Source organism: Dendrobium catenatum, unplaced genomic scaffold (assembly GCF_001605985.2).
Source record: "Dendrobium catenatum unplaced genomic scaffold, ASM160598v2 fragScaff_scaffold_1090, whole genome shotgun sequence".
NCBI classification, from domain to species: Eukaryota; Viridiplantae; Streptophyta; class Magnoliopsida; order Asparagales; family Orchidaceae; genus Dendrobium; species Dendrobium catenatum.
Window position 1 is genome coordinate 96,200 of NW_021319552.1, and position 62,591 is coordinate 158,790.

At 34.3% G+C, this 62,591-nt stretch overlaps 3 protein-coding genes across 4 annotated transcripts; 2 read left to right on the forward strand and 1 right to left on the reverse strand.

Annotated features, from left to right (window-relative positions):
• Positions 1-465: 465 nt before the first annotated feature.
• LOC110108250 (uncharacterized mitochondrial protein AtMg00810-like) lies at positions 466-858 on the forward strand. Its single transcript, XM_020838812.1, has one exon. The coding sequence runs from the start codon at positions 466-468 to the stop codon at positions 856-858; it is 393 nt and encodes a 130-aa protein (XP_020694471.1).
• Positions 859-1,819: 961 nt separating this feature from the next.
• Positions 1,820-15,804, forward strand: LOC110108251 (centromere/kinetochore protein zw10 homolog). Of its 2 annotated transcripts, none has more exons than XM_020838813.2 (7): positions 1,820-1,846; positions 4,283-4,411; positions 4,504-4,581; positions 14,794-14,952; positions 15,033-15,189; positions 15,273-15,355; positions 15,436-15,804. In XM_020838813.2, the coding sequence occupies exons 1-7, from the start codon at positions 1,835-1,837 to the stop codon at positions 15,517-15,519; spliced, it is 702 nt and encodes a 233-aa protein (XP_020694472.1). In that variant the 5' UTR covers positions 1,820-1,834; the 3' UTR covers positions 15,520-15,804. The 2 variants fall into 2 exon arrangements, with proteins under 2 accessions (XP_020694472.1, XP_028554309.1); XM_028698476.1 differs by lacking the exon at positions 1,820-1,846 and adding an exon at positions 2,626-2,696 and having other exon boundaries at positions 15,436-15,795.
• A 9,023-nt stretch (positions 15,805-24,827) lies between these two features.
• LOC110108253 lies at positions 24,828-41,724 on the reverse strand. The gene is made up of 5 exons (XM_020838816.2): positions 41,498-41,724; positions 39,461-39,533; positions 35,938-36,002; positions 26,051-26,160; positions 24,828-25,259 (listed from the first exon to the last, which is right to left on the reverse strand). The coding sequence occupies exons 1-5, from the start codon at positions 41,672-41,674 to the stop codon at positions 25,061-25,063; spliced, it is 624 nt and encodes a 207-aa protein (XP_020694475.1). The 5' UTR covers positions 41,675-41,724; the 3' UTR covers positions 24,828-25,060.
• Positions 41,725-62,591: the final 20,867 nt, after the last annotated feature.

Here is a 62,591-nt window from a genome sequence, read left to right on the forward strand (position 1 = left end):
TGATTTTTTATGTTTTATATTATTCACTCATTAATATATAAAAAATTTATTATTTTATGTTTACGCAATTTTTTGATTTTGAGGCTTACGCCTCAAAACGCCTCAATACCCGAATACGCAATTTTAAACATTGCTGGAAATAATGAAGAGGAGAAAGCCAGCTTAAGGAAAAGTCTTACCAAGGAATTTGACATCAAAGAACTTGGTAGACTAAAATATTTCCTCGGAATTGAAGTAGCTCACTCCAGCAAAGGAATCTTTATTTCACAACAGAAATACTTCAAAGATCTTCTAAGAGAAATAGGTAAACTAGCCTGTAAACCATCACCAACACTAGTAAAACCTAATTTTAAACTGGGAGAAGCTAAAAAAGATCCAGATGTAGATAAAGGGGCCTACCAGAGACTTGTAGGGAAATTAATCTACCTCTCCCACACCAGACCAGACATAGCATTTGCTGTAAGCATGGTCAGTCAGTTTATGCAGAATCCAAAGCAGATTCACATGCAAGCGGTAGACAGGATCTTGCACTACCTTAAAGGAAGACATGGAAAAGGAATTCTCTTTAAGAGAGATCGTGGAATAACTCTAGAATTATACACGGATGCTGACTACGCAGGATCACCGGTTGATAGAAGATCTACTCCTGGGTATTGCACATTTCTTAGAGGTAACCTAGTTACATGGAGAAACAAGAAACAGAATGTGGTGGCAAGATCAAGTTCAGAAGCAGAATATCGAGCTATGACCTTGGGAAAATGTGAGCTACTATGGATCAAAATAATCCTAGATGATTTAAAGGTTAAGTGGGATGAGCCCATGAACTACATCGTGACAACAAATCAACAATTAGCATAGCCCACAATCCAGTCCAGCACGATAAAACCAAGCATATAGAAGTGGACAGACATTTTATTAAAGAAAAACTAGACAGTGGTCTAGTAAGTGTTGACCATGTACCATCAAAGGATCAACTTGCAGATATCATTACTAAAGGATTGGACAGTTCTGCCTTTTTCCGAATGATTGACAAGCTGGGAATGACAGATCCATACTTCCCAGCTTGAGGGGGAGTGTTAAATCTCAACCTTACGATCCCAAAGATATCAACGGCTGAGAACAGTAATCCGTGGGAAGACTACCTGGATAGCATTAATTCCTTCCATATATTTAGGAATAATTGTATTCTCATTATTATAAGAGTTATTTGTTTCCTTATCAATACACCTTGTACAGATCTATAAATAGGGAGTAGATTGCATAATAAAATTCAAGCTTTTCACTCTCAAATTCTCCGTTTTAATAATATGAAACAAAAAATTACACAATATATAAATTGACAAGTGATAAATTCCATGAAATAGAATTAAAATCCAAATATTATAAGAGCAAAATAATATTAAATATAAAAAATTCATAAAAGTATCATATAGCCATCAAGTGTAACTCCGAATTTCTTCTTTCTCAATTCTCTACTCATTTACATTTAATTCCTAATGAAAGATGAAATAGTTGTCAACAACTTAGAAATCATCTACGCTGTCATCACTGAGGTGGTCTTTATCTGAGTTGTCACCATAACAAATTGGTCTATCCTTTGCCTCACTCGGTAGATTCGAATGCCTCATAATATGTTTCTTTTTAATTAATTTTAATCATGTTTATCTTTTAGAAATATTTTCATCAACATAAACATGAAGTTAATGATCCATAATTTTTAGGGTGGTGGTGTGCAGCTTTTAAGTGATTGTCGGTGAAGGCTATGACGGTGATGGTCGCGGCGAAGGCCGCGGGCTGGAGGTAAAGGCAATTGAGAGGAAGTTGCTGCGCTCGAATGTGCATGAAGGTGTGATTTATGTTAATTTTAACAAAAATTACATACAAATAGGGTGAGGCATAAGCCTCATGCTAGCGAGGCGAGGTGTGTCTCAAGGTGGGCCTTAACCAAGCTGGGGCGCAAGCCTCATAGAAAAACTAGAGGCGTAAGCCTCTAGGTGTTTTTCACTAGAATTGCGCTGAAGCGGGCCTCAAGGCAAGCCTCATATTGCACAATTTTAAACAATGATTGCTGATGCCATTATATGTCTCGGCTTGTGTTAAGCTCTTAACTATTTGCATGATGGCAGATATCTCTGATTTAATGTTTTGTGGAATTAATCCATCAATGATGTAGAATTTATGCAGGGTTCCTGTAGTCTGTCTATCCTATTAAGTTTGCTATAGTCTGCCTTTCCTATTCCTCTATATAATGGCTACTATTGTCAGTTCTATTCCAGCGGCTACTGATGGGCTTTGTTCTAGGCGCTACTATTGTGGATTGTTTCATGGTGCATTTGGATTGCATAATTTCTATTTTTTGGGAGTAAACTGAAAGTTTGATTTCATTATGTGCCTATCCATGGTACCAATGTTAGAGGCAGCCAACAATCATGATGTAGATGTTTGTAAGTGTTAGAAATTAGAGGCTTGAGAAGAAAAGTTTGACTTTATTGCATAATTTCTTCCCTATTTATAGATTATACAATATATCTCAGCGAGGAAACATCAAATTACAGATTTAATGCATAAAATTTATAATATTTACTCTTTCCTAAATTAGTTCCTTCATTATAGAAAGAAGCAATTATCTCTGGCGTGATCCATGAGAGCTTCCCACGGATTGCTTTCTGTGACCGTCGGCGATTTCAACACAAAGGGTAATTTGTTCAGCAATAGCGCATTGCATTACATTTCATTGCACTTTAACTATTTTAGTGTTTGGCTTGAACTAAAATAAATAGAAAGACACAACTTTGAGGGATTTTAAATACCCTAAAATCATTATTTTCACTACATTTGAAAATCGCCAGAATATGGAATTTTCCAAATCCCATGTCGTGCACAATAATCTTGCTTGAATTGCTTGCTCGTGTCTCTCTTGTTATCATTCATGGCCCTCTTATTATTTGCTCATGTCCCTCGCCCATTGCATGCCCTCGCCACTGCTCGCTTGTCGCCCACCCTCATCGTTGCTCATCTATCTCTTCTGCTACAAGCTCCTATTACCTGTGCCCATTGGCATCAACCACTTGTGCCTTCTGCTAGCCTTGCCTTGACCATCTTTGGCCACCTTGCCACTCTTGCTGGTCGTCCTCAGGCTACACCTGAATGCTTTTGAAATATTCCATAACAAATACAAAAAGATCTTTCAATGCATTTGAATTGCAACTGTATTTTTAAATGCATGTATTTAAGTTATTCTGCATTGCTAGATGCATGTGCTTCAAAAACATCCAACCAAATAGCCCCTAAAAATTGAGAAAGAACAAAGAAGTGGAAAATAGAAGGTAAGAAGGGCAGTTTAGATAAGAAAAAGAAGATAGCGGGACAAAACCAAGAAGAGAGCAAATTGTTGAAACCTTAATCCTCTCTCCACTCCCATTTCTACGTCCAATGCTTTCTAGAAAAGCCAAGATGTGATAGATGAGAGCAAATTCTATATAAGCGGAAACCCTTTGCTGGTTCTCCATGCTCAGGTGCACAGTGCTCCGTGACAGATGGGTTGCTGAACTTCCTGTACCAACTGCAGTTATAGCCATTTGGAGTACATGCCATTGACACTGCTTCGCAATTATGCTCATACATATCTGTTTGATTTTACTATTACAGCAGGCTTATGAAATAACAATAACTCCAAAAAATTCTGAATTAGTTAAGTGGTTGAAAATACTGGCGGCATGGTTCCTCTAATGCTATGATTTGATGTGTTCATCTAGGAATCTATAGAAATTTATTGTTTCAAAGCAACACTATGCAAGAATGTGGAGAATTCCAGTACACGATAAATGTCATTTAGAATCATAGATTTCTCATTTTCTGCGGTACTGTTTCTTCCTCGGAAGTCTCATTTTGAAATTAAATTATAGTTTAACACAAATCATTTTCTGCCTCTTGTTTCATTTTTTTCTTAGTCTTTTGCATGCTTAGCACCCATACATCAATTGATTTACATACATTTTTTTGCCAGACTTCCCCCGCTTAGAGAAAATGCCTAAATGAAAGAAGCTGGCCCATTTAATAGTTATTGAAGACCCATTAATCAGGCTTAATAAATTCTAGATTTTCCTCAAATGAAACATTTTGCATTGGGTTTTGTGCTATTCTAAGAACCTTATATGCATTTCCCGTCTCATGATGAATATTTTAACGAGATTTGAACTAACAAGTATGTTTAACTTTTATATTTTTGAGTATTGCTTTCGGTTATGATGATTTTAATATTGAAATATCCGTGTTTATTCAGTACCGTGCAGATTTTCCATCATGTCTAAAGAAGTTCATCGTGTTTGTTGATATTGCACCAAGCTTTTATCAGATGGCAGAGAACATATTACAAGAACAAATTCAGTTAGTTGTCAGTAAGCTAAAAGAGGTAACTATTTCTTGCATTCAAGTTGTTATATTCTCTATCTGTTAATTCTTTTGCTTCAATTTATGTTGTAATATGTTTGATGTTGTTTTCAGGCTCTTGATGGGGCTGACGGGTTTCAGAATACTCACCAACAACAGCAGTTTGAATTGGCAACATTCAGTATAAATCAGGTATCCTTTTTATGTAAATTGTCATGATTTAAAGAAGTGTTATAAATACTACATTATCTATACTAAAATTATGCATATTTGACTCCAAGCCAACTTCTTTAGTTGACTGTTCCTTTTCTATATTATGTTTACTTTCGTGTTTGTGCTTTCTTACTTTTCTTGGTTATTGCATTGTTCCGTTTCCTTTTTTCACATGCGATGAAAAGGATAGCATTTACCTGGTCAAGCTAGGAGGGGGACAAAAGAAGCATGAAAAATGACCCTTCAGGCACTTGGCTCTTATTTTCAAATTCTTATTTAGACTTCCAATAGCAATAGCAATAGCTTGAAAGATGATGACACTCAGAATCAGTCGCACTATCTGGAACTTGCCTGGGTACTTGAGACTGAATCTGAGTCTAGTAGATCTTACCTGGTCAAGCTAGGAGGAGGACAAAGGAAGCATGAAAAAAGACCCTCCAGGCACTTGGCTCTTTTTTTGGAATTGTTATCTAGACATACTATAGCAATATCAATAGCTTGAAAGATGATGATACTTAGAATCAGTTGCCCTACCTTGAACTTGCCTGGGTAATCGAGACTGAATCTGATTGTGGAAGACCTGATTATGATCTTGAGTGCTAAAAGTTGTCGACCACCCAATGCCAATCTGTTTATGTTCTAAATGTCCCATTAGAATTCTAAATGTCCCATTAGAATTGAATTGGAGACTATACTGTATCCTACCTTTTGAATGGCCTACTAACCTGAATATGGGTGCATTCTTATGTAAAGAAGACCAAATTATACCCATCAAATCAATAGTTATATGATCTACAGGTTCTCCACACCCATTTGTGAAGTTAGTTCTTCCCCAAGTCCAAGAATTTTGCCTGCCCACTCTGAAGATTTTTATTCTTATCGTATCTTGGTGGGACTCTTTTTGATTATCAGGCATACTATCATCCCTCCTTTGAGTGGAGACTGAATAGCAGTCGAGGAAGGATATAAGAGAAATCTGGCTTGTAAATTTCTTCTTTGACGTTGATGTTAAACTATCAAATGATTTTGTGAAACATTTTTGAGAATCTAGTTGTTAATTTGCTAAATGTGTTCAAAAGAGTGATATCCCATATATGTTTGTGGCAAAGATTTACATTGCTTACCAAAAATCTGTTCATAGAGGCTCAAACTTGATTTATTGGGGGTAGATTACCTACTTGTTTTGGGAGGACAATTTATATTACCCTAAGCAGCAATAAAGACGCCACATTTTTTAACCCAATTTCTTGAGTAAGGTCTTTAAACTGCCAAGAGTGATATCTAGGGTTTTGAAGGCCTAATATTTTGTTTTACATGAAGCAAATTTTATGATCAGCCAATAAAATGAGGGCATTATGAATAATTGCTAAGAATTGCCTGACGACAAAATAAATAAGCAAAATACAAAAACATAGATAAAATGGTAGATGAGGAGATTGCCATGACCACCTTTAAAGTCAAGAAAACCAAAATTGTTTGCTGGATTGTTGTGACTTGCTTGTAATATGGTAAACTTTGGTGAGTGCAGTCATACATTCTCTTCTTTTTCGGCTTATCCGGTAAACAGGATTTGAGATCTTTTATCCACTTGTGCTTCAGTACTCGAATTCAACCAAGATAAGTATATGATTGCTTAGAATCTTGGTCACCAACATCCTCAACAATAGGATGATTATGAGTTAATACTATTGGTGATTTGGATCAATGCACTTGCATGCAAATGAAGTTCCTACCAAATCCTGTGTACTTAAGGCATCAAATGCAAGCAAAAGTTCAATTTCCATGGTAAGATCTAACTTTGGCTCCGAATTGTTGTAAAAGTGTTACGAACCAGCCTAAAACGGCCCAGGTGGGGCCGGTTCGGACATATAGGAGGCGGACTAAGCCGCCTCTTCTTAAACCCATTGCTTAAGTGGGTTGGGTCCCACCTCCTTGGGAGGCAACTAGAGAGAGAAGGGGGCGGTTCATGCAAGAGAGCAATTTGAAATAAAATTATATTAGGAAGCTTTTAATTAGGAAGGATGTATTTAAAGAAGATGAGAGGTTAGGGTTAGGGCATGCTTGTATTGTTTGTTCTTTGGGAGAGTTCCTTGGTGTCTTGGGCTCTAGATCTATAATCTAGAGATTGGGAGAGATGATCCTCCTCTCGAATTGAGGATCAATTGTATCTTGCTTTGAGTTTTGCTTTGTTTTGTTTCTACTATCGCAATCTATCATTTCTAGATTGATTTGTCCAAGTTTCTTGTTTCTTTTCGCTGTTTTGAACCAATTATTACTAGGGTTGCTTGTGAACTCAAGTAAATCCGATAGGATTACTTGCGAACTCAAGTATTTCCTATCAAATTGGTATCAGAGCAAGTTTTGGGACCGGTGGAAGGCTGTTTTCGACAAATTTCAGCGGTGATTTTTTGCCCGGAAAGGGGAAAAATTGTTGTTTTTGGAGTCCCAAATCCAAATTTTGTGAATCTACAAACTCTGGATTGTGATGGCGACCAAAAAGGTGGATGCTGTGGTGGAAAGACTTGAAGGGGAGATGAATCAAATCAAAACAATGGTGGAGGAAAGGATTTCCTCCATGGAAGGACAAGTAGCCGATCTTCGGGACATGATGAAGAAAATGTTGGAAATTCAAAACGAAACGACGGCTTTCAAGGCAAAATGGGTGGAAGGAAAAAGTACGAATTCTGAAATTTGTAGGGAGGAAGATGAGGTGGAAATCATGGAAGGAGAAAGAAGAAGACCCCATCTGGAGCCTGTCTAGAGGAAAGAAAGCGGAGGTGGATACGAGGAATGCCAGGAGGGATACCATGGCCGCCGAGGTGTTGATTTTTAAGAAAGAAGGGGGAATTTTGAAGGGGGTTTGGGCTATGGCAGGGCAAGGGAAGATCGAGAGACATTGGGAGGGCCTAGCGCTTGGGCGAGGGGAAATTATTGAAGAATAAGGGGGAATGGTGGCGACCAGAAGGTTAGGAAGTTGAAGATGCTATATTTGATGGACAAGATGCGTATGAGTGGATTTATAAGGTTGAGCGATACTTCGTCGTCAATGGGCTAACGAAGGAGGAGAAGCTGACAGCAGCAGGCTTGTGCTTAAAAGGAAATGATCTATCTTGATATCAATGGAGAGACCAGAGGAGACCTATCAAAATTTGGAGGGAGTTCAAGGACTACATAATATAACATTTCCAAACCGACAGTTCTTTACTCTGATGCAGGAGGGATCAGTAGTCGACTATCGGGAGTGATTTGAGCACCTAGCCAACAAGGTGGAACGTTTATTAGATACGGTATTGGAGGAGAATTTCATGAAGGGGTTGAAGGCGGAGATCCGAGCATCAGTGAAGGTTCTGATGCCCCGTGACTTGGGGGAGGCCATGAAGTTGGTCCAGCTGGTGAAAAATTAGAGAAATCTGGAAAGGGGAGCCAGGAGTAGCAGCACAAGAGGCACTTATAGGATGACAACCACTCATCTAGCACCTAAAGGTCCGGCAACAAGAGGGAGTCGGGAGGCCACCAATGTCACACCCCAGTTTGACTCACCCTCTACGACGAACTGGAGTATAATAGAGAAAGATTTCAACGTATCAAACTCCACACTTAACTACATGAAGCATGTAATATACCTTATTGAACCTCAACATAATTAAAACAAATACAGAGCTCTACTAAAACTTTTAAAATTCATTCACATACCCAAAAGTCTTTACATCTAGCATTCAGATCTCGCTTTAGATCTCTTGCACCCCAAAACGTACTTGCATCAAAAGAATGGTCACCTCTTTTTATTGTCCCAAGGGCTCCTTCCCCTTTCCTGCAGTACAACTACTGCTAATGAGCTTGACTCAATGAAATACACAAGCAAGTTATAAGAAATATTAAGAAATATCATAACTATGCTAACATAATTAAAACACATTGAAATGTCATATTGAGCCTCAAAGTGCCTAGCAGTATTATTTATCTTATCAAAACTATTCCACATCTTTAAATAAGTTATAGTATGGCTATAAGCTTTTGCACCATTCAACTTTCCAATTTAAGGTTGGGTCTAATTTCCCAACTTTTAGAATGGAAGTTGTTCTCTCATTCAGGGTTGAGTCAAATTTTTCAACTTCTAGAATTAAGAGTGTAGGCTTATCTCATCAGGTCTTTCGCCTTTACTTGTGCGGGCCTATCCCCCATATATAACTTATTTCACTTTTCATATAGTCATCCTTTTTAGAGCTAATGACATATGCTTTTGATGATATAGTTGCTCTTTAGCTGCTCTTCAGTTACCCTTTAGCTTCCCTTTAGGTGTCCTTTAACTGCCATTTAGTTGCCCTTTAGGTGCGCTTTAGGTGCACTTTAGGTGCCCTTTAGGTGCCATTTAGGTGCGCTTTAGGTGCCTTTTGCTTGCGCTTTAATTGCGCTTTATGAATATTTACCCTTCTTTGCTTATTAAATCATTTACATTGCTAAAGATTATCCTTTACGTAAACAAATTCATACATAAACAACCATATTCATTCAAATAACAAAAATAAACTAGAATACATGTGATCATAAACATAATGAAGGAGTGCGATAATAAAACATTTATTAATTCTTATAACCTTGTTTGGGTATCTCACCTCGGTATCCCGATTCTTTCTTCTTTTCCTTTTGTAAACAACCTTCACTAAACTTCCTCATTCAACACAACACCATTACTTCTATTTCTGTAATACATTTAGCAAACCAATTTCAACAACCCCTTTATTTCAGCAAATCGCAGCAGTAACTATTACTTACTTTCAGCAAACAACAATACTCTTACATGCATTTAGCTTTTCCTCCATTATCCTTACTGATTTCCACATTCAGCATTCAAAAATAGTGATAGAAATCCACAATTTATGCATTATTGAACTGCAGCTTCTCTAACACTAATCGTACATTCAGCACTTGGTTTCTCCAACTTCCAGTAGCCGAATCCTCTACTATTACTCAGCTTGCTTGCCCGCTGCTTCAATTCCAGGTGATGGGCAAATGAAAGTAATGAAGGGGACTTATAGGTCTACTAGTGCTTTACCGTAATATATAATATTATTATAAGATAGTGCATTCTCCGCTACAATTCCACTAACATTCTAGCCGTCTGATCTCCATCCAGCCCATGCATGTCAAGATTAGTGGAGACTACAGTAACAATTAATAAATTGTTGTCAATTAATTGTTATTCATTAACTATAATATTAACTATAATACTAAACAGTTATTTAAAAGATACATATTCATAGACATTTAAGATATATTGATACCAAAATTACTTGAAATTCAATATCAAATTTGATGAAAATATTTTTGATACTTTCTATATAGGGGAAATTTGTATGTTTACCTTTTTGGACCAAAATTTTGGGTATTATAACCAAGGAGAAGACAAGAGGAGGAAGTGGGGGAAATTTCAAGTGGCAGACAGAAAAAGAGATGCAGGAGAAGAGGGCTAAAGGGTTGTGCTTCAAGTGCTATAAAAAGTATACGCCAGGGCATCGGTGCAAGGACCGAACTTTTTAGGTTTTCACCGTCTGTGACTAGAAAACTGAGGAGGGAGGTGAGGAGGAGATAGAGGAGGAGATGGAGGAGAAGTTTCATTTGGATATGGCTGAGATTTTCTTGAACTCAGTGATAGGATTCATTACGAATCATGCCATGAAAGTGAAGGGGAGATATAGGATAGGGAGGTGGTGGTGTTGATTGATAGTGGGACTACGCATAATTTCATTTCCACTCAGGTTGTCAATTAAATGAGAGTGAGATTGGTGGATACTGATTTTTACGGTGTGATGATGGGTACAGGGAAGGTGGAGAAAGGCCAGGGATTTGCAGAGTCTACTTACTATCTAGGGGATTCAGGTGAGGGAATTTTTTCTTCCACTGGAGCTTGGGAGTAAAGATGTCATCCTGGGGATGAAATGACTGCAGACTTTGGGAGACACCAAAGTGAATTGGGGAGCACTCACGATGGAGTTGATGGTAGATGGAAGGAAGGTGGTGATTAAGGGAGATGCAGGGCTATCCAAATCCATGATTTCTCTTAAAACTATGGTGAGAGATATATAGTTATAGGCGGAGGATATCTGGTGGAGCTACACAGTTTGGAGGGAGCTAGATCGGGAGAGGGAGGGGGTATACCCTCTCTATACAGTTGTTGATTCAGCAGTTCCAAGAGTTGTTTCGGCCACCTCAGGAATTGCCACCGCAGAGGGAGCAGGAGCACACCATCGTGTTGAGGGAGGGAGTGTCACCCATCAGTGTACGGCCTTATCGCTACCCTCAATTCCAGAAAGATGAAATCGAAAAGTTGATCAGTGAGATGTTGGAGGCAAAAATAATCAGACCCAGCATCAGTCCCTTCTCTAGTCCAGTTCTATTGGTGAAGAAGAAGGATGGCAGATGGCGTTTTTGTGTAGACTACAAAGCACTCAACAAGGAAACTGTACCTAACAGGTTTCCTATACCAGTCATTGACGAGCTGTTAGATGAATTGAGTGGAACAGTGATCTTCAACAAGATAGACTTAAAATCAGGATACCATCAGATCCGGATGAAGAAGGAGGATGTACTCAAGACGGTCTTTAGAACTCATGAGGGATACTATGAGTTCATGGTGATGCCTTTTGGCCTCATCAATGCTCCTGCTACTTTTTAGGCACTTATGAATAAGATTTTCAAACCTTATCTCAGATGATTTGTGTTAGTATTCTTTGATGACATCCTAGTCTATAGCAGGACAAAGGAGCACTGGGAGCATTTAAAAAGGGTGTTAGAGTTGCTGCAGGAGCACCATCTGAGAGCCAACTTGAAGAAGTGTTGCTTCGCACAAGCCAATGTAGCGTACTTGGGCCATGTTGTATCAAAAGAAGGGGTGACTGCAGATCAATCTAAAATTTAGACAATGCTAAAGTGGACAGTGCCTAAAAATCTGAAGAAGCTGAGGGGATTCTTTGGACTGACAGGTTACTACAGAAGGTTTATAAAGGGGTACAACACCATAGCATGGCCACTCACTGAGCAGTTGAAGGATGGGTTTCTATGGGGGGAGGCGGCCACATCAGCATTTGAGAGCTTGGAGAAGGCTATGACGACGGTGCCGGTCCTAGCGTTGCCAAATTTCACTCAGATCTTCATAGTGGAGATTGATGCGTCTGTTTACGTATTGGGTGCAGTGCTTATGCAGAGCCATACGCCCATTGCTTATTTCAGCTAGGTTTTGACTGCTAAAGCCAGGCCAAAGTCTGTCTATGAGAGAAAATTAATGGCCATCGTGTTGGCCATCCAGAAGTGGCGGCCCTACATACTTGGGAAGCATTTCATTGTCATGACAGATCAACAGAGCTTGAAATACCTGTTGGAACAGCGGATGGTAACAGAGGAGCATCAAAGATGGTTGTCCAAGTTGTTGGGGTATAATTTTAAGATTCAATATAGGCCAGGAGTAGAGAACAAGGTGGTAGATGCCTTGTCCAGATGTATGGTAAAGCTACAGACAGTGGCACTATATATTTTTTTAATGCTTGATTGGGAGCCTATCAGAGAGGAAAGTGTTAGGGATGAGGATTTGGGAAAAATCATGGTAGATTTACTTAAGGAAGAGGGTAGCCACCTAGGGTACTCATTGGAGGGGGGTATATTGCTATATCAGGGGAGGTTTGTGATGCCCCAGTCTTCGATCTACATCCCAAACTTACTCCAGGAGTTTCGTGGGAGCGCGGTGGGGGGCCATTCAGGAGTGCAGAAGACATATAGAAGGCTAGCTTCAGAGCTTTATTGGAAGGGGATGCATAAAGACATAAAAGAGATGGTGTCTAGATGTGAAATCTGTCAAAGGAACAAATACCTAGCCATGTCACCAGGACTACTACAGCCATTGGCTATACCAGGACGAGTATGAGAGGAGATATCCATGGACTTCTTAGATGGGTTGCCCCGTTCAGAAGGTTTCACGGTGACTTTAGTGGTGATGGACAGGCTGAGCAAGTATGCACATTTCATCCCCCTCCGACACCCCTACACAGCAGTGACAGTTGCTTCAGCTTTCATCAGAGAGGTGGCCAGATTACATGGAGTAGCAGAGGCGATGGTATCATATAGAGATAAGGTGTTCCTCAACCATTTTTGGAGGGAGTTATTCATATTACAGGGAATAGTTCTGAAAAAGAGCACAGCTTACCACCCACAGACGGATGGCCAAACAGAAGTAGTCAATAGGATCATGAAGACTTACCTGAGATGCTTTGTGTCAGAGACACCCAAGCTATGGGCTAAGTGGCTATCATGGATTGAGTACTGGTACAACACCTCTTTTCATTCAGCGTCACAGATGACCCCTTCAAGGTGTTGTACGGACGGGATCCTCCCCACTTGGTGCACTTTGGGAGTAGCAGTACTCCAGTTTTTTCAGTAGAGGAGCACTTAGAGGAGAGGGATCGAGTGCTAGAAGAGTTGAAGAGACATCTACTGAGAGCTCAATAGATTATGAAGAAACAAGCTGATCGGTATAGGAAGGATATCCAGTTTGAAGTGGGGCAGAGGGTGTTCTTGAAGCTCCGACTGTATAGGAAGAAGACAGTCGCCAATAGGAGGAATAAGAAGCTGGGCCCTAGGTACTTTGGACCTTACGAGGTATTGGAGAAAATAGGAGCGGTAGCATACCGCCTGAAATTACCACAAACGGTAACTATACGTCCGGTTTTCCATGTATCCCAGCTGAGAAAAGCCATTGGAGATTATGCAGCTAGCCCAGAGTTATCGGTGACACTCACAGAGGATTTAGAGGTTATTCTGGGACCTTTAGAGTTGATGGGGGTTCGCTAGAAAGGAGACGAAGCTAAAGAAGTGCTAATCAAGTGGAAAAACCTTCCGAAATATGATGCCACGTGGGAATCTTATGAGAGGGTAAAACATCAGTTTCCCCATTTCCACCTTGAGGACAAGGCGGTTCTTTGGGAAGGGAGTATTGTTACGAGCTAGCTTAAACCGACCCAGGAGGGGCCAGTTCGGACATACATGAGGCAGACTAAGCCACCACCTCTTAAACCTATAGCTTAAGTGGGTGGGTCCCACCTCCTTGGGCGGCAACTAGAGAGAGAGAAGCGGGGCGGTTCATGCAATAGAGCAATTTGAAATAAAATTATTTTAGAAAGCTTTTAATTAGAAAGGATGTATTTAAAGAAGATGAGAGGCTAGGGTTAGGACATGCTTGTATTGTTTGTTCTTTTGGAGAGTTACTTGGTGTCTTGGGCTCTAGATCTATAATCTAGAGATTGGGAGAGACGATCCTCATCTCGAATTGAGGATCAGTTGTATCTTACTTTGAGTTTTGCTTTGGTTTGTTTCTACTATCGCAATCTATCATTTTTAGATTGATTTGTCCAAATTTCTTGTTTCTTTTCGCTGTTTTGAACCAATTATTGTTATGATTGCTTGCAAACTCATGCAAATCCGTTAGGATTACTTGCGAACTCAAGTATTTCCTATCAACAAGCCAGGCTTAAAGTAGGAGGAACTGAGACCGACAAATTTGTACGTAGATTCCGGTCATTACCCCCATTTCCCTAAATGTTAGGATATATGGAAGTTAATTCCTCAATTTTGGGCGAGACTTGAAGCATTTAAATGGATTCGTTGGCTCAAAATTCTCATCTTTGGAGAAATGAGTGTAGATTTACCAAGAAAGATCGACGGTTGCTTATGTTGAGGTGGGCATGATCCTTGCTAAAAAAAATATGCAGGATGTTGAAATCCTAAACTAATTTTATTATTTGGAGGTGGCACATATTAAAATTTACAGTTCGAAATATCAAATCGCCGTGACTTATTAATATACATTTATTATATTTATGCAGCCATAATAAAAAATTAGTGGGGCATGTGCCCCATCATATCCTCCTAAAATCCTTATTCAATATGTACTAATTCAAGATCATGCTTTACTTCAGGACTAATGCTAATTCACACATTTCTGGTACATTGATTTATTTTAATCCGAAATTTGTTATATGACAATTTGTTGAAATACGTGGGGGCTTTGCTCTTTAAGATATCATAAAGTTTCAATGGTTAAAATTTATTATGAGTTCCTTAGCATTTATTCTACTCATACGGTGACTTAGATATCAACCCATATGTTTGTATTCTAAAGTTTCGATAATTATGTTTCATTTTTAGGTTGTTTTTATTTTGGGAAAAGTACGTGTCATTTGGGAACCACTGATGGCAGCCTCAACTTACAAGAGAAGCATGTGCCTAATCTTGAATTCTTTCTTCTCCAGAATTACGAAAGATTTGCTGCTTTTAGATGACATGGCTGCTGAGGAGACACTGCAGGTTCTTCTGATATGCTACTGTTTTTTGTTTCATTTTGTCATGTAATAATGCCCTACTGAATTATTTTCTGTAATTTTCAGCTCCAGCGACTTATTCATATGGCATTGGAGAAACTATCGCCCTTGTTTCAATCTGTCATCACTGAAATCAGTGAAAAGGACAAGCTTATTAAGGAGATTTCACCATCATTGCTAGATGAACTACTACCATCCTTATCCAAGCTCCGGAGACTTGCTGGTATGCTCTCTTCTGCTGATTTTTATCCACTGAAAGCTTTAATACTAATTGAATCATCGCAAACGTTATATATTTCATGCCAGACTTGTTTGATATGCCGTTGAAATCAATCACAACAATTTGGGAAAGTGGAGAGCTTGCCAATTGTGGCTTCACGTCCTCGGAGGTAATATCAGTTTCTTTCAGTATCTTTAGTTTGACAATGCTGTTGAAATCTGAGACCTGAGGCTTTTAAACCTTATGCAGGTAGAAAACTTCATCAGAGCAGTGTTTACTGATTCCCCTCTAAGGAAGGAGTGCTTGTGGAGGATACAAAGTACAAAAACATAGGAATATGTTATTTGAGTATGATCTCACATCATAGCTATATGAGAAGCTTTTATTTTTATTGAAAGATGAAGCAAGAAATCAACTTTGCTGGTGAGGTGTAATATCTACAACAACACTTGTGCCCTGTTTTAAGGTTTAGGGTTCCTCATCAAAATGGAGCAGAGGCATGAAATTTTGAACTTCTCACTGCCACCCCCTCATTTTAGTTTAAATGCCCATTCTATTCTTATATTTGTACAACACCTAAAGTTCTTTATTATTATTCCAATTTGAGAAGTTTTTTTTTTTTTAATGTAGCTATGTATAAAATGAAAATTTTAATTTTAAAATCTAAAGTTTTATATAGCTGTATTTAAACTAAATAGATGTTATACGAAAGTAGAAAAGTAAAAAAATATATTAAGTGTGAGTATTTATATGCTTTTTTGAAATGCTTATAATGAAAATAAATTAAAAATATTTTTCAAAAAGGCAAATTAAAAATTCCGGAAGAGTGGTCGATGGTTTATAAATTGTAATTTAAGAGTCATAAGAGAATTGATCAAATATAACTATTTTTTTATGTGCTTAAGAATTCTTAATAATTTTGGTTGACTTGGATGTCCAATCTATCCTTCAACTTAGGGCTGCAAACGTACCGAGCCGAGCCGAGTATGTGAGTGTTCATATTTGAGTTCATTTATCATTAGCTTGTTCAAGTTCTGTTCGTGTTTGATTCTAGTTTTATTGTTTGTGTTCATGTTTGGTTCGTTTAATTTAAGGGTGTTCATGTTTGGTTCATCTTCGGTTTTATCGAGTTTTAAACAAACAAGTTTTAACGAGCTATGTTCATGAACATATTTAACAAACAATCTATTGAACAAATAAAAATTAAATTGGTTCATGAACATCTTAAATAAAAAATTTAGCAAACATGGACAAATGTGAAATATCTTTTGTTCAAAAAATTAAATTTATAATAAAAGCAGTTGTCTACTTAAAATGAAATTATTATTAATCTATATGAATATATTCTTAAATGAAGTTTACCTGTTGCATTTCTCTCCAATCGAGCTTAATGCCTAGCTTGTTCATGAACTTCAAATGATGTTGTTCGTGAACATAAATGATCCGAACAAATTAGTGTTCAAGCTTGTTTATTTAAGGATCGAGTATTTAAATGTTGTTCAAGTTTGTTTGTTTAGTTAGTTAAACGATTACAAAGGAGCTTTAATCGAACCGAGCATCGAGTAGCTCGTCGAACGCTTGGTTAGCTTGCAGCCCTACTTCAACTCTCCCTCTTAAATTAAATTAAATGGTATAAATCTCTCATTCTAATTTGCTTTGGAACATGGTGTATTATAAATTTTTTTGTGAGAATATAATTATGTTAATTTTTGTTGGCACTTATGGAGTATAAATTAGCTATCTTTTATGAAATGTGCAATCACCTACACATGCTTTGTATGGTCATGATGCATTAAATTAAGAGTAATATTGATGGCATATTTATTATCACAGTATAATTTCATTGGTCATTTTCATTTGATTTTTCAATCCTCCAAAGCAATTTTGATGTACAGAAACTAATATATTTCTTCTGTAATAGCTCTAAATTCATATTCAACACTGAAACCTTAACTAAACCAAATGAAATATTTCTTACTCCGATTAGGCGATTAGCAACTTATATTCCTAATAAATATTTAAGTTTGCCCAGCTCCATCTTAAATTCTTCAGTATTTTTTACCGTTATCATCACTTGTTACAATTATATCATCAACACATATAATAAGAATTGAGATTTTTTTTTTTTTTACACAGCTCACTTTGACCTATTGGTTGAGAGCTTAGACTTCCAACTAAGAGGTCATATGTTTGAGTCTTTATGTATGCGTTGTGTGTATGAGTTTGTCTTAAATGGTCTGAATGTCTCAAAAAAAAAAATTGAGATTTTTTCATTAATGGAGTATTTTATGAAGAGGATATTATTTAAGGCCATATAATCTTTTTCAATTTACATATTTTATTCTTTGTAAAAGAAGAATCAAATGAGTGAGGTGGCTCCATAAAGACTTCTTCAACATCCACATGCAAGAAAGTATTCCTTTCATTACACTGTTGTATAGACCAGCCATGATTGGCTAAAAAAAAAAACATATTATATTTAGTTGTTTGACTGATTACATTGCATTGAAATCCATTTAAGTCTGAAGTATTTTCTATCCAAATAAATCTTTTTTTATTGCATTGAAGTTTGAGATAGCTATTTTTTTAGTTATTTTTTATTGATTTATGATTTGTGAGGGAGTGATTCTTAAATCCATTAAATATTATGCATACTTTATGATTTAACTACCTTTTTTAAGTTAGATAACATTAAGCTCATTTATTATTCTTTTTCTTTAACTTAGGGTCTAGTTTCAGCATAAAGTATATGAATATACTTTAACTTATATTATTACTAAAATCAATATTAAATTGAAAGATAAATGATAAAGATTTTCTCTTATAAATTTGATAGCATTATGTGATTAATATTTTTTTTAATATATTTTATTATTATTATTATTATTATTATTATTATTATTCTTTTATTTTTGTTATTATTGTTGTTGTTGTCTAATTAATTCAAATTTTACCGACTCTAAAAAAAGAAGTTGGATTCGCCCTTGATAAGGAGGATCTTCATATGATATTTATTGATTTAAGGTAGCATATGATAAAGTTTCAAGAGAAATGCTATTTAGAGTTTTAGAAAAGAAAGAGGTTAATAATACTTATATTCAAGTTATTAAGGATATGTAACCAGGAGCAGTTACTTGTGTTCAAGCACAAGGTGGTTTGACTAAGTATTTTCCAATTTTTGTTGGATTACATCAAAGATCAGTCTTATGCCCATATCTTTTTACTTTAGTCATGGATGTTTGCACTAAACATTTGTAAGAGATTGTACCTTGGTGTATGTTTTTTGCTGATGATATTCTTCTTGTTGATAAGATTAGAGATGGAGTTGAAGGTAAACTTGAATTATATAGGTTTACCATAAAGTCTAAAGGTTTTCATTTTAGTAGATCTAAAATTGAATATATGAAATGTAATTTTAATAGTAATAGAATTAGTGAGGGGATTGTGACTTTGGGTGATCAAGTCATTAAGAAGAGTACACATTTTAGATATCATGAGTTTATTGTTAAGAGTGATGGTAAAATAGATGGGGATATTATTAGCAAAGTTGGATGGTTGAAGTGAATGAATGCATCAGGCTTGTAGTATGATAGAAAAGTCTCCCTCAAACTTAAGGAAAAATTAAATATGATGGTGGTGAGACATGTAATGCTTTAAGGTGCAGAATGTTGGCCATTAAAATAGAAGCATAATATTTAGTTAAGTGTCGCAAAGTTGAGGATGCTCAGGTGGATGAGTGGATATACTCTTAGAGATAAGATGTGAAATTAGTACATATGTGAAAATGTTTTAGTAGCTCCAACGGAAGATAAGATTAGAGTGAGTCGCCTTAAATGATTTGGTCACATAAAACAGTGGCATTCTTATGACTAGGTTAGGAAAGTAGATGTATTAGATTTGGCTTATGTGAAGAAAGATAAAGGTAGACTTAAAAAGACTTGGTTATAGATAGAAATGACGTTTCTTTATTAGATTTAAATGAGAATTTGACTCTTAACAGGATAAAATAGAGGAAAAATGATTCATGTAGTTGACCCACGTAGTGCGATAAAGGCTTGATGTTATAATTGTTGTTGTTGTTATATTATATTCATCTTTGCAATAAGAGCAATAATTTCTTCGTAGTTAATTCTTTAAGCTTGAGTGTATCATTTGGATACCAAACTTGCTTTATACGATTTTAGGCTTCCATTTGCTCTTTATTTTACATCAACAACAACAATAAACTTTCATTCCACTACATGGGGTCGGCTACATGAACATTTTTTTTTCTCTATTTCATCCAACTAAGAGTCAAATTCATTTAAATTTAATAAAAAAAAATCATTTTTAATATTTTCTAGCCAAATGTTTTTAGGTCTACCGATACTTTTCTTAACATGGGCCAAATCTAATCTATTCTCTTAATTGGGTCATCGAAAAGCTGGTGCTTTATGTGTTCAAATCATATAAGGTGACTTTGTCTAATCTTATTTGCCACTATATAAAGCTACTCTACCCCTTTCACGTACATACTCATTTCTCATTGTCTCTAAGAGTGAAGCCACTCATCCACCTTAGCATCCTCATCTCTGCAACACTTAACTTTATGTTTCTCTTGTTTAAAAAAAAATATCATTTTTATCATACTATTTTCTTCCATTTTGATAGTACAATGACCTTGCAAGTGATTTTTTTTTTTTTAAAGCATTCATCTCTCTCGTGACATCCTTCCAATTATTTTTTCAAGTACCTCAAATAGAGCTTAAGGTATTGCGATGGAATTAGAGCTGATTTTGTATAGAGGTCTTTATGGGTAGAAGAAAATTTTTGAAAAAAAAATGTTTACAAAGAAATGGGATACATAGGAGAATGTGATTCTTACTTGATAACGATTTTGAATTTTGAGCTTGCTGAATGTTTTGGCTGATGTTCTCCCCTTGAAGATGAGTTTGATTGACAAAATTTTGTTTTTCATCAAAAGTGACAATCTTTAAAGTAAAAAATTTTAGGTAGGATGATTACACTTATAACCTTTCTAAGTGAAGGATTACTCAATAAAGACACATTTGAAAGCACTATGATCAAGTTTAACCCCATGTTATATATGCATGTGGACATATGAAATAAATCACCAAATTTTTAGAGGAAGTTATTTACAGAGAAGAATTCAGTCGATAGCTTATAAGACTTTTTAAACCAACCACTCTTGATGGTGTTCTATTGATTGGATACATGACAGTTCGAATAACTTCTCCCCAATATATTTTTGTCATTTGACTCTAGAAGAGAATAGTCCTGGTAACTCTTAGAATATGAAATTTTTTTCTTTTTGCAACTCTATTTTGTTGGTGAATATCAAAATAGGATGATTGGCAGATGATCTCTTATTTTTAGAAGAAATATGATAACGTGTTATTAAAATAATCACAAGCATTATATACATTGATTTACGCATTAAATTATTTGTTGTATCTAAACAATAAATACGAGAAAATTAATGCCGACATCAAATTTTAATTTTATAAGTCATACTCATGTCATTCAAGTGTAATCATCAATGAATGTAATAAATACTATAATTTCAAAAATGCTGGGGATTTTGGAATGTTCCCAAATGTTAGAATGAAATATTAGAAAATGAGCAGAAGATCTAGATAATAGAATCACTTTTAAGAAAAATAACATGATAATATTTGACAATTTAATAAGTATTATAATAATTTTTCTTAATATTTATATTTATACAAAATAAAAAAGAGAAGGATGGATATTTTATACAGTTTTGAAAAATGGATTCTCTAGTTTTTATCTTTTGTGATGAACATAACAATAAGTTTCCATCTTCAAGAAGATATAACCCATCATTTTCTCTAGCTTGCCCAATCATCTTCCTAATTGTGGGTCCCTAAACAATAAACAATGATTAGCAAAATAGGTCATCTTGCAATTATGATAAAAAATTTATAGCAATATAAGAAACATACATTATATTACTATGGGTAAATATGGAGAAAATTAAAATATTTTCTTAACATACAACAGTATATAAAGAATCATCAACCATTTTTTATTTTTTATTATTAGATAAAGATTTATAGGTTTGAAAGAAGATGGTAAGGTTGATCATGTTGTTAATAGCTCTTGAATCTATGATTCAGGTGTGAGAGAAATTTTTAAAACACTTAAAATATAAGAGTTAGAAATCATACTATTTTGAGCTAAAGAATATGATAGATATTTTTTTTAGAAAGTTATGAAATTTCTTGAATTTATCAATTGCTTTTGAATTAAGCCCTTCTAATTATATAAGGTAGGCATGCCTTTGTTGATAACATTTATTTCCATCATAGCTTGAGGGTTTTTGTGAAGTTTCGAGCATTTTTATATGTGCCCTTTCTTTTTATATTAATTGCATCACAAAATATTTTTAGAAGAGGACTTTTATGCTTCTTTACATAAAGAGTTTTTTTTAAAGCAAATTAAAAAATTCAATTAAACGAAATTGATACAGTACAATACCACAATGGGACCACATCAATAAAATTACAATCGAAGAAAAATAATAGGCAGCAGTAGCAAAACAAACTGATAGTTAGATTGAGAAAATCGAAAAAAAAAAAATTAGACTCAGACTGTCACCGAATTGCCAGGGAGGGGCCATCCATGGAAGACAATGAAATCCAAACCGAGAAGCAGCCAAGAACACCAAAACGAGCCACCCAGGTTGCCAACCAACCTTGGCCATCCAAGGCGCATGTAGCATAACTGCTTCCTCATCGGCCAATCCGATTCCAACCCAACATCACAACCAAAGCAACGAAGAGCGGAATAAAAACAAATGGCACATACAAAAAGCTTCCAAAAGAAGAAAATCATTTCTTCTTGAATTTCCTTTTACGTTGTGAAACAAACTTATCGAGCAAGCTCGTTTCGAGGTTGGTATTAATAAAATCATCCCCACTAGCAACGATATGTCATCATGCAACCAATCACATTGCCACCGAACAAAATCTCTAGCAAGATGGGTGAATAAATTAGCATTTGGAATGACAAAAATAGACACATTCACTAGAGGCACCTCAACACCTGCCTCCCCAACAATACCCAAAGCTTCTTCACCACTATCAACTAAAGAGGCAGACTTATGAACAGATAAATCCGCATCATCTGCATAACTAGGACTATCACTAAGATTCATGCAACAATTAATATCATATATTGCCACAAGGGCAGGAGCCACACTTGGAGAAACAACAGCATCCATGGCACCATAAACCACCAATTCCCCATTAACAATAGGAGAAACTAGAAAAAACTACAACAGCAGGGGCATGAGCTGCAGGGGAAAGATCCGGAGAAGACTGAACCAACCCAACATTAACAGCTTGGATATGGAAATCCAGCACAGTAACCGAATATACCAAAATAACATGAGACCCTCCCATAGAAGGCAAAACAAGAGAAACAACAACAGGAGTAACAGGAGAATTAGAAGGCACGGGTAATCCAACATCCAAATTCACAGCTAAATCATGCACAGTAGAATCCTCACAGACAATGCCATCAGGAGCCACAACCACAGGGTCAGACGGAACCACCACAGTGCCAGGAAGCACATGAGCAACTTCCCCACCCTCACCCATCATATTATTAACTATAAGAGTAGACGGAGGCAAAGCAAAAGAGTCAAGGCGAGGGTGCAAAATACTACATTCAGCCTTCGAATGTGCTAAAGAGAAACAGTCGAACAATACTCAGGGAAATCTTCCAGAACCACAGATTGTACATATCCTATGTTATCTGAGCCAATCCAAATTTTATCAGGATAATGTTTGGTCACATCCAGTTCAACCAAAATGCGAGCAACAGAAGGACGTGAACCCGAGGAGGTCTCATTATCAATCTTTAAGGGTTTACCAAACATAGAGCATAAGCCATGAAGAATACTCGAGGCAAACAGATGAGGCCGAAGATTAGGGAAAGATATCCAAATTATGATAACATGCGATTCAACCTCAATGTCCAAAGTAGGAGTCCATTTAATCAATTTCATATAGCAATTACTCACAAAATAAGACTTATAAGCAAAAATCCTATAGTAACCTAAATTGTTAAAGAGTTTAGTCAACACATTATGTTGGTAAGAACAATAACAGAATAATCGCCATTGAGCTTGAGGTTGAAGAAGAAATTCCTAATAGCATCAAGAGAAGGCCTTCGGCCAGGGAATTTTCTCACAATGGCAAATTCAAAAGGAGCGGCAAGAGACAGGATTTTCGCCATAAAACCAAACAGACCGCAAACGATAGAAAATGAAAACAAGAAGAAGAAGAGGAAGAAGGAACTTCCCTGAAGCACACGATGAGCAGCGCCCATCGAGAGAGGCGAAGAAGAGGCCGCAAGGGGCGGCTAGGGCGAAGCCCTAGCACACCCCAGAGAGAGAGAGAGAGAACCATCGGGAGAGGGAGGTGCTTTTTTTATACTTGCTAATATATTTGCTCTTTTATACATGATGGATTTAAAATTTTAATTAAGCGATTAAACTTTACATAAAGAGTTTGTAACAATAAGTCCTCTATCTTAGGGTGCAATGGTTATTATAACAAAGGTTTGTGCAACCAAAAAGCCAGGCATTATAATCTTCTTTTTTTTTTTCTTCTTTTTTGGCTCGTATGAGAGAAAAAAAATCTCATTTATTAATGATATATATTTTTTTGCTTAAGATTTAAACAATAATTTAATCGAAGCCACTATCAAATCTTGTAAAAAAACTTATATCTTTTTAGAAATTGTTTTGGAATTATCATATCACCATAGCATGTCATCTTATCTTGAAATCTTGATAATAATATAAATCAAGTCAATAATTTTCATTGCATTTAAGTAATTAATAACATGAAAATTACTTTACTTAATTGTTATGTGACTTCTTTCTATTGTACTAGAGAGAATTTAAAAAAAAAAAAGGCCTACATGGCATCCATACACTGTAGGTAATAATCTCTCAAATTTTAAATAGCATCATTTGAGCTCCATAATACCATAAAACAACCATGCAACAATATTTGACACGGCCCAGAAACCCAACCCAAAAATTTTAGGTTAGGGTCAACCCAGACTCAAAATGAGTCGAATTCGGTTTCAACAAATTGACCCATTTCAAAAATCGGGTCAAGTTTGGATTGATATGAAAACTCAAAATTGACTCATTTTGACACGAAAATTCGATATTGACCAATTTTATACCATAAAATCAGAGATTGACCCATTTTTTAACCCAAAAACTGACAAACTTTGTTCAGCCCCGAGTCTTTCAGGTAATGTTTAGTTGACCCATACCAAAAATTGGCCATGTTTGGGTTCGAAAAAATCAATCCGTTTGCAAAAACAGGTCAGGTTTGGGTTAATCCGAATAATGCCCAGTCAATTCCGGATTCAACCTGAACCTAACCCATGACCCGAAATTGACACCCCTACCTATAAGAACTACGAACTGGAAGCAGTATTTAAAGAAAATTGCACGCATCAACAGTTTCTCAATCTTCATATAAAAAATAAAAGCTCCATGCATTGATATGCCTTCTTTTTATGATTATATTCAGTAAAATTATTTTCCCACATAAACATTCATACAAGTAGCTTAGTTCCATAGATAAAGCTGAAACAATGAAAAAATGTCTGCTATTATAATGCATGAAGCAGCCGATATCATTGATAACTTGAGATAATTATAAAACGAAGAAAACACACACACCAATATCATTTCAAATCTGGTATGGGAAGACCTCAATGGCACAAGATTTCAAAAACTATATAAACATTTTCTTCTTATATCTTTACAACACCAGATAGGGAGCTCTCGTATCAAGAACTTAGGAAGATTGATTTATTATTAGCTTGGAACAGAGGTTGCAGAAGTGTTTCCAGTGAGCTCTACAGTGTTATTGAGAGAGGGTTTTTTCCTGAACCTTACAAAAGGGCTTCTCAAACTTTGCCATCCACGAGATTTCACTTGGCCCAGTTGTTTGAGCTGCTCCCTTCTAAATTTTCTGTTCGCAAACCACAAACCACCTCGCCAGCCAAGTCCATATCTGCTTTGAAATTGTGCAAAACAAATAAGCTTTAGTATAACATGAACTTTAGCTGCCTTTTTATAAGAAAAAACTGCTATAGTAAGCTATTATAAGCTAAGAACAATCGTTTATAGATGCAGATTAGGAATCGGAAATAATGATAATGCAGGTAACAAACCAAAGCCCTGCATTGGGTACCCATACCCACACCCACCCATGTACCCACCCATGAGTGGGTATGGGTATGCCCATGACATTGGGTATGGGTGGGTACATGGGTATGCCAATGACATTGTGGGTGGATATGGGTGGGTACTCAACATCGGGGGATAAATCAATTTACATTGCTAATCACTGTATATCTTATATTACTACAATCCTTACTGCGTAGTATGCATCACTTAACCATGTTGCGACTGCGATAAATTTTGATATGCGGGTAGAAAAGTTTGCAATCAGAGCAAAGGGCAACAAGCCTCAAGGCCATCAATCAGTGGTAGACTGTGTTCAAAAAATATGGAAAGTGAGTGGGTATAGGTGGGTAAAGCATCCCGAAAGTCACAATGGGTGGGCGTGGGTGGGCTAAGCCCGTCTGAGTAAAGCATGGGTACCCAACCAGGACTCTATATAGGGCTTTGTAACAAACCCAACATCCTTCAAGAAAATAAATTTAGCAAATTGTAACACTTGTTGCTGTAGATTTAGCAAATCCAGAATTAACCTCAAACGTAATTCATAATGGGGATGATTCACAAAAACAGGATAAAAAGAAGTAAAGCTCAAAGAGTTACTATAAAGATGAAACAAACCCAACAATCAAGGAAGTCCCAGCAGTGGCAATGCAAGCTGTGGTGCTAACATTGTCTGCACCGACAATTCTTTTGATTTCTTCGCGTTCAACATTGTAGTTTTTCATCATCTGTTCATAAGAAAATATGGCCCTATTAAACATAGACCTGAGATGAAACAGAATTTATAAAAACAAATAACAATTTGAGATCATTTTCATGATCCGACAACAATGCAATGTAGAGAAGGAAGATATAAAAAGTGTTCTTACAAAAAATCATCTAGGGCTCTGTTTAGCATTGTTAAAAAAAAATCATAATATGAGGGATTATTATCTGAAGTCGGAAAAATTATAGGTGTTTTTTAACAAATTACCAAGAAACTGATATGAGGGATTGAGCAACTGAAATAAATATTGTTATGAATCGTATATAACTTAATATGAAAGTAATTTTAATCAGCCTATAATTAAATAAAATTATTTTTTATGAAATAGAATATATAAACTTCATAGAAGTATTTTTCTATGAATCTATCTAAACACATTATAAAAAAAGTTTGTCTTTACTGATTTATGCATCTAATTTCTTTCTTACAACTAAAGCAGACGCCCTGAAAGTATTTCTATTGTTCAAGCAATAAGCAACATAAGCATTATTACCAAATTGATCCTAAAGATCATGCCCAGGGAAAAAAATAAAATAAATAAATGAGAAATATTGAGACATACATGTAATGACCATATAATCACAGATTGTGAAAATCAAGTCCCTTTCTATCTTATAGGTCATGTCGTGTATTTTCAAATTTATGATAAGATAAAATTAGTAAATGGTTGAGAGAGAGAGAGAGAGAGGGACCATATTTATCAAAATCTATAAAAATTTTCAGGTGCCAGTTATATTTACAGAAGGAACCATTCAAGTCAAAAGTCAAACTTCTAGAGAATGAAAGTCAAAAATAGCCTTTTCTTCCCTCCCAGTCTCCCACTATCTTTTTCAGCCCCATCCTATTATCCTCACATTCAACACCAAATCACCACAAAAGAAAAAGAAAAAGAAAAAATGAGGGTAGATGGTGTAGGGAAACCTTAGTGATATGAATTTAAATTAAAACATTCAAAAGCACCATCGCCTCCCTTTTAAAATACTAACCAAAATCAATTATTACAACTAGCAAAGACATGTATTATCACTGGTCAAAATATTTATCGATAAGACATTTAAGCCTCAGCTACATGAATCTTTTTTTTTTTCCATTGTAACATGTTAAGTGTAAAATTCTCATTTAAATCTAATAAAAAAAGATCATTTCTAATATTTTCAAAACAAATCTTTTCTAATATATTTTTAGTATGACCACAAAATCCTCATTACATACTCAATTATCATAATTTTTTTTACTCAATTATTATAGTAGATGATTTTGATGGATGACTCTACAGATTTTTTTTTCTTTATTAAAAATTATTTCTTATTTCTATATAAATTATTCTATAATTTTAATTAGTATTCTAATTTAAATTTTATTCATAGATACATAATTTTAATTATTTTTAAATTAAATATGATTGATAACATTTTTTAATAATTAATAATGTTTATCTTTGTGATTTAACCAATTTGATTTAATTCACAATTATTTTAACGAACCAAATTCATAAATTCCAACAGTTTAGAAAGCAAAACTAACATTTACCAAACATTAATCTACTTGACATCACAACACAACACTACAACACCAGACAACACTGCCACATGATGCCTTAAATTGCATGATAAAACATTTATTTCCATGAACACTCTTAATCACCACTTGAAATGTATTAGATTTGGCAAGCTGTCTAAAAAGTAAAAACAATCAAATTATCATTCATAGAAATAAATTACTTAATTAAATTATTTTTAGGGAAACAAGTGCTGGCATAAACATTTCGATTGAAATCACAGTAATTACACATTTTTATGCAGTGTGAACATATTATATAAAGCGAGGAACTGGGGGAACGAGAAAAAGGGGGAGAGTAGGGTTTTGGGACTTCCTCTTTTATTTTCTCTTCCTTTAATGAAAGAACTGGGAGATCAAAGAAGAGTTGGTCAGTAAAATTGAAAGCCTAAAGAAAAGTAGACCAAGAACAAGAAGACCATGTTTGGTGAGGGTAAAAAAATGGTAGACAGGTGGCGAGGGCAATTTAAAAAACAAAGGTTGGAATTTTTATTTCGAACAGCACAGATATAGGTTTGATGCAATATTAAAGATGACATGAATCACCTAACCCAAAAACATTAAATATCAATCTTTATGCTAGCAATTTATCCCATGCAAATACATGGAGTGAGAAAAACATAAAATTTTTATAATAAACAATGGAAATATATAATATTTTCTTTTATTATCTAAATATAGTTTGCACATAAAAAAATTATTAGCATATTTAAATATTTAATTATAGGATATGATTAGTTTGGAATTTGGAAAGCCATCGTGACTGTTTTCACATAGTCACTCCACAAAAGATTAGTCATGTTGCAAAGTTTTACAGTAAATTCATGCATGCGTGTACCTCCTCCTATCAACAATCAAATCGATTTTAATATCGCATTTTTTATAAAAAAAGTTAATCTAAATAAATAATTTATATTCTTTATTGGCAATTAGTGAGAGATAAAATTTATTAAATAACACAGAAATTATAAAAAATTTTACATAGATCTAGGCTGAAACATTAACCCTGCAAAACTAATTCATTTTGTTAGAGCAACTGATTTTTGAACAATTCCAACAATATGAAATACAATTTTATACAAATTGATAAACATTTAATTTTATTAAATAAAAAATATCTCTATATTTTAAAAGATAAATAAAATATATAATTTTTTGAAATAAGGAAAAAAATTAGCATTACCATGACAAATTATAAATCTTTGTAGGAAACAATTAAATTTAATACAATAAAAAAAGTTAAGTTTAAAAAAGATAAATAAAATATATGTTTGTCAATGAAATGTAGGCTATGAATTAACATTGTAAAATAATGTTTTGAAAATGCCATGGAAATTATTGATAGCAATTTTTTTATTTTAAGATTTGTGCAAAAAAAAAAAAAAGATGTCTTCTGATTAAGTAAATTGGGTTTCAAGCAAACCATTAAAATAGGCCTAGGATAATCGAAGTAGATCCAAAAAGACAAATAGACTATATTTTGATGTTTCGTTAGACCCATTCCATCAACTGCCAAATTAGTATATATATCCTTTTGATGGTAATTTTTTAATGATATCTTCTAGGATGAATTATTATAACTATTTAGTATTGATCATCAATTTTTTTTTCATCGACTAAGAAAATAAAACTTTTTAGTTCAAACTATGAACCTAATTTCTATTGTTCTGGATGCGGTTATTTAAATAATAGTTATGGTTACTATTTCTTTGAATATGGATGCTAAAATAATAAATTTGATGATTCAAAGTCAAATTTGAACTACGAAAATAAATTTATGACTTAGTCGACTTTAAAAATAGAAGTGGTCAACTGTAGGACCTACGGTAACGCTCCCATCTTCCATCAAGTTTTTATGAGGGATAAATACAACTTATTTTGAAAATTACAAAAATATATGCATAATTAATTTAAACGAATTGCTTCAAATTTTAGAGAGACGGATGAACCTATTAGACCGGTCCAGTGGACCGATCCAGCCGGTCCACGCAGGACCGGCTCAGACGCGAACAGGGCGGAAATTTTCCGCCCGCTGGGATGCCGAGCGAGCTGCACACCATGCGGGAGCCAAATAGGAAAGATATTTTGGGGAATTAAGAGGGAAATTTAAATTTAAGGATTGTTTAGGGAATTCCTTTTGATTTGTATGCATTAAATAGTTTGTTTTCCTAGGGTTTGGGGATCTTGAATTTGGTTGAAATTTGAGATCTCTTAGATTTAGGTTTTCTTTGGGCTCTAGTGGCGTCTAGAGATTTATGATAGATCGATCCTCCTCTCAAATTGAGGATCAAGTGTATCTTGCTATTTTTCGTGTTCCTTTCATCAAATAATACCAATTATCTACTATTTTTTGTGATTTTATATGGATTTTTGTGAAGAATTCTCGCTGTTCTCTGAAGTTTGATAGAAAATACTTGAGATCTACAAGTTTTCCTATCATAACCCTAGATGGGCCAAAATACCTAATGCAACAATAGACTAATAAAAATAGACTAATAATGCTTAATTAAAAAAAAATTTAAAAAAAAAAACAAAAAAGACAAATAAACTATCCATGTGACTTCTTTTCCCAGGTGAATCAAAAAGCTTATACTGACAAAAATAATGCTAAAATATAGTATCTAGGTGATGTGATACTGAAAAATCAAGGTGAAGCTCTCTAGTTTACTATACATACACTACATATCTTTACATATATTTTTTAATTAAAATTTCATAGTACAAATAATATTTAATTTTTATCTATTATTTTTTTCATTTTATTTAATTATATAATATAAAAAATTAATTTATTTTAGTTTTTATCTATTTTCTAATAATAAATAAAATTTATAGATATAATTTTATAATGTAAATTTTATATACTTTCCATAGGTACAAATTATATTTAAATATATAACATAAATTAGAAATTATATATATTAAATTTAAAAATATATATGTAAACTAATTTTACATTAAATATGAATTATATTATTTAGAAAGTGTAATTTTAAACTTCCAACTCATTCTTAATTTGCATAATTTATGTGTAAGATAGGATGGGTTTGTATTTAAGTTTAAGGTTAGATTGTCATATTATATATTAATTTTATAATTTTTAATAATATTTATTATTATTACATCATCAAGTTCCGTGAACCTCTTTCTTTCGATTTGATTTTCACAATCTGATTCTGCTGTCATCATCAAAAGAATCATAGAAGGTATGAACTTGGATTTCTTTTTTTAAGGTAATGTATTAAGAAAGAAAGTAAAATATGAAATGTTCTAATGAAATACTTGAAAAAACCTGAAAAATGAGAACAGATAACATTTGTAGTAGAATTGATGAGGACATCAGTTAGAGATTTCAACATGTGCATCGTCGACATAGTCGTGGATCGACGGCTATGATTATAGAGTCTGTATTTTTGATGTAATTTTGTTTTTATGTTTTATGTTTCATTTAAGTTTTCTCATTTTACCCCATGGGAAGTGAGTCTATGTTGTAGCCCGGAGGCACTTTAGGTCTTTTCTGTTTTCTTCATTTAGGCCTAATTTATAGGAGTGCCTCTTGCATTGTTATGGATGATGATTATTGAGTAAAATTTCAGACTTTTTTCATGCTCAAGTTGTGAGCTCTTGAGTGGAGAGAACCTTAGGAGAGGTATATGCAAATACCCGACAGCAACCGGTGGATTCCGAGCTCTCGGTTAGTCTTTACCATTATCTATTTCTTACTCTCTCCCCCCTACCACCACCCTCTCCCTTAATTTCCCCTACCGAACCCCCCTCCCCACTCGGCCACCCCACATAGCCGCCCCTTCCCTTTGGCCCCTCTAGCCGCCGGCCTCTCCCCAAGCTTCCATGAAATTTGAATTTCAAAATTCAAAACCCTCATTCATTACATTTACCTTTATTGTGCCATTTCTAATTATGGAAATATTTTTAATCCAATTCTAATTCAAATTTTTAATTAGATGGATTAATATTCTTATTCCTTAATTAGCTAACTCATTAGGAAGCATTAAAACTCCCCCTTCCCCCCCCCCCCCCCCCAAAATCTCCCTCTCCACTAGATTGCTCGCCCTGGCCTGCTCCCCCTCTCCCCCCTCTTTAATATTTTCCCATCAAAGCCCAAGCCCTATTTGAAATTTGAATTTAATTTCAAAGTGATTCCCTCCAATTTCACTTAACCTGAAATTAAATTCAGGTTATATAATCCCAACGTTTTCTAACTCAACCCTAGCCGTCCCCCCCCCTCTCTTCCTCACGCCGTCCCAACCTCCTCCCCTCTACCCAAGCCACCGGCCTCCCTTTCTACCTGCCACCTCCTCTCCCACTTCTTCCCCACTTGTACTCTCTCATATCTCACGGCAAGCATGTATGACCGATCTGGAAGTTGATCACGGGCTTATTCTCAATTCTCAAGTGGACATTGACGTCATCTAATCACCATTCTTTGATCCTGGATTTGGATCTGAAGCATCGTCAAGGAATATGTTGATCGTATCCTCTTCCACTTAGCAGACGTCATCGACGAACAAAGACCTATTGGAGAGTGGAAGATCACCGGACGACCACCCATTCCTCCAACTCTGACTCCTTCCTCGGCGATTAGCACCCTTGGCATCGCATGTCTTCTAGTGGTGTCTCTAAGTTTGCTTGCAACCTTCTTCCGCTAAAAGAACTCCAATTATGAGTGTGAGTGAGAGATTACCCAAGGTGAATGATCAACTTATTAAACTGTGGATTCATGTTAACTTCGTCATTAGCTTATTCATTTATGATATTGTTGTTTTGCAAGTATCCTAGTAATCTCTATTGTAATCGCTTTCCAATACTTAGTCCTTTCATAGAATTTTCTAAGATCTAACTTGAAAAGCATCCGTTTATTTTTAGCCAATAAAAGTTTGCATTTTATTAATTTCTTAAAAGCAATTCTTGTTCATCATCATTGTTTCACATCAAGAACTCCTTGAGAGATTTTTAAGGCACGTGGATAAGAAAAAATGAAGTAAAATTTTCTTTGGAATAATTTCTACATAATGAAAATAATATCTTCTTTACTTTTATTACTTTTCTAACATAATCACTACTATAAAAATTTTTTGTAGCACCATTCACTAAAATTAAACTTGTATTAGGATCAAGAATGGTGGTAATGGATAAATTGATGTTGAAATTTAGTTGTGCAGATTGAAATAAGTCCAAAGTTGAAGAGGAAACAAAAAATGCATTGGAGTTTAATGCCAACGAAAAGGAGAAGAGAGAATATTGTTCAAGATCAATAAAAAATACGAAGGATTTGCTAATGATGATTAAAAAGGAATGCTTGTTGATTTGTTAAAAGAAGCTAAAAGGGACAAAAAATAAAGGCAAATCGCTAACATCTTTTTGCCAATTAGAAACATTTTGTTGGATTGTTGTGTAATTGTTAAGCACCAATACATTCCTTTGGATGCAAACAATAAAAAACAAGAAGAATATTGGATCCATAAATCAGAAGAATAAGTTCAAGAGTATAAAAATTCCAACAAGACAACAATTCAAAGTTTATAGTGTAAACATGGTAAAAAAAACGGTCTAAGGACTGTACCAACTTATGGTTTTATTAGAAATAAACCTATAACACTAGGCTTATTTTTGTAAACAAGTTTATTATTATTTTAGACAGCTAACCCCCTTTCTTTTCACTTGTATAAACCTATAAATAAACCCCTTGTTGTAATTGAAGTTATGGAAAAGAAATTTTATTTTTCTGTCCCTCTTGTTTTCTTTTTCCTCTTCTTCCTTTAGGAGTCTCCACCTACTCAAACGGTATCATATCCTTCTTGATTCAATCAAGAAGCACATAAAATTGGTGCTCTTGTTGAGACCTCACTCCTCCGTCCATCCAAAACCAAAGTAAAATCAATGGCCCATCATCTCCCTCCACCAGCTCACCCCACAAGCCAATCCCCTGACCGCAAACAACAGGTTTCCATAACCTACCGCAAGAAGCAGCCCCTCACATGCCGCAAGAAGCAGATCGCTTGGTTGCAGTTGCCCGCACACCCAAGACCAGCCAACTCCGCTTAGAGTGTAGTTGGCCAATCCTTGGCAAACCCAACTTCATATGACAGCAAAGCTTCAGCAACCCACGCACTCCTGAGGATCAAAATCTTCACACCTACTTTTTCTTTATTGTTTTTACTTTCAAGAACTGAAATTTTCTTTTCAAGAAATTAAATATTTTGTCTGCCATCTAGATTCTTTAATTCTTCATTCAAAATGAAGAATGAAGACTTGTCCAAAGCATTACGTACCATGCAGTCCACTCATGAGTCACAATTTTTGAAAATTCAAAAATATTTACAACAAGCATGTGCTCAATTTGCTTTTATCGGGACAACATTACAACAATTTCAAGGCTTTATTGACTCCGTTGACAAGCATCTTGACAGCCTCTATGTGGACCGTCCACCTTCTTCTCATCAAGTACCTCCACCATCCACCGAGAATCTGGGATCGACTACCCAATTTCCATCTCCTCAATACTCTTCGGCCAAAGCAGGTTTACCTTTTCTTAAATATATTAAAAATGAACTTCTTCGTTTTAACAGATCTGATGTGGAAACTTGGATCTTTAAACCACAAGTATATTTCGATTTTCATAATATTTCATATTACCACCGTGTAAGAATTGCTCATTTCATCTTGAAGGATCCGCGACTACATGGTATAATCAATGGATTCGCATGAAAGGCCAAACTCCTTGGCCCGAATTCAGGATAGCATTATAACAACGGTTTAGCATCTTTTCCTATAAAGATTTACATGATTATTTATTTAAATAACTTGGCAAGCATCTATTCTTGAATACCAAACAATTTTTGAAAACCTTGCATTTAAAATTCCAAATCTTTCAGAATATACTCTTATTAGTTATTTCATATCTAGTTTCAAACAAGAATTGCGTAGAGAGCTCTTATTAGCCAAACTCATTACTCTTTTAGATGCCATGGATTAAGCTCACCGTCACGAATTCAAATTTCAAGATTTTCTAGCACTTCCTTATCACACTGGCAAAAATCATTTCCACCCCTCATCCCAAACAAAGCTACCCACCCCTCTATGCCTATAGGCCAAGCATCTACCCACACTTCCCACCAAATTCCTCCTCAAAACTCCCCAATCTACCCATCCACAAGCTTTCCCTTTTGTAAATTCAATTTCTTCATGAGAAAGACTTTTGTTTTAATTGTGATTCAAAGTTTAGCCCTCAACACAGTTGCTCTAATAAATTTTATCTTTTGATGGACATTGATGATTCTGACACGACAGATGATAACCAACATTCTTCTAATGACCTTGATTCACAAGATTATTTCGGAAATAAATTTAAATGCTCTAGCCAGACAATTTAATACACGTTCTTTTCGTTTAACCGACCATATTAATAAGCATAATGTCTATATTTTGATTGATAGCAGTAGCACTCATAACTTTATTCAAGATAACATCATTACCCAACTTGACTTTCACCCCGAACCAATTAAACAATTTGATATTTCCGATGGCAATGACAATTTACTTCTTTGCAATTCAAAATGTTTCAAGTTTCAATAAACGTACAAGGGTATCTAGTCATTTTAGATTTATTTATTCTGTCTATGAAAGGGGTTGATATTGTTTTAGGCTCAGTTTTACATAATTACTAAGACCTCACCATACAATTTACTGATCAAAACTGTAACATCATTCTTTATGAGGAACCACAATTAATTGTTGATTATATATCTTTGTATCAATTTCGTGCTTTAATATCACATCCTCCATCGATAATTTTTTTTCCTTTCATTCTCATCTTCTGTTTAATGACAGTTAGCCTTCCAAAACTCCTAACGAAACACTTACATCCATCACTAAGACTTTACCTAATTTTATTGCCAATTATTACTACAATTTAAAAAATTATTTGCCTTATGCTATATTCAATATGAATATTATTTACTTAGCAATTCGTCCAGTTCCACCGCTCATTACCTCCATCAAACCACCAACACCAAGTCTTGGCTATGCTACTATTCACAAGGCAGTTCTATGGTTCAATATTCAGTGACAAAACCGAAGGATAGTATAAGTTGTTTAATAGTAAATTTAATATATTCATAAAAAAAGGAGTTAACAAAGTTGACAAATTTAAGCCAGCACTCACCGCTTTTTCAATTGACTCGAGCCTCCTTTCTACATTTGAATGATGATGCTGGCGCAAAGAATAACCTGTAAATCAATTTGGAATTTGAACCTATTTAAAAACTATGTATAGCAAAAAGAAACCTAAAAATTTTACCCTTATCATAAAAGAAATCAATTTATGAGCCTAAACTTATGACAATACAATGCTAGCAAGTTTATAAAAGCCTAAACAAAGACAAGCAATGAGCTAGAAATCAACCAAGAAGAAGATACCGAAAATAGAGCCCAATTGTTCATTTAACCTTCTTATAAAATCATAATGAAAATTTGGAGTCACTTGAAAACTGGAGAAGCTTGGCAATAAGATCTCAATAATGAAAATAAGATAGAAGCATTAAAATGAAAACAATAAGATATCAATAAAAGAAAAAAAAATGAAAACGTCATAATGACAAAATATTAACCAAAAAATTTAAGAAATTATGCTTGCAAGGGCAACATGAACAAGATCATGAAAGGAATTATAAATTGATCTAAAAAAAGAAATTGAGTTAACTTTAAGAAAGATATACAAAAAGATAAAGAAGTTTGGCATTTATAGGAAATTTTGACTGATTTGGTTAGCAAATAATTTTGTAAAATTCTAAGGATTGAGAGACACTTAAGCTTGCTGAAGAAGCTTATCATTACAAATCTTTGAAGACAAATAAAGAAGTTCAATATTATCATAATTATAGTAAAAAATTAAACTTATGAGTCTGTTAGACCGGTCCAGCCGGTCCACGCGGGACCGGCCGAGACACGAACGGCGGAAGTTTTCCGCCTGGCGGAGGCCGCGCTAGCCGCTCGCCTTGCGGGAGCATTTTAGGAAGCGTTTTTTAGGGTTTTGAGAGAGAAATTTGAATGTAGGGACTGTTTAGGGATTTCCTTTTGATTTGTATGCATTAAATAGTTGATTTTCTTAGGGTTTGAGGATCTGGAATTTGGCTGAAATTTGAGATCTCTTAGATTTAGGTTTCTTTGGGCTCTTGGCGTTGCCAGAGATTTGGGAGAGATCGATCCTCCTCTCGAATTGAGGATCAATTGTATCTTTGCTGTTTAATTCATCTACTAGTGAAATACAAGCTTTCCTTTGAGTTTTCTCTCAGAATTTCTCTGGATTGGTGCTTTCTTTCTGCTGTAAACAGCAGATTTCGGCTGTTTTCTGTTCTGGACAGCAATATCTTCCCTGTTTGTTCACCGATTTGGGTTAGGTTTGCTTGCGAACTCAAGTATTACCTTAGGGTTACTTGCGAACACAAGTATTTCCTATCAGAATCATAAAATAAAGTCATGGAAAAGGAGGAAACAAAGGCTAAGAATAACCCTGTCAACATAGAAATAGCAATTTGGTTTGCAATAAAAGGATCTATTATGGAGGAAATTATAGATAACTATCGAAAAAATACCGAGAATGAAAAAAATCTTTATAAGATTTTTATTAATCATGAAAATGCATATCACCAATTGCCACTAGATTTTATTTGATGAGGGCAAAGAGTTTCCAATCTTAGTAAGATGTCTTAAGAATCGCACTAAGTCCTCTGCTATAGTGAAAAAATTTGTAATTCAAAAAATTATTACATGATATGGGGCCTAAGATTAATTAAGCAGAGAGAGTGCATGATGCAAAATTCTATTGAATATTTAATTAGGTTCCTATCAATCAATACTACAACAACAACAAGCCTTTATCCCACTATTTAATTAGGTTCCTAGCAATCAATGTTGTTAAAAAAATAAATTATCCTAAGATGCTATCAGCTATGATGCACCGACACACCTCTTAAAGAGAGAATGTAGTGTCGGACACGTGTCGGACAAAACAGACACGTGTCCGATTAAAATAATGTTTAAATTTAACCCGACACGACTGGGACATGTTTCAGACACGGCTGGGACACATGTCGGCCACAAGCGACCCTCGTATCCTAATTTTTTATGATATAATCATTTTAATTATAAATATATGATATCTAATGAACTATTATGAGAGAGAACTAGAGAAGTATATAAGTAAATAGATACATTCTTTGTGATTTAGATTAAAGGATAAAGAAATATTATGGGAGAGAACTAGCGAACAAAAAAAGTAAATATATACAAAGAAAAGATATCGAATGAACTATTGCAAATCTTTTTTTTGATGAACCAGAGTTGAAAGCAATGATATTCAATGATGATGATATTAAAGGCCAAAAACAAATCTCTTAAGCTAATCCTAGTATTTGAAGATTGAATGCTTGATGTTGTAGTAAGTGGTTATTTGTTTATATTTTGTGGTTGTACTAGATATTTTATACTAAATATTTTATATTATAAGTTAGACAAATTATCATGTCATTCATTTATTATTATTTGTCATTTTTAATATGATGTTACATTAATATCTATACACTATATAAAAAAATATAATACCGTGTCCGCGTCGTACCGGTATCCTATATTTTCAAAAAAAAGCCGTGTCCCATGTCCATGTCGTGCCGTGTCTGTGTCGTGTCCGTGTCCATGCATCATAGGCTATAAGTAAGACTTTTGATTTTATTAATCAAAATAATAATAAATAAAAAAGATAATATACCTTCAAGAATTAAAGTTAGGTGACTAAAATTGAGAATCATCACAAGACCTATGCAATAAGATAAAAAAATGGAAACCTAAACATAGATATTATAATATTCTCTTAAACTGGCTATGCTGTATAAATCTATGTATGAACACTAAAGAAAGTCACAAGTTGAGTATGACAAAGGATGTGCAGTAAATCTAATAAGGATTGAGTAAGAAACAGCAGAGAATTGGTGGAAAAATATCTTATGTCAGATAGAAAAAATAATTAAACTAAGCTTAGACATAAACAATAGAGGACAGAGGTTGTGCTAATATGATGGGTATATGTTAGGCAAAAAAAAGGTGCAGACTATTGGTAAAATGGCAGTAAATTATATAAGATTATGTATAAATTAGAGTCCGATGTACTAAACAAGAATGAATGGATGATGAATCATAAAGCCAGCATAAAAGAATTTGGATAAGATTAAAGAATATGAAATAATAAATGTGTAACGCATGGTTATAAGATCAGCACATGTTCCATTTACCCTATAGTAAGTTTCTATTGTCTCACCACTTCATATTTATTCTCAAACATTTTAACAATTTTCTATAGAGCTAGATCATCAATTTCCATCAAACCAATTACCAATTAAATATGATTAACATGAATTAACAATTTGAAACTTTATCATCTTACTTGAACAAAAGTTTGATGATAATGAGTCATATGAGGAATGTAGAAAAAGGAGACGTGGATGGCAGCTGGAGCGTCTTTTAATGTGAGCAAGGGAGTAATGAATGCATGCTTGATGACTAGGAATAATCTAACTGCAAAAAGTTTTACGAATATGCTTATTGGAGCCGTTCAATTCTTCACCAGCAAGTCAAGAATCCATGTAAAATGAGAGCATTCCATAATATACATATATATACAGAATACTACTGACCTGCCCATGCAGTCAATATTGATGCTATTGATGTACCAATAGTGAAAACAACCCGATGGCTCTCAAAGACTTCCTACAAATATGACAAAAGAATAATGAAATAGCATAATATAATATAGAAAAAGGTCTTTAACTTCACTTTTAAAAAAACTTAAACATTACAGAGAAGCATTGCAAGAAAAATTGGAAAATGCCTAACAGTTAACAAAGGAACTAACGGCCAAAAACATAAATGCAATTATCTGCATCAACTCACACTACAAACAATACCAAACACCATTACAATGAAAAAACATGGTAAATTACAATTTCTTTATTCAAACTTGAGAAAATCCTCAGTTAGATGCCGCAATTTTATTTTGCTCTAATATGTTTCTACCAAGCTTGCACAGTTTGGTCTACTTTATTAATAGGACCACTAAATATGGCTGAGAGCTTAGTTCAAAGATTGCAGATCACTTGAAAATCAGTCTAAGTTTTCACTCGGACAGAGCTCTGCTAGGAACAAATGAGTTAATCCATGAGCTAAACATTTGAATCAGACTTATTTTCAATCTGATTGCAAGCCATAGGTGGATTAGCTTGATAAGACTAAAAAAAAAATTTATTAGTAATTGATTGAAAATAAATATTTTTAGATATAATTTATTAGTAATTCATATATAATTTAGTTTAGCCATATTTTAAAAAAAAAAAGGCCAACTAAACTAGGTTATGACAATGTTATTTGTGAAAAAAAAAATGGAAGATCTAGGTTTGAAACCTTCAATCCTCCTTTTTTAGCCGTTTTATCAAACTTAAATGGCTCGTATTAAAGCATTCATCACCATCCCGTACTAATTTCCATAGCTTTTTCCTCTAATTCAGCTGTTCCTTATTTTTTTCCACCAATTTTGTGGTTCTCCTCAATTATTTTTACAATTCATTCAGATCTCATTTCGGCATGTAACACTAAATATTTTTCTAGATCTCTCCTTCCTCGAATTTGTGTGGCCTGCAACAGTCAAGCTAAAGTAAAGCATCCAACTACTAAGCATCTCATAGTGGTGCCAGGGACTAAAGATGAATAGAGCCTTGCGCCACAGCTAATAGCACTAATGGGTGTACTCATATGATAGATCAAAATTAAACTTCTTTAGATAGTGAAATGAAATTTACATATGAATATCTTTGTCTCTCTTTTTTTTTATAATGTTACGAAGGAATTGACTAAATTTATCATTTTTCCAGCTCAAGGAGATCATAGTCCAAAAAAAAAGGAACTTAAAGAAAAAAACTTGTTTTTAAACACAAAGGATCAAACTGCAATTCACCATTAAAAAACATCAAATGGTCGGTCACTTCAAAAAGATTGTTGAAGTAATACCAATCTACAAGCCATGATCAGAGCCAAAACTAGTGGTTGGTAGTTTACACCCTAGGAAGCAGTTAGGTGATTGTTCCTGGTGAAAAACCTAATTCACTCACATAGGGTTTTTTGGGAAAAGGTATGTTGGAGAAAAGCACGGTGAAAAGAGTTAAGGCAATTCTACTCCCTTCTTATACAGTGTATCCTTCTTCCATTCACGTATCTCTTCATCTTCTACTAAGGTGGCTGCACAGTGAATTAGCAAAGAAAGCCCTCCGTGTAATATTCCCCAACCGCTCAAACACAAGCATCAAATCTAAAGCAACAATCGAGTTTTTTCACGACATAAGAGGCATCAATCCTCTCTAAACTTTATCGAGACTTTAACACAATTAATCAGAAAGGAGCACAATTCCACCCAACCATGTTAATCAACACAACTATTACAAACTCACAGGATAAACTACAAGGCAAGAAATCCACAAATGTTAAAAATCCAAACATATAAGATAACAGGCTACCCTAACAGAACATACATCAATGCTACCAAGCAATTCGAAATATCAACAAGACGCCAGAATTCAAAAATTGGGAGCAAAAAGATTCTAGCAACTAATAGAATAGCCCGTGACGATCAATCAAAACCATATAAATTGGGAAAAGATTACAAAAGCCGAAAAAGAGAAGACCTTAGTAGAAAAATAGGTGTCCTGAATCGCGGAAAATGAGTTGGAGGCCTTCCTTTTCAGATTGGCGGGCGCGAGGGCACGAATGAACGGACGGCTTTCAGCAGCGCCGCCGCCCAAATGATTCAGATTCAACGCTCGAAAAATCGACTTGCCAGAGCTCATCAGCCGCTGCGCCATCACCTCATAGATTGCAGAAACGACGAGCGAGAGACCAGAAGAAGTGTTTCTCCATATCTTGCCTCGAAAGATCTCTCCACACACTTACGAACTCATTTCATATTTATTTTTTAAAAAGGGAGTAAAAAGCTGTAAAATTGGAAAATTTGGCATTATGAAATAATTGTGGCAAAAAATAGAAATATAAATTTATTTTTTCTTGCACTTATTACATAAAAATATAATAATTAAAAAATTCTTTTAGTAAAATATTAGATGAGAATATCAAGAGCCAGAGTTTTTTTTTCTTAAGACGAATGTACAGAAGTTTGAAATTTACATATTTTTCAAGATGAATTTTTTAATAGTTCTGTTTTTTTTTTTTTCATAAAACAGAATACTTCTTTTAATGTAAAATGTTGTGAAATTGCAAAAAAAAAATGTTCTTATCTAAGATTTTTGTAAAGAAGCCTGAAAATTTTCTTTTTTACAAGCTATTTTGAAATTATGTAAATAGTATTTGTTATTTTTTAATGCTTTCTTCGTTTTGGCAAAATCAAATTATGTGCTTGGACATGTTTTATAATATTAAATTTGGATTCCAAAAGCAAGCCCATTTATTTGTTGGTTGTACCCACTTAGAGCAAGTTCTTTCATCATCTGTAATCTAAAGTCCAAATTTTTTTAACAAGATTGGACATAATTTATAATATAAATAGATGAAAGAATTTATCATAAAAACGTATATATAGGTGTGCACATGATGTGTAATTTTTATTTATTATTATTGCGTCATGGAACATTCGAGGCGATAGAAAGATTGAGAGCTTAACGTCTTAGTTTGTACGAAAATCCAACACACAAATAAATAAAAGAGAGGGGTGCAGTATTGATAAGACACGCCAAATTTTTTACATATAAATCACTTTAAAGGGGGAAAATCACGTGGTCGTGCTAAGTTAAAATGGTCCCATTAGTATTTGTGGTTGATTACACGTCATGTCCTTCCTTAGGGGAAGGTGTTGGTTCAATGTGAAAATCACAATACATAGTTAACTTTGAAAGAATACAGTGACATAAGAGTTGTTCTTAGGAGAGTGTTAGCCTGCTCATTTGGTTGATGGGGCCATAGTCGGCAGTCGACTGTGTTCAAAGTGGATCGTAGTCGATGAACGACAGAGCTCGAAGAGGCCTTAGTTAGTGGTTGACGGAGGTCGAAGGGACCATAGTCGGTGGGAAATGGAGGTCGGTGTGGACTGTTGTCAGTAGGCGAAGGTGTTTAGAGGGATCGTAGTCGTCGAAGATGGAGGTTGGAATGAACCGTAATCGTAGTTGGCGGGTGATAGAGATCAGAGGGATCGTAAGTAAATGGATGACGGAGGTTAGAGGGACAGTAGTCAGCAGGTGATAGTGTTCAAAGGGGATCATAGTCAGCAAGTGACGGTGGTTGGAGGGACCATAGTCGGCGAGTGACGGTGTTGGAGGGACCATAGTCGGTGTGTGACGGTGGTCGGAGGGACCATTCAGTGGGCCACAAAAGGTCATAGGGTTCGTAGTCATAGTCGGAGAGTAATGAAGGTCGTTGGGACAAGTCATAGTCAGCAGGTGATAATGATCATATTGGACCATTATCGGCCAGTGACAGAGGTCGAAGAGCTGTAATCAGCTGGTGAAAGTGGTCAGAGGGGATCGTAGTCGACGGGCGTCGGTGGTTGGAATGACTGAAGTCAAAGGGCAATAGTGGTTAAAGGGGACCTATTTGGTGGGCAACGATGGTCAGAAGGATCATATTTGATGGGCTACAATGGTCAGAGGCGACCATAGTCGGTCGGAGACAGAGGTCGAAGGGACCGTAGTCAGAGGTGGCAATAGTCAGAGGGATTGTAGTCGGCGGGCAACAGTGGTCAAAAGAAACGTAGTTGATGAGTGACAGTGGTCAGAGAGGTCATAGTAGGACAATGTCAACTCTTCCCTTAAGTCAAAGTTAAGGAGAACATAATATGATGAAGAGATTTCCAAACTTCAGGAGATTTGTCCTCTTCATGTAAATTGAATAATAGTGTTCCATCAATGTCTGACCATGGTGGAGATTAAGTATTATTCAACCATTGGGAAGATGTTTACAATGTTAAACACAGTGTGTGAAGTTTAATACAAGTAATAAAAAGTTGATTAATTTGTCATGAATTTGAGTTTAAAGGATTGTAAGCACATATGTACATCCCTTATACTTTAAAGATTGTACACACATATAATAAATACCATAAAAATTAAATGCGCTCATCTTAATACATGTTAAATAATTTTGAACAACCTTTAAATTGAATTAAAGTGTTGTATAGTACAACTATGTACAATATAGGAAATAAAATATCTTGCCCAAAAATATATGTATAAACTTGTGTGCTCCATTGAATTTGTGTTTAAGGGTTTGCACACACATATTTACAAATATAAAAATGAGAACTTATTATTAAAATATTGAATGTAGTATTGATGTTTGTTTGATTATATTCCAAATGCAATGAAAAAAGATTTTCTTTTTGTTTTGCTAAAAGTTAAAAATATTGAAAGGTCACTTTGGGCGCTAGGGTTACATTTTATTTGGGGTAGAGGTGAGGTCAACATCTATAAGTGGTCTAAAAAGAAGGTGATTTGGTTATTTTTTAAAATTTTAAACAACTTATGCCCTTAAATAAAGTAAATAATTTGCAATAATGAGATGATTAGTTAGAATGTAAAATAAAAGTAATAAATAAACATAAATGGATCAACTAGAAGATATGATGATTTTTATTTTTCTTTGAATCTTAAAGCCTACATTCATGCCTCGGTGCAAAAGTCAACTAGGGTTTCCTCAATCTCTTGAAAAACTCCTTTGCTCCATGCAAATTGAAAAGTCTTTACATTATCTTCCTTCAAGAAGAATTGTACCCTTCATCTTAATAATGATTAAAAGTACCACCTTTAGCCTTATGTGGACAGAACTTAAACAAAAATATAATATGAATAAAAAAAATATATAAAATACTCTTACTCATAGATTTTTAATTTCGTGAAGATTTGAGAATGTAAAACTAAAAGTCAAAGTTGATTTACAATTGTTACCATGCTTTTCTCTTTTCATGGAATACCTTAAAAGGTAAAAATATTTTACATGAAAATGAGTTTTTTTTTTTTTTTTCTAGAGTTAGTGATGGTGGTGGGTAGCCTTTTGGTTAGATGAATAGGTTTAAAATGTCATGTATATTTAGTTTGATATTTTAAAAGTGTTCTAGAGTTTATAGTAGAATGATGAAGGTTTAGAGGGGTATATTAGTGGAAATGCTAAGACTAGTATAGTTTATGATGATTTGGAAGATCACTTTTGAATATCCTTTACATGAGATAAATGACTATAAATGATGGTGGAAGGTTAGCTTATGATTTAAACTTTTGATTTGTAGTTGATGGTAGAGTTTGGAGTTTAAAAGGATGTTAAAGTGTAAGGAACTAGACTAGGTCCAAGTGTTCTTCATTTGGGATGATGGCTATATGAAAATGTTTATAAGGGTTTTATTCTTTTGTTTGTTGCTTTGGTGGGCTTAGAGGATGCCCATAAAATAGAGGAAGACATATGTAATTTATGGAGAGTGGAGTGATGTGGCCATTTTCTTGGATAAAATGAATTGTTGACCCCTCCTTGAATGGCCCTTGACCCATGCATTCATTAATAGTAGGCTCAAGCCAAACCCCCTTCAAATAAAAGTAAAAATTTGAAGCTAAAGCCAGTCACCTTGAAAACTTGTTAACTTCATTTCCTCTAATGTGTCTTCTAGCTTCATAATACCTTTAAAAATTAAATTATATCTAATTTTGTTTTCACGCCCTCATAATACAAATTACAAATAAAAACTCACAATAAAAAATAATGTCTAGTCACTATACACAAATTACAACTTCATAAAAGATAAGGATATGATAAATATTCCTTTGTCATAAACCTAGTAATAGGACTTTGATGTGCTAAATTAACTCACACATACCCAAAATAACTCTTCCCTGATGAGTTAAAGTCTGTGGATTCCTTAGCATGGTCCAGATCAAAATTTAAGTTACTATAATGTAAGCCATATGTCCATAGATGGTGGCTTGTCCTTCCATCTAACTAAACATGTGTGCTCTCATCTTCCATCACATGGTGTCTCATCTAAAACTATGCTCTCCACATCTAAAATATTGGGCTTGATGTTTACATGTATTTAGTTGCTTCAATCACCTACAAAATGATTAGTCCCAAAATTCCTTTATAAAATTTCTCATAATGATAACAAATTTGCAACATTAAGCATATGACTTATATGCATGTAATTTGATGATTCTTGAAAGTGAGCATTTGGTCTAGTTTTGTAGGATTTTGAAAGGAATACAAGCCCTTGTATGAAACCACTTATATTTGGAGGTATTCTTTTAAATTATGATTTTTATATCACATATTCACCCTCCTTGTACTTTTTTATATTTCTAGATGTATTTATAACCACATCACATTTAGTGTTACTTTGTGCAATTTATTTTCATTCATTTCCATTAAGGCTTATAAAGTCTTTAGCAAATATAAATACATAATTTGTAAAAGCATGAGATGGAACATCACTAATGTTAATGGGTTTTTTGATGTTGTAACCATAGACTATTTCAATGGAGATTTCATGATACTTTTAAAAATAGTGCTATTATAGGCAAATTCAAATGTGGTCAAAAAAATTCCCAACAGGTTCACTAATTACTTATTCACTACCTCTTTTTATTCATCTATCTTTTGATGAAAATTGATGAGAAAGTAAGTATAGTACAAATTAGTATCCATTAGATTTTATTAAAATATGAAATAAATATAAAATCATTATTAATTATGCTCTTGGGAAACCCAAGTCGTCACACAGCTCTCCTTGGCCTGTTGGTTGAGAGCTTATGCTTCCAACTAAGAGGTCTTGGGTTCGAGTCTTTGTGTATGCGTTGTGTGTGTAAGTTTGTCTTAAATGACCTAAATGTAAAAAAAAAAAAAAAAACCAAGTCGTCTTTCAATCTCTTTCAAAAAATTTCTTGGGATATAAGATGCATCAATGAGTTTTTTCTAAGGTAGGAAGTTTGCCATTTTGGAGAATTTTATAGAAGAGTATTTCTCATGTCAAATGCAAATCAAAATATAATTACCATAGTTATGTTATTTATGAGACATATTATGATTAACTAATGTATCATATTTGAAGTTGTTGAGTTTAATTTGCTTTTTAAGAAAGTCATGTATGCATGAAAATCTCTTACAAAAATAAATACATAATCAAAATACACAAGGGATGGGTGATTTGCAAGATTTATGTGCCTTTTAATATATTTTAGAATCTTGGTGTAATATAATAGGAGAAGTTTTTTTTTTTAATTTTTATTTTTATTTATGTAAGGGAATGTATGGTCGCTCAATGGAGTCATTTGGGACTTACGAGGCTTTGGAAAGGCTAATCTCTAAAGGTAACCTAAAGTTAAGATGGGGGTGTAGAGGTATGAGTTATTTGAGTGCCTAATTTTGAGTAGGTTGGAAAGGTGGTTTAGAAAGGGGAGCATACATAAATAAACTATTGGTGAAAATTTTAAGGCATAGAGGTGAAAATGGAAGGGTCACTAGATCTAGGGTTCAAGGATTATTTTGATGTATTTATATATCTGATATATCATTAAAAAATTATCTTAATCGGACACGAATCTCAAAGCAAAATCAAGTTAGAAACTTCAAAAATTAATTCGGAGACCATCTCAACTCTGATTGCAGTAAACTTATAGTCGAACTGAATGTCTCGGAAATACAAACCCAACAACACCAAATTTGACTCAATCCGAGCCCAAATCGGTACAAATCAAGGGTCCGAAGCGCTATTTGAGGGTTTGAACCACAATTTGGATTATCAAACAGTTTCCAAACATTTTGTGCTTATAGTCGAATCGAGCGGCTCGACAAGATCACCAAAATCCAACATCACCGAGACATTCAAATGTCCATCAAACAGTTCACGATCAAGGGATTCAGTATCGACCGTCCATCCAACCACTCCCCATTTACCCTTGATCTCTCACCTATTTACGGGTCATGCCACTCCAAGAATCTATAAATAGACCCCTCATTTCTCTTGAGAGATGATCAAAAGGAAGAAGAGAAGAAGGGAAGAGAAGGAAGAAGCTCCTTTTCGATCATCGCCGGAGTTTCGTCGGACCACTACCTACGGCCCTCACCTCCACCAGACCACCACTAGAGGTTCGGACTTCCACCGGACTACCGCCTGACGTCTTTGCTCCACCGAACCACAATTTGAGGCCCTCACCTGTGAAAGCTCGATTTTCCTTCCAGGATCGTCCAGGACGAAGTTGGATCGTCTGGGACAATCAGTACAGAATTTATGGACAGAGAGGTTCGTCCCAGGACAAAATTTGGTTCGTAGGGACGAAATTTGTCCAGAGAGCAAGTCGTCCAGGAACGAATACACTTCGTCACGACGAAGTTTGTCCAGAGGGCAAATTGTCCCGAGATGATCCTGCTTGATAAATATCTGATTTGAGATATTTTGAAGAGAGAGAAAAAGCAGGAAAGAGAAAGAGAAGGAAAAAGAGAGGAAAAGCTTGGTTTTGGAGCTCGCGGTGCGCTTTTTGTCCGACGCCGCTGTTGGAAAAATTGTTTGTCTCGTAGTAAGGACTCCGAATCCTATTTTTGATTTCAAAGGTTTCGAGTTTTGGTATTTCTCTGCTCAGTTTTGTGTTTCCGTTACCGAAAAACGTGCATATCTTTATATTGACGAAACTTTTACCGCATAACTTTTGGTATGTTGTTGAAATGATATTTTTGCACGATTTGAGTATTTTCTGGAAAGTTTTCACCAAATATTTTAAATTTTGATGTGTTTTTATCGAATAGGAAATTATCAGGATGTTTGAAAATAATGCTTCAGTACAAATAAAGCTTTGTAACATTGTTTTATTCGATTTCTGGTAATTTGATAGTTTTCTGAAACTATATATTTTGTCTCTGTTTGGGATTTCTGTCGACTGTAAGATATTTTAGGATTCTCTTCTTTTGAATTTAATTGTGTTTTTTGATTGCAATGCATTAATGATATGATATAAATGTGCATATATGATTAAATTACTGTTATTGTTACTGAAAGACAAGTAAAGACTGGTTGAACCGTTGGTTGGAGATTGATAGATCTGATAGGATGGTGGGCCGATGGGTTTTCCTTTAAAAAGGGTTTGGTGTTATCTTCTATTGATCATTGATACAACGATTGGGAGTCATAAGGAGATTATTCTGCCGACGGGCAAGAGTGACGACTCTTATTGAGCCAACATATACAACGATGCATCGATATTTCAAGATTGAAAAACGCGGTAATAGCAATGTCTTTTTCTTGTTGAGTAAAGGTTGGTTGAATCGTTGGTTGAAGATTGACCTGTTAGGATGGTGGGCCGACGGACTTTCCTTTAAAAAGGGTTTTGTGTTATCCTCTATTGATCACGTGATACAACGATTGGGAGTCATAAGGAGTTTATGCCAACGGGCAAGGGTGACGACTCTATTATAGCCAACGGATTACTAACATACTAACCTTGAAGAACACCTTAATAGCTAGTGATTGTACTTGTCGAGTAAGACTACTATACTGGAACACATGTATAAAGTATTGTTCTTTTGATCTCATTATGGATTTACTGCTTTATCAATATCTACTGATTTATTGATATGTAATTGATTTATGGATTTTGAATGAATTTATTGATATGGAATTGATTTATTGATACTGAATGGCTTTACTGTACGGATTTATGAGTTTCCTGTCATTGCACAATTTCATTGCTATTTTATACTGTACTTGTCACTGAACATAGATACCGATATGGATATTGATATTTTATCGATTCATTGATACTACTGATACCGATACTACTGATTCATTGTACCGATCTTATAGCACGTGATACACCGAATACTGATCGATATAAGTGAGACACTAAGCACGTGATCTAGAATATGATTTTACTGTATTGATTGATTTGATTGCTTTTAATTATTATTATTGATTTATTGATTTAATTATTTTAGGTGATTTCATACCATTTAATATGATTGATCAGAATTGATTTCTTTATTGATCTGATTGATTCTATTGATATGATTGATTGATGTTAATTACGATATTGATTTGACGGATTTACTAGTACGGACTTATTTGCTGAGGATTTTACCGTTTCTATACTGATTACTGTTTATGCATTGATTTTTGTTTCTGTACTGATTTTCATATCTGCATTGACTCATTGATCATGTGCAAGTGGCTGATATTAATTTGATTGATTTACATGCATATTGTTTTCGTATCGTGCTTTGATTTCAGTTGTAGGTTTTTGGTGACCTATTGGGCTATTTAAGCTCATTATATGTGGTTAATGATTTCAAGTGCAGAGCCTCCCGCATGAAGCTTCTTTCAGACACTAGTATAGTTTTTCATAGTTTTTGGTTCATGCTTTATTTTGTAGCCCGAGCGGCTATTGTACATGTTCTTTTGGAAGCTACTTTTGGATTATAAATATGAAATCCTGAATTGTGAATTATAGTATTTTGATGTATTTGTTTTCTTTAATGTAATTATCATTTCTGGATGTCTGTATTAATCTGAGCAAAAAAAAGGAAAGAGAACGAATAAGAAGAAGAATGTCAGATGAATCCTTTCACTATAGATGTCTGGGACGTCACATCACCTACGCCAGACCACCACTTGAGGTCTGCATTTCCATTGGACCACCGCCTGACGTCGTTGCTCCGTCAGACCACCACTTGAGGCCCTATGCTACACCAGGCCACCACTTGAGCCCCTCACTTCCGCCGGACCACCACTTGAGGCCCGGACTTATGCCGAACCATTGTCTGACATCGTTGCTCTGTCAGACCACCACTTGAGACCCTATACTCCCCACGACACCACTTGAGGCCCAGTGCTCCACCAGGCTGCCACCTGAGGCCCAGACTTTCGCCGAACCACCACCTGACGTTATTGCTCCGCCGGACCACCACCTGAGGTCCGGACTTCCGTCGGACCATCACATGAGGCCTGGACTTCTGCCAGACCACCATTTGAGGCCCGGACTTCCACCAGACCACCATCTGACTCCTAAACTTTTATCAAACAACCACTCGAGGCCCGGACTTTTGCTGGACCATCACCTGAGGCTTAAACTTCTGTCAGGACACCTGATGCCTAGAGTTCTACCAGAGTACCACCCTACTACAACGGTCTTTCTAACCTCAGTCTCATGCATAATACGGTCCTTTCGACCTACATCGTCGGACAATGGTCTTTCTGACCTCGGTCTCCTGCCAACTATGATCTTTTCGAGTTCTTAAATAAAACTTAAAAAATAATGCACTTTTTTCACAATTTTTAAAGTTCATATAAATAATTTCCTCATTAATGTCTGTTAGAAATTCATAAATTTTTAAAAGGCAAAGGAGTTGGATGTGCAAGCTATAGTAACCCACGTTGTGCCTGTGACGACATCTCTATTTGCTCCGGCCAGCCCAAAAGCATAACTCGAAATCCTAAGTGGCTAGAAGATCATAATGCCATACTTGGCGAGCTGTTATTGGAACAATTTGTTAATGGAAATTTTATAATGAGAATATGCGGAAGGAACAATGGGCTAGCTTATTAGTTGTATTAAATAGGTGTCTTGGATCAAACTACACCGACTCTTCTGTAATGATAAGAATTAAAAATATGAAGGCTAATTTTAGAACACTATACAAACTAACAAACCGTAGCGGATGGGGTTGGGATGAAGAGTTAGGTATCCATGTAGCTACTGATGAGTTGTGAGATGAAATTAGAGATGTATTATTTATTTTTCTTTACAAATGCACTTAATTCATAAATTTCATGAATCTAAATCAACCAAATTTCATTATTGAAGGTGAACCCAAAGGTAACTAGATTTAGAAGACACCGCTTCTATCAGTATGATATATTTGAGAAGATTTGCACCGAGAACATTGTAGTAGGAAGTGATACAAGATGTAGTAAGATGTCAGAATTAGTGATTAACTTAAACATTAATGAAGCTCTACACTTTGAGGATGAGTTCCCAGCTGCTAATGGTGTGAGCTATGAGATGGATGAAACTCCACACAATGACCAACCTGACACTATAGAAATAGATCCAAGTCCAACGCTAGGTACAAAAAGATCTAGCGAAAAACCAACCAAGGCTGCAAAATGTCTCAAAAAGGAAGAATGGCTTGCAAAATCTTAATCAATTATTACTTGAGTTGAACAAGAATGTTGTTGTATTTAAAGAGACAATTGAACTAACATATCCTTATACTATGAATGATTGCTTGGCCAAGTTAGGCTAGTTAGAACAATTTAGAACATAAGCACTGCTAGATATTCAGGATGTGCTTAAAGAAAATAAGGATAACAAAGCAATATTCATGACTTGGGAAGGCGATATCCTAACTGAATGGATATAATATATTGTTAGCATGCATCCACATTTTTAATGCTTCAAAAGTTTGGTTGTAGTTGGTTGGTTCACATTGATTGACATATGTTGTTTGCTTTGCGTAGTTTGTTTTATGTTGTAAGTATAAGAAAATTTTTAATTATGTAGTGTTCTTTGCTTAGTTTGGTTAATGTTGTAAGCTTTGCTTTGATTGATTTGTATTGTTTCTTTCATGTTGCTTGGTTGTACTATGCTTATAATTTTTTTAAAATTAATGAGTTGGAATGTCTTTATTTATGCAGTCATGTCTAATTATTTGCGTAAAATAATTTTAGATGTTTTATGTGACATGGTAGACTTACATATTCAAGTTGACAATGCTATTGCTGAAATTAATCTATCTCTTATACAATAAAGTTCTTCCTTAGATGATGAACAATCAATCAGGTGGCCTATGTTTGATAGGACATATACTAGACATCGATATATTATTGATGTCCTTGCTGGCCGTCTGAGTAGAGCATATCAATGCTTCAGGCTGCGTCCAAATGCATTCGTAAGCCTAAGAGATCTACTAATAAGCCGTAGGCATTTGCGCGACACAAAAAATATGCTTGCAATTGAGCAACTATATTTAATCTTGCGAGGAGTTGCACATGCTCATATTTACCAGCAATTGTATGAATTATTTCAGCATTTATTGGAAACAGTTAGTAGATACTTCAATATTGTTCTACGTGCTATTGTATCATTCGCAGACAAGTTCATTAATTTACCCTAGAGAGATCCAGAATGTCATCCTTTAGTACATTCAAATATAATATTAAACCCTTTTTACTTCAAAAATGCATTCGATGCAATTGACGTCACACATATACCTGTAGTAGTCAACAGTAACATATAGAATCTTTATCACAACCTTAAGGGATTCACTTCGCAGAATGTATTGGCTGTAGTGTCATTTGATAGATAGTTCGTGTATGTAGCATCTGGGTGTGCTAAGATGAGTTGTAGAGCAAGGTCAATTTGGAGTGCCCCACAATCATTATTACTTGGTTGATTCAGGCTACGCAAACACTGATAAGTTGATTGCTCCTTTTCGAGGATATTGATATCACCTAGTTGAGTATCAAGGAAGTACAACCAAAAGATATACAAATAAACAAGAATTATTTAATCACCGACATGCCCAATTGTAAAATGTGGTAGAGACAACATTCGGGATTTGGAAGGAACATTTTCAAGTGTTGACGCACACGAGGAAGTTTCCTGTTACTATTCAAGCTGATCTGATTATTGCATGTGTAGTTTTGCACAACTTTATAGGTCGATATCATGCACATGATATGTATTTCAATATGTCATAAATAGAAATGAAGCACGATAGTGAACATGGCAATGTTAAAATGTCGGATGAAGATTCTAACTTGCATACAACACTAGGAGAAAAAATTCAATGAGAAACGATAAGACATGTCATCACAACTAATATGTGGAATGCCTAGGTAAGGATTTCTATATGCATTAATAATAATTTACATTTCAGTACATTATTTATGTAATTTTTTGATTTCAGATAAATTGTCAAAGAAATCGACCGTTATGAGGAAGATACTCTCCAATGCAACAAATATCAACATCTCCATTATATTGTAGTGTACTATCATGTAGTTGTTAATCGATGTCAAAAAAAATTTCATGTTGTCATGTACTCTTTGTGCTTTTAGTTGTTTCTGTTGATGATGTTATGTTTGGTTTATTATTTGACATAGAGTTATTTCAAATTTATACCCTGAGGTGGCTTCATGTTACTCGAATTTTAAATCTCCAACTGTTTTAAATTTTGTAAGCTGTTGCCAAACAACTTTTTTAGATTTAATAGGATTTAAAATTTGTCATACCAAACACTTTTTAGGATTTATGAGTCCAGGATTTACTAAATCCGGATTTACAGAATTTAGTAAATCATATTAAAATTGAATCCAATTCTATACCAAACACCCCTTAGGGTAACAAGAGCAGAGTGGAGGGATTCGATGTCGGGGAGGAGGGATTGATAGATGGATGTGTTATTGCTGGTGAGGACCTCATTGCCAATGCTAATGGCGGCAATTTTTTGTGGAGGGGACGTAGAATTGGATATTGGTCCGGATCCAGATTAGGTGTTCGTTGGGGCCGCGCATTTCGTGGTTGCAGCGGTCGGTGAAGCCGATGATGAGCTCGACGCTGGTGTTGGAGAAGACGCGGAGGTCAGGAGGTGGAGGGCTCTGCACCATTCACTTTTTTGTTGTTGTTCAGATTTGAACTATTAGAATGTAATCATAAATGCTTGGTTTCGAATACCTAATTTTGTTGTAGGTTTGTATGGCCAAAATTACCAATAAATTTGGTCGGTGGATTCACAATTTATTGCAGAACCGAAATCAAATCGTACCGTCGCTACGCCGCGAAGCATAAGTGCGTGACTTCCAATACTCGACTTTCTATCGGTTCGCTGCTCATAGAAAACTTATGCGTACTCCTACTCAAGAGTAGCGCTTGGACTTATATCCAAGGAAATTAACGGCCTAGATAGAGCTGCATAGTATTCCTACAGCAACTCGTTGACAGAAAGCCATTTCTTGCAAGGGAGGATGATGTTTCACAATCTGATGTTATCTTCGAACAGGAAACACCAAACCATACGGTATGTGGGCCTTGGGCCCATAAACCCGCCGCGCAGCGCTAAAAAGCCGAGCCCGGTCAGAGCTCAAAACCCTCCCGCTCTCACCGCAGCTCGAATTACAAGTTGACACGTTCCGTCTTACGATTGGTGTTCAGAAAAGCGTGTCAGAAACTTGTGGACTTGGAAGTTTAGTCAACGTTGACCAGATCAGAGGCTGATCTTTCATTATTTATTTATTTTTTATTTGGTTTAATAATATCTAAATAATTTTATATTAATTTAAATATCAAATATTTAAATGTTTAAATTGATTCAAAATGAAAACAAAGGTTTTATCTCAATATATTTAAAAATAAAATTTTAATTATAATATAATAACATAAAAATAATAAATCATATGATAATAATGTCATCTATATTAAAAATTTGCTAACATAGATGGCTTTGTCTAACTGGTAATTTAATGAATAATATATTATTAGATAGCTTGTTGGGCTTGATAATTTGGTTCAATGGTAGCACATGGGAGGCTCATAAACCAAACCAACCCCATATTCATGGCCTTTAAACCACTCATGAATTGATTTGATCATCCTAATTCTTTGATTTATTGATTCTATGAGTTTATGATTTATATGTGCCTCATTATTGATTTGAGGAGGATTTGAGCCACTTCGAGTAATTTTCAACAGATAGTCTAATTTTAAACGTTGTTCGAATTATCATATGTGATATTTTACCTATATTCAATAAAACTTTCATCGTGCAAATTTTTGTATGTTTTAGAGACTTTACTTTGAATATTTATGTATTTTTTTGGAAATTGTATACCAAATATTTTGAAATAAGAATTAATTTAATTAATTAGAAAAGAATCATAAACGAAAAAAAAGTAGTGTTGTAGTATAATTAAAGACTCAAAATAGTCTTCGACATAATCCCTGATAATTTGGTTAAAATTTGAAATAAAATATTTCTTTTTAGTAGGGTCTATGTTGCCTACCATTACAGCACTTTATAAAATTTTAGAAAGAGTTTATTTATACCTTAATTATTGTAATGCAATTAACTATGTATCCTATTCATTGAAATGAGTAGTTCTTATAGCTATAAGCTATGTTCTAGTGCCTATATGGCATATTATAACGGCTATAAATAATGTTCTAGTACAAACAAGGTATATTTTGCTACTATAAGCACATCGCGTTCTAATGATGGGCACTAGGAGTTATAAAGAATTTTGTGATTAGAAGCTCTAAAATATGAAGTGACTATTTGTTTACTTTCTTAACACTATTATTTAAAGTTCTGATAATTATGATGATTATTATGCTCTATAGAATAATTATTTTATTTCTTTTACTATTATATTAAATGGTTAATAAATAAATGTTTGGAAATTCATATATGTTATTTAAAATGTGGCCTATTAAGTTGTGTTAGCTCACTAATACTTAGCTTTTTATTTTTAGAATCTGGAAAATGGAAGGAGTTAATTAAGTAGTGATTTCAAAATTTGATCTAAGACTGTATAAGTATTTCCTCTTTTTAAGTTTTTTTTTTTTTTTAACATTTATGGCTAGAACATTGAGTTCTATTATGTACTCTAGCTAACCATATATTATAATGTGATTATTGTATATGTATATATTGACGAGGAGATGAAATTTTTGTGGATGAGGTTATTTATAGCATTGGATGTTATTGGTAGCTTTGTTATCTATTATTTATTTTAAATTTGTGTTGGAAGAAAATCTAAAAAAAATTTCAAAACATAGATCTTAGGGTTTGCCGATTACAAGCCAGCATGATAGGACCTGTTCAGTCTGTGGATTTTATCAGGTTGTGTTATGACAAACCTTTTAGTATTAGAGCATTATTTTTTGAAATTAATCTTTAAATAAAATTATATGAATTGATTTCTAAGTCAACTAAGGTGGTTTTGAGAATGTTAGGACATTCATTTTTCTTTTTATGTGCATGTAAGTTCATTTGTGTTATGTGTGATTATGGATTTGTAAGGTCTTGTTATGATAGATGAAGTTCCAGTCATGCAATACTTATATATAATATTGCCTTGACAATCAATTCTAATAAAGTTAAATAGTTTATTAGTTAATAGCCCAGTTAATAGACGAAGCACAGAGTAGAGTTTTTACTATTAGACCTGACGACAACGTAGACTAATATTCCTATATATTTTTGAGGTTGAAGCCTCCAAGATGTGAGGGCAATGTGAAGCCCAGGGCAACAGAGAACTAGTCAAGGAGGCTAAAGAAAATGCTTGAAATCATGTAGTGTTCTTTTGAGAGGAAAAGTTTCATGGGTGGATTAACTCGATTAGTCGGGAGGAGTTTTCAAATGTGTTTTGAGCCTAGTTCATACCACCTTCTATATGACAACAAATGCATGAGATTTTTCTGAGACTAGTTCAAGAGAGTAGGATTGTTATACAATATGAGGTAGAGTTTATTGCTCTTTACAGATATGCTCCGTAGATCATTAGCATTCCATCGAAGAAGTGATATGGGTTTTTAAGGGATCTTCAGGATAGTCCGAGGTATCCATTAGTTCTATTTCATATTTTTAATTTTTTTTGAGCTGGTAGAGTGAGCCCATCAGATTGAGAATGACCTAATACCTACTCAGTAACAGTAGACTTCTATTAGAAAGCAATTTGGAGGAGAGAATTTAAGTGATAGTTTTTTTAAGGAAAAAGAGTATATTTGGACCTGCAGAGTCCAGAAGAGATGGACAATCTGTATCTATGGTAGCTCTTAATAAGGGTAGTGTTATTAGTTCTAAGATTTTTATTAGTGGGGTACCTTTTTGCCAAAGTTATGATAGATTTCATGTTGAGCATGTTATTGGATGTTAGGGCATTATTTTAGTGTGAGCAAGCTGGACATATGATAGTTGAGTGTTTGCATGCAGTAGTTAATCGATGATTTTAGCCCATATCTTAGAGTTCTATTAGAATGACTAGGAGACCAAGGATAGTACCCCTGCGTATATTTATTGAGAGCTCTTTTGGTAGAGGTAATGGTTATGGTTTGGTTTTGGGTTCAATAACAGGGAGATAAATCTCAGGTCAAAGAGAGTTTTATGGTTCTGTTGCACCAACTCTAATTTAAGCACTTGTGTATTGTCTACCTCTACATGAGGTTTGAGATACTTTAGAAGTTGTAATTGATATTATATATATATTTTTGATCAGTCATATCATATTTGATTATGGAGTTAGTCATTCATTTATTTTCTAGCATTATCTCAATTTACTATATTTTCCTTTAATATTACTACTTTTTCCTTATTTGTTGCTTTTTTTATTAGTGATCGTATGATAGCCAGTAAGGTCTAGTTCTTTGATGTTGAGATATCTAATAGAAAGTGGATGGTATGATAGCTAGAAGAATATGCTACCAATTATCCCTCTTAAACTCAAGTCCAAATATGCTCTATTTTCTAGAATAGCTACTATCAGCTATCTCACTGCCAAACATTTTCCTACTTGTACTCCATCGCTATTAAACTGCTATACCATATCATTCTAATTCCTCTTGGCCCTCTTAAAATATTAAGCAAAATCTATAATATCATATACTAATAAAGGTTGTCTTAAAGTATATTGGAGTCTATTTAGAAATCTATAACACATATCGTCAAAAGAAGTGTTAATCAACTATGAAGCATACTTTGAGAGAACAATAAACTTTGTCTTATATTGCATAACTATATTTACCTGAATCAATTTTAGAAAAGGGCTTTATAAATGTCTCCAAACAAATAGAGGTATAAACTAAGTCTTGTACATATCTGTAAATGCTTCCCAAGTAATCAGGATATTTGCATGACCCTAAACTAATTTTTTGCTAGCCCAACCAACAGCATTCTTCCACACTATCAAAAAAAAAAAAAGGGGCATCTAATGTAACTCTCTTCTCGAGAGGATAATACATATGGTATAGAGTCTTCTTAATTTGTCCTCATAAACCAATTCTCAACTGTCCTAGGTTTAATAACACCTGAAAGTATCAGAGGTTGTAATCTCATAAAATTCTTTAAATATCGATTTATATCATCAGAGTGGGAACCAAAAACTCTTGTGTGAGCCTCACCTACCAGCTGTGCTATAAAATTTATAATTTGAGAAACTACCTTAAAACTAATTATAGGAGCTATATCTTAAACCTAAGCTGTCTAAATAGAGCTCTGATCATTAGTCATAACTAGATCTGGCTATTCCATCTCAAATGCATTGAACAAAACTATATTTATCACATGTATATAAAAAAAAGCCACTCAAAACTACCCAGAATCAACTAATTCTTCTACATATTAAATCTTATGGCACTATTACTATTCACTTCTCTAACCAATGCTCTGATACTAAAAAGCATATCATGACCTAACCCAATATGATTCGATACCACACACTTCATACCATGCCTCATTATGGTAAGAACTAAAAACTGACCCCAATATTCAGTTGGAGAAGTGCTAAAAAAACTAAAACTTCAATTTATATAACATAGAGCCACTGAATATAATATAAAGCATAAGACTAAATCTCAAAAATATTTTTTTTATATATCAGAAAAAATACATGTATAATTTGACGTCCATCTACAACACTACTTAGAAAAGAAAGAATAGTAAAAAAAATAATAAAGCACATAAAAAATAAAACTAGCCAAAAAGACATACATACACCACACATCAGAGCTTGATATCATCACTATTCAACTCACTCTTTACCCATTCCCCAACCTTAAATAGAAATAAAAACAAGAATGAGCTAACACGGATCAATATACTATTGTTGCCTGAAATAATATTCAATAACTCTAACCAAAAGAGCTAAAAATACTTAAATAATAAACTGAAGTATAGTGCAAAAAGTTGAAACTGAAATGGATACTTATATTGAATCTTAGTAAGCATTTAAAAAAATATTGAAATTATTGTGAAGCTGGTTGAAATGTTAACTGAATATTTCATAGTAATTATCATAATAACCCAAATGCCATAATTTTTCATATATACCAATTATCAGAGTCTATTCTCATCACCATCAGAATTTCTTCGTGATAAATATAATGCTCAAGCTTTAGAATTTCTAATACATAACATAACATAATCCCTTCTCACCGCTAATTCAAATATTTTAATCGTATATTTTAAAAATAAAGTGTATTCTACACAGCTAGAATAATCACAATATTACTATATGAGTCTATAAAAATTTTCTAACGTCTGTCAAATAATTCCCCAATCAATACTATATAGTTTGTCAAATCTAAGTTTTTGGAATTTCTCCACATTACCAGAGATTGTGTATAATAATATTCTAAATCTTTAATTAAACTAAAGCACTATTTTAAATATCAAAATGATTTTTTAAATTGATAAAAATCGCTACTTTTCAAAATCACCCAATGAAAAATCTCAAATAAATACTAATTAAAATGATTAGAATAGTCGTACTAATAACAAAATAGATAAAAGTCGCCATAATATGATAAAACTATATTTTTGTAAAACTAAATTTTAAAATTGATAAAATAATCTCAAAAGTATTAAATTATTAAAAATTGAGATTGACAAAATGTAACCTATCTCGATAGGAGTAATTTTTCTATCTGGATTTAAAGATAAAAATGAGTACACGACCTCCAAATCCTAATTTTTCTATCCTCACTCATTTCTCCTCTCTTTTCTTCTCAAATTTATTTTTCTCCACTTTGTCTTGAGAAAATAAAAGAAGGAATGGAAAAATGGCTCTTGATAAAATCTGTAAAGTGGATTTAAATTCTTTTTATAATAAAATATCTTTAAAATGTGTTGGCAATTATGTCAATTGTTTAATTTTTTACATAAAATTTAGATTAATCCTTTTATATATATTCAAATATGGGGATAAAAAAAATTACTAAAAAATATTTATAAATTAGCTAAGCATGTATAGAATGCTTTGATGAAATTGGTCTGTAAAACAAACACTTAACGGTAACAAAAGATTCACTTGTTTCAACATATATCAATTTCTTAAAGAATTGTAATTAAATAAGAAGCTTTTTATTCTTATATCTACAATGCCCATAAAATGGGGAAAATTTTCATAATTTGAGTCCAATAATATCTATATTATGGAGAAACATTTTAAAAATTGAACTTATAATGACTCCTAAAATATTATTTGACTCTTGTAAATCAAAATATATCTTTTAAAATTTAATTGGTTATTACAGTTCTAGCCCTTTTTCCTTGCGCCAAAAGGATATCCACCCCTTTCTTTTTATTCCTCCAGCATCTCTGCCCCCTTGTAGGCTTTGATTCTTCTTCTAGTAATGTTGAAGACTACCATCTTCTTCTAGCTAGCCAATTGTAGGCTGTTGTTCCTTAGCCAAACAATCCAATAAGTTGATGGGTCACTTCTTTCTAGTCAAAGAAAGTTGTTGTCCCCTTCTTCCTAGTCACAAAACATGTTGTTCCCTACTTCCTAGTCAAAAAAGATGCAACAAGATCCATCTTAATTTAAAACATCTTTAATATTCAAGAAGATTTGTCTTGACTAATTCTAAATTATTAGCCTTCTTCTATTTGTTGTGTACATATTATTGGCATTATTATGACTTTTCATTGCTATTTTTAGATTATGATTTTTCTTTTCTTGATTTTTGTAAACATTAATTGTGTCACTTATATATCAATTATGTATGGCTGAGATTGTTGAAAGAGCAAGTCCTGCTTAGTTGAAGATGATGGAAGCCAAAGGGGGCCATCCAAGCACGGATGTTTATTCCATATGAAGGTTGCTCTATTTATGATGAAGTGCTTGTGGCGCTAGTGGTGTTCCATTGTTTGTCAAATATATTTCACCACCTACACCTGCTCCTGCACTCAACATGCCTTTCGCTTACATTATTGATGGTCTTCCTTCCATATTTGTATGTGACCTAAGACAATCACCTGATCATACATGCATGGACTGCTTTAGAGGATATACCAGCTGTAAGTATTCATCGATGTTCTAATGTTTGCCATCCTATAGCACCAAACATAGATCTTCTAGGATCCTGGTGTCTCTAATGGCCTCTTCAGCTGAGCATCTTATTAACATGCTAGTTGATTACTTTTTATGCACCAAAGGCATCCCTAAAGCATTTGCTGGAGGCCATGATGAGAATGCCAATTCAATACAACTAGGCTATGATGAAATTGCATAGTTGTTAAGATGAGAAAGAGTTGCACTCACAATGTTATAAAAAATGTCATTAGAGGCACTAGGCTTCTAAGAGATCTATGTTTGCTGTTCTAAGATGACAAACATCAGAACATAGACGAATCCTTACACTTTGGGTCGATCTTCCAAGGCAAGGACACAATTATATTGTAATTTTTATATGGTATAACACAATCAAACATATTGACAAACATTATTTTAATTTTATTATTTATTTATCTAATTTTTATTAACTATTTATTCTATTAAATTTATTATATCTATATGTTATATTTAATAATACTTTAAATATAAAATTTTACTATACTAAATTTCTTAACATTATATTAAATATTATAAAAAATGAAATATTATATTAAATTAGATTTTATGTAAAAATTGCAATTTGAATTTTTATTTTCTAAGAAAACCAAATTTTGAATAGTGTTTTTTTTGAAAATCCATATACATTTTTTACGTTTTTAATCCTAAGTAAATTTAATTTCGAAGACGTTTTCTTCTAT

Excerpts from the sequence above, each read along its gene's own strand:
- LOC110108253 (XM_020838816.2), bottom strand. The coding sequence starts at position 41,674 with ATGGCGCAGCGGCTGATGAGCTCTGGCAAGTCGATTTTTCGAGCGTTG. Across the intron at positions 36,003-39,460 it reads AATATTGACTGCATGGGCAG|GTTATTCTTTGCGCCAGCAT; the intron begins GTCAGTAGTATT and ends ATTGATTTACAG. Across the intron at positions 26,161-35,937 it reads TCGAGTCAATTGAAAAAGCG|ATGATGAAAAACTACAATGT; the intron begins GTGAGTGCTGGC and ends TCTTATGAACAG.
- LOC110108250 (XM_020838812.1), top strand. The coding sequence starts at position 466 with ATGGTCAGTCAGTTTATGCAGAATCCAAAGCAGATTCACATGCAAGCG.
- LOC110108251 (XM_020838813.2), top strand. Across the intron at positions 15,190-15,272 it reads CAAGCTCCGGAGACTTGCTG|ACTTGTTTGATATGCCGTTG; the intron begins GTATGCTCTCTT and ends ATTTCATGCCAG. Across the intron at positions 15,356-15,435 it reads GTGGCTTCACGTCCTCGGAG|GTAGAAAACTTCATCAGAGC; the intron begins GTAATATCAGTT and ends AACCTTATGCAG.